The 61,130-nt window shown below is 33.9% G+C and overlaps 5 protein-coding genes and 1 long non-coding RNA gene across 7 annotated transcripts; 4 read left to right on the forward strand and 2 right to left on the reverse strand.

Annotated features, from left to right (window-relative positions):
- Positions 1 to 363: 363 nt before the first annotated feature.
- On the reverse strand, positions 364 to 2,985 carry LOC144545302 (uncharacterized). The gene is made up of 2 exons (XM_078293893.1): positions 2,963 to 2,985; positions 364 to 2,680 (listed from the first exon to the last, which is right to left on the reverse strand). Exon 2 carries the CDS (start codon positions 2,589 to 2,591, stop codon positions 447 to 449), a length of 2,145 nt encoding a protein of 714 aa, XP_078150019.1. The 5' UTR covers positions 2,592 to 2,680; positions 2,963 to 2,985; the 3' UTR covers positions 364 to 446.
- A 12,836-nt stretch (positions 2,986 to 15,821) lies between these two features.
- On the reverse strand, positions 15,822 to 18,962 carry LOC144545185 (calmodulin-binding protein 60 B-like). Its single transcript, XM_078293775.1, has 8 exons — positions 18,787 to 18,962; positions 18,203 to 18,293; positions 17,575 to 18,109; positions 17,106 to 17,260; positions 16,643 to 16,822; positions 16,297 to 16,393; positions 16,134 to 16,190; positions 15,822 to 16,030 (listed from the first exon to the last, which is right to left on the reverse strand). Exons 1-8 carry the CDS (start codon positions 18,873 to 18,875, stop codon positions 15,957 to 15,959), a joined length of 1,278 nt encoding a protein of 425 aa, XP_078149901.1. The 5' UTR covers positions 18,876 to 18,962; the 3' UTR covers positions 15,822 to 15,956.
- A 14,521-nt stretch (positions 18,963 to 33,483) lies between these two features.
- Positions 33,484 to 33,917, forward strand: LOC144544842 (ethylene-responsive transcription factor ERF069-like). The gene is made up of 2 exons (XM_078293382.1): positions 33,484 to 33,768; positions 33,843 to 33,917. Exons 1-2 carry the CDS (start codon positions 33,484 to 33,486, stop codon positions 33,915 to 33,917), a joined length of 360 nt encoding a protein of 119 aa, XP_078149508.1.
- A 5,123-nt stretch (positions 33,918 to 39,040) lies between these two features.
- TOM1 (tobamovirus multiplication 1) lies at positions 39,041 to 42,803 on the forward strand. Of its 2 annotated transcripts, none has more exons than XM_078293488.1 (11): positions 39,041 to 39,357; positions 40,009 to 40,099; positions 40,455 to 40,507; positions 40,582 to 40,683; positions 40,771 to 40,842; positions 40,928 to 41,000; positions 41,530 to 41,575; positions 41,663 to 41,726; positions 41,835 to 41,888; positions 42,230 to 42,307; positions 42,408 to 42,803. In XM_078293488.1, exons 1-11 carry the CDS (start codon positions 39,187 to 39,189, stop codon positions 42,498 to 42,500), a joined length of 897 nt encoding a protein of 298 aa, XP_078149614.1. In that variant the 5' UTR covers positions 39,041 to 39,186; the 3' UTR covers positions 42,501 to 42,803. The 2 variants fall into 2 exon arrangements, with proteins under 2 accessions (XP_078149614.1, XP_078149613.1); XM_078293487.1 differs by having other exon boundaries at positions 39,048 to 39,357; positions 40,768 to 40,842.
- A 2,995-nt stretch (positions 42,804 to 45,798) lies between these two features.
- On the forward strand, positions 45,799 to 50,696 carry LOC144544843 (uncharacterized). Its single transcript, XM_078293383.1, has 3 exons — positions 45,799 to 45,885; positions 46,286 to 48,178; positions 48,232 to 50,696. Exons 2-3 carry the CDS (start codon positions 46,400 to 46,402, stop codon positions 48,547 to 48,549), a joined length of 2,097 nt encoding a protein of 698 aa, XP_078149509.1. The 5' UTR covers positions 45,799 to 45,885; positions 46,286 to 46,399; the 3' UTR covers positions 48,550 to 50,696.
- A 6,268-nt stretch (positions 50,697 to 56,964) lies between these two features.
- On the forward strand, positions 56,965 to 57,887 carry LOC144544749 (uncharacterized). Its single transcript, XR_013508332.1, has 2 exons — positions 56,965 to 57,013; positions 57,691 to 57,887. It is a non-coding gene; the product is annotated as an uncharacterized LOC144544749 (long non-coding RNA).
- Positions 57,888 to 61,130: the final 3,243 nt, after the last annotated feature.

Genomic DNA, 61,130 nt, shown 5'->3' on the forward strand with positions numbered 1-61,130 from the left:
TCTGACGAGGACCTGGATGCAGTTCTGACATTACAAAGAAACACAATTTATTTGACTGCTCCCTGCACTCCCAAGGACAACATGAATTAGTTTTACTTTAAATAAATTTGTTTATACATATTTGCATTTCAACATTGAGCTAAAGTAGACATATAGTTCCATCTTTTTTCGCATGCTAAGTTTTGGAAAAAAATAATCTGAAAAACTGGGCAGAAGAATTATGTAAAACCACAAGACCAAAATAGATCAATAAAAGCAGAAAATAGCACACCAAAATAGACCAAAATAGATCAATAAATACCAAGAAAAAGTAAACTCAAACATAACAACTGAGTACATTACTCTACACAACAATTAAGAAAATAGCACACCATATATGTTCCTATCAAACAAGCAAACTAGCCACCACAAGGAAGTTCCATCACAATACCATTTCACAAGTAGTCTCAATTAATTTCACATTTCTTGCACAGACCACTTATTCTTAAGAGCACATCTGGCTCAAAGAAGGCCTTTAGAATCCTATACGTATTTTCATCTGGCTCAAGCCCTTTAGAAATCATGTCATCTACAAATCTTATTGCCTTCTCCATTTGACCTTTTTTACACAACCCAATTATAAGAGTGTTATAGGTCACCACATTAGGAGCACACCCTTTAGAAATCATGTCACTTAAATAATCCAGAGCCAAATCAATTTCACCGTTCTTGCACAGCCCATCAATAAAAATGGTGTAGGTCACAACATTAGGCTCCTGCCCTTGAGAAATCATGTTGTTTAGAAAATCAAATGCCTTATCAATTTCACCATTCTTGCACATCCCATCAATAAGAGAGCTATAGCTAACCACATCAAGCTCAACCCCTTTAGAAATCATGCCATGTACAAAATCCATTGCCTTCTCAATTTCACCTTTCTTGCACATCCCATCAATAAGAGAGTTATAGGTGACGACATCAGGCTCGTGCCCTTCAGAAATCATGCTGTTTAGAAAATCAAATGCCTTATCAATTTCACCATTCTTGCACATCCCATCAATAAGAGAGTTATAGGTGACAACATCAGGATGAATCCCTTTAGAATTCATATCATGTAAAATATCCATGGCCTTCTCGATTTCACATTGCTTGCATAACCCATTAATAAAAATGGAGTAGGTCACAACATCAGGTTTATGCCCTTTAGAAATCATGTTATTTACAAATTCAAATGCCTTGTCAATTTCACCGTTCTTGCACATCCCATCAATAAGAGAGCTATAGCTGACGGCATTAAGCTCAACCCCTTTAGAAATCATGCCATGTACAAAATCCATTGCCTTCTCAATTTCACCTCTCTTGCACAGCCCATCAATAAGAGTATTATAGGTTCTGACATCAGGCTTAAGGCCTTTAAAAATCATGTCATCTAGAATATCCATTGCCTTCTCAATTTCACCTTTTTTACATAAACCATCCATAAGAGTGCTGTAGGTTATGACATTAGGTTGATACCCTTTAGTAATCATATTACGTAAAATATCCATTGCCTTTTCAATTTCACCTCTTTTACCCAAACCATTAATAAGAGTATTGTAGGTTATGACATTAGGCTGATGCCCTTTAGTAATCATTTCATGTAAAATATCCACCGCCTTCTCAATTTCACGTCTTTTACACAACCCTTCAATAAGAGTGTTGTAGGTCACCACATTAGGACGACACCCTTTAGAAACCATATGGCGTAGTAAATCCATTGCCTTCTCAAATTCACCTTTTTTGTACAACCCATCTATAAGAGTACTGTAGATCACAACATTTGGTACACACCCTTTAGAAATCATATACAGTAGAAAATCCATTGCCTTCTCAATTTCACCTTTCTTGCACATCCCATTGATAACAATGGAGTAGTTCACAACACTAGGTCGGCATCCAAACTTCAGCATTTTGTCGAGCACCACAATCACAGCCTCACCAACCCTATTGTCGTCACAGAGACCTTTCAGTATTGGACAAAAGATATGAGCATTAGTGCTGCGACCATCTTTGAGAAACCGTCCCAGAAAACCAAACATTAGGCTGACCCGATTCGTTTTCACACAACATTCCATCAAGATCTTATAGGTATACTCATCAGGATAGCTTCTTTCAACTTGGGTTAAGCGGGTGAAGAAGGAAAATACAAGGTTGATTAAAGTTTTGGTGCGAACTAAGGCGGAAAAGAAATTATTGAATTCACGGATGTCAGCTAGAGGATCCAACAGCCGATCAAACTTGCGACGCGCACCTTTGGCAGTAATGACATCCTCCTCCTGTTGCTTCCCCTTCTGCTTTTTCCCCGCCTTCCGCTTCTTCACCTTCCTTTGTTGTTGAGGTGGCGTCTCAATCTTTACAAAAAGATCATCCAAATTGATATTAATTGGGGGATAAGTAGTAGTAGGTGGTGAATTTGGTTTATCAATTTTTTTGTGGGGTCGAGATTTAAATTGGGGGAACACACAGCATACAAGGAAGAGACCTCGATGAGAAGCAAATTTGAAGGAGGATTGGGATTTGGATGTGGGCGGTGAAAGCAAAGAGGAGGGGGCAAGTGATAAGGCACACACCATTTCTTCCTTTGGCCTCTTTCAAAAATTCTATCTAACAAGGTTGAGCTTCACTTCCAAATAACAAATTGTGCTTCTATTTTTTACTAATACTGCATTAAAGGAAAATAGCATATAATTAATTGACATATGGCAAGCAATAATGCAATTATGTAGGAATATGAATTTAACCACAGATAAGTAAGAGAATTAGGAGCAGCTTTATACACAGCCACCAATTATATGTACCATAAGATTAATGTAGAATAAGTCAGCATTATATCAATTCTTTGGCAACATAATGTGGTATATATAAAGTCTAAAGCATCCAAATTGAATTAAAACTGAACAATTAAGAAAAAAAACAAAAGGAAAAGAGAAAAGAGGCTCCAAACCAGAATAAGAAGAACGGGGAACGGAGGAGGAATAAAGATGCTTATCCAGATGGGGAGATGTTTGTAGATTGCAAGTGGATGAAAGTAAATTTAGCATTATGGGCTGTCTTTCTTCTGGGCCGAGAAAATTACAATTGGGCCGAGCAACTTGTCCCACCATTCGGCCTTGTTTTGTAAATATCTCCAATAAAATAAAAAAGAGATCCAAACCAGAGTAAGAACTAAGAAGAACGGAGAACGAAGAGAATCCTAATTATTCTCCTGAGGCGATTCTGTGCTGAGTGCTGGAAGAACGGAGAAATCGAGGAACAGATTTGAAGAAATGGAGCTTAGCAAGTAGCAGCAACTGTGAAGACTGAAGAGTAATAGGCTGACGAATTGGGGCCCACGGTTCAGAGAAACAAATTTTGAGAGTAATAGCAGCAACTAGCAGGAATAGTATCCTCTGCGGAGTCGTTCTGTGCGAAGTTTTTAATTTGGTCTGTTCATTTCAGATTGAACAAATCAGATTAAAAACTCGGCAAATTTTGAGAATTTTTGTTTTTCAAAATGAACGGATCAAATTAAAAGCTCCGCACGAAACGACTTCACAGAGGATACTATTCCCCCATTGGCACAGAGAAGCAGAGGTGGGGTTTCGTAAGTCAAATTAAATGAGAAACATAACAATGGATTAGTCTAAATGGACTTGGAGTATGTGAACTGTGACATTTGGAAGTGGGCCTTACTTGTTCAGTTCTTCAAGACCAGGTCCAAACTAACTTTTTTCTTTTTGTATTAGCGCAAACCCGTCCTCGTTTATTTCTTTCACTAATAGTGGGGTCCATTGTCAGGTTGTATTGTTAGAGAGCTCCCTCTACAGCTCTACGTCGTCTCTTTTGCCCACTGAAAACTAGAAACCGTATGACCAGTTATTAGTCGCATCTCCCATTTTGGGAACCCCGTAATATCTTCATCCTCTTTTAATCTTGTTCATTGAGTTTCCTGTTAAATTTTGCTTGTTCTCTTAATCAAAATTCATGATTTGAAATGTACATCTTATTGTGAATTTTATTTCATGAAAACTATAAGCCCTCTTTTTTAGTTTCCAAGGAATTAATTATCTCAGGTGTTTTCTGTTGGAATTTCATATGTATGCCTATGTGGTGAGAATTTAAAATTTTTTCTATCACTACTTAGCTCAATATACAAAGAACGTTATTTATATGACAATAGCAAACAAGAAACTTCTTAATAGTTTTATCAAGCACCTAATGTACACTAAATAGAATAAATATATCTCATCTTTTCTCAGTAATGTAGTAAGTCATAATGCGCATCTTTTTTTCATCCACACAGTGCGGCCCCAACATTTTGAGTGAAGGTTGGTTGATTGATTGAATTTGGATTCTTAAGGTAACTTAAATTTTAAGTTCGGATTCGGACTATTCGATCTGAATTTTTCTCAAATATATATTAAAGAAGTTCCATAAAATTTACCTTGAATTTAAAGATTATTAATTAATGAAGAAACAATTTAGTCTAATTTATGGGCTTTTGGGCCCGGTTTCATATACTAGCTCTTAATTAATTATAATCAGAGACAAATTAGAAAGTAATTGCAAAACCCTCCTGCCATTAAGCCCAGAAATAGTAGAGCTCCATACAAAGCATAGCAAACATACAATGCAAACTACATATACCATGATCAACCTTAATTAAACTGGTACCTGTCATCACCCGGTACCAAACCACCAGATTCAGGATTGGCGCACTTTAAACAAGAAAGATATATATATGGGGCAGTAGCTACGAGGGATATTGTCAGTATACTCTCATGGATACTTCTGTTGCAAATAAAAAAAAAACACCCTTCTATCGGTATACCCTCGTGGATAGTCACTTTTGTCCTCATAGATACTATCCCATTCTTATACTTAAACAAGTAAAACAGAAACATAAAACTATTTAATTAAATCCTACTCTTTTAATACTAAGACATCATATATAGAGTTTTTCTCCAAAGCAAAAAAGCAAAAAATAAATCAAACGTGTCAACAAGATTACAGTGCCTTGATACTGCGTGCGTCATCAACTGTGCCCTTCAAACTGTGCGCATATGTATCATTCTTCACCGAAAACCATGCATAACCAAAACACCCGATCGAGCTAGCTAGCTAGCTAGCTCATGTACATACATACGCACGTATATGTATATATATACATATTACTTTCAAATAGGTAGCTTAGTAGCTACATATATCTCTATATCGGTGTATATGTCTAATTTGTATATGCATATGTATGTATGTATGTATATATGTATGTGTATATATAGCTTAGTTATATGGTGAGGCATATTTATGTATATATGCCTTCTGAATGACTGAATCTCCATCTCTTTTCATCAAAAAAAAAAATTAATCTCCATCTCTTCCTACTCTTCATGCTCATCTTTCTTTTTCTTATTTTTTGGGCTTTTCCTTTCTTTTCTTTATCTTCTCTTGATTTGTATAGAATATATATAGATATGTAAAATGGTCTGTTATGGACCATAAATGGAAAGTACTATACACGTTGGGATCGTTATATAGAGACCAACTAATTAGCCCCGGAAGATGTTATAATTACTCTATCGCCACGCATACATGTTTGAGGCAGAATTTTTATTTTTAGAAATATATATTGTTAGAAAGGGAAAGATATTTTTTTAATGTATTAGAAGAAGAAATTGATTTATTAATTTGGTTTCTTGAGAGTATTTATACGTATTTCAATCCTTAGCCATAAAAAATTATGATATGCATACAAACGCTCTAAAAAACTGAATCAATAATTACTTTGATTTCCTATAAAATGACTAAAGGAATCAAATTAAACTATGGTCTCTTATTGACATTGCCAAAAAAAAATCATCTTTTTCATTCTTTACAAAATGTTAAATACATTTCTAAAAATAAAAAATTCTGTGTTTGAGATAATTGCATTTTTTGGGCAATGACAAATTATAATGAGCTTAGTTTTTCTTTTTTCCAATTAATAAGAAAAGGAAAAAAAATGTTTTACTATATTTTTAGTGAGGTACAAAATGAAAATTTTATAGGTTATTAATAAAAAAATGTTTTTCCAATTTATTTATTTATTTTATAGGTTATTAATAAAATTTTTGACATTTTAACACTACTCTTATTTAAAATATTTGAATAATTATATACATCATCCCCCCATCTCTTAAACCCTCCATATATATTTTTGGAGTTGTGTTTTTTTTTTTTTTCCTTTTTCAATGTCGTCCACATTTCTCACGATATATGAGAAATTTTGCAAATCTAAAACCATGAACGTATTCTACGCAATTGTATCTTTCAAATGAGATACATCATGACATACTTTCAGGCTCATCGTCACACAAGTATTTATACCTTATTGTGCAAGTATTTTTACCTATACTTGTAAATATTTATCTTCCCCAATCGTATTTAACTTCCATAAACTAACTTAACTAACTAGTTTAATTAAATTTATTCAAAACACTGTGGTCTTCCAAATTTAATTAAATTCATAGGTATAAATATTTGGAAAATAATAAATTAATACTTGCAAACTAAGATATTAATAATTGCATGTCTAACTTGATATGACTATATGGGGGTACAACTCAAACTACATGGGGAGAAAAATCATACACATTTTTAGAGGTGTTTTTTTTCTTCTTTTTTCAATGTCGTCCACATTTCTCACGATCTATGAGGAATTTTGTGAATCTAAAACCATAAACGTATTTTACGCAATTTTATCTTTCAAATGAGATTCATGATGACATATTTTTGGGCTCATCGTCACACAATTATTTATACCTCATCGTGCAAGTATTTATACCTATACTTGTAAATATTTATCTTCCCCAATCGTGGACCCCGCATCTCTGCATCAACCTTCTCCAATCGTCCCTGCGTCAACCTTTCTCTAACAAAAATAATTGACCACATAGGTATAAATACTTGTAATACTTGATATTAATACTTTTAAATTTTAACAGTGTCATATGTGTAAAATACTAGGTATAAATACTTAAATGACAAGGTATAAATGCTTGTATGACGACGAGCTCGAAAGTATGTCATCATGGATCTCATTTGAAAGATAAAATTGCGTAGAAGACATTTGTGGTTTTAGATTCGCAAAATTCCTTATAGATCGTGAGAAATGGGGACGAGATTAAATAAATAAAATTGAAGGAATAATAGGGGAATGATAGTGGGAGGACAATTATCAGGCTCAAAATATTTTACTGCTATTTTTTAAATAAGTATAAAATCATTATTAACAAAAAGAATTATAAATCATCAAATTCTATCTAAAATAATATAGTAATTTGTTGAAAATTGGAGCAATACTGCAAGGCCATTTCTGTAAAAATTGAATACTTAGAGCATCTACATCCCTGAAACTATTAGAGTTTCTAATCTGACGTAGCAGTTTCTAATTCAGTTTCAGGGATGTGGGAGAGTTTCTTATTTAGAAACTATGCAGGAAAGTTTCTTATTAAGAAACTGTTTATAAACTCTATGTTGGCCAAATGATTGGCTCAAATTGTTTCTTCTTTTTAATTTGTTGCTGACGTAGCTTAATAGAAATTCTAAAATGAGTTTCATATATGTGAGAGTTAGAAACTTTAAAGATCATAATTTTTTAAAAGTAGTTAACAGTTATTTAGAAATCCTTTTGAGTTTTAGGGATGTAGATGCTCTTAAGTAAAGTGGTAAACGCTAACGTGGCAACAGATTCGCCACGTAAAGACAATCCACGTGATAATCCTAGAAACAGCGTGCGCAGTATCAAACAGAAAACATCCGAAATATCCACCGAGTATTCTGAAACAAAGACATGGGTAAGATGCATCATGCCTGATGGTGTTTCGTGTTCGACCGTTTTTCAGCGGATATATGGAACGGAGAGAAGTAAAAGGTCGGGGCCCCACATTTCATGGGATGGCCACCTGACCATCTAATGTGGCCACGTGGGCCACTTAATCTTGATCGTGGCCATTCAACCAGCTTAATGGAATGGCGGTTTACTTTGCAACGGAAAAAGACAAAAGAGTAGAGAAATAAATAAAAGAGTAAAGATGGTGTGGCATTTTGGTGACTGGTTCGAATGTTGGGGGTTGGGGGATTCGCATCCTTTGAGATATCTCAAACTTTGAGTATTTTTTTTATGGAAAATTTTAACTGTTCAAATATGTTCTGCACGAATCTCAAAGCACAAATAATATTGTCCCGTGCACCATTTTCAAATAGGCACCGTATGTATCGATCACGCAAAAGTTGAGATAAGCTAAGTTCAAATTTCACTATAAAAATATGTCACTATCTGCGAGGATAAAAAATAAATTTTTTATCGAGAAATACACTAACAGAAAATTGTAATTCCAAGCGTATCAGTATTACCGACAAAAAGATCTGTGAAAATAACATCGGTAAAAAATACTTTTACTCTCGCATATTGTGATAGAAATAATAGGAACATATTATTTCAAATCTAACTGTTGATCTTCGTTGAGATTCACGCATGAAGAAAAATCTAAATGTTAGATTTGGAATAATAGAATTCTGTTATCCCATTTGAATAACAGCAGATTCGAATCCCACATACCTCTCCTCAACTAGGATTCTGTTATCCTCAACTAGGAAATTTAAATGGTGCAGCCTCTAAGAAAACTTTGAAGAAGTCCTCATCCAAATTGAGTGTTAAAAGAAAATTTGAAGACATAAATTCTGACGATAAGAACGGTAAAAACTCAACAGACTCAATTCAGGAGGGCTTGAAGAATGTCAATGAATCAATGGCTGAAATTGCACGAGCTCTACATGCGGCAAATACGAGGCTGGACAAATCAGTCATTAGGATTTATTCAGCCACTGAAATTTAGGAGGAACTTGAGAAACATGGGGTTCCTGATAAGAAGTTACTTGCTACTGCAAAATTTCTTAAAGCTAATAACGAAGAGGCTGGCATCTTCTTCGGTTGTCCAGACAGATTGAAGCGGCAGTGGTTAGAGAGTAATGGGTTCTTGGTTTGACAAAGGTTAAGTGATTATTTTGCAGTAGAAGGATAATATTTTTTTGGATAGTAATGTCATCTTTTTGTTAATATATAGATGGCATATACTTAATTAAATAGTAGTGAACTCTTTAATTACTTTTGAATATTGTATTTTGTTAATATAATATGGATGCTAGTTTCTGGTGTTATGTATTGATGCTGGACAATGCATACTCCTTGAGTACTTTTGATGTCTTTATTTTTATTTATTTAAATTTGGCATTGATTTAAGTTAATGGTATACTACTTTTTTAGTATACTGCTACATTCATTTTTATATGCTTGATTAAAGGCTTGAAATCTGAAAAATGCATGCAAGGACTGGTTCCTTTATGGTACTACAAGACAATGTCTGGTACAAAATACCTAACATGACCAAAATGCCCCTCAGCTGATAACAGACTGATGAAGCTTGGGAAGGTTGAAACTATATGTCTCATTTGGAGTCTATAGCGGTTCTTGCTTTTGTTAATTAGAGATATGTAATTTTTGTTTCATATTTAATGAAACAGGTATTGCTTAATGCTTCCTACATTCTTAAAAAAAAAAAAAAAAACATAGTTTGTTCTTTATTTCCAAAAATTTCTATTATAGATTTGTCAGCAGCAAATTATTAGTTAGTAAATTCAGGTCATGATTTCAAGATACATCATGATATTGAAAATGGGACCTTAGGTTGTATGAGTCTCCTTTATTTGTAGATAAATAAGTGGTCATGTCTAATAATTAAATAAGAGAACTATTATGGTAAGTATTGCCTTGTTGAGTTGTTGTCTCCTGTATCCTTCAATGGACTAAGTTAATTATGTCCAGTTAACAACTTTTTTGACCTTTGAATAAAGTAGTTAATTTAGAATCAATTTTGACAAGTACAGGCCACAGGTATAGCTTACTGGTACACGATTCCTGTGGTATTGATATGAAAATACAAGTTCTGGTACAAGTGGTTGATACATGTATTAGAAACTTTGAACTCAAGTAAGGATGATTATTGAAAAGAATTGACGTCATATTTTTTTTATTCATCATTTGTTATGGCATAGGAATTGATGAAAATAAATATTTTTTCCCAACAAACATTTCTGAAGCCATGCAAAGATAAATTTATGAGAGTATCCAAATCATCATAGGTCATATATTGTGAAATAAGTACCGATTGAAGGTCTTGATGTTTGGAAATTTTAGAAACTAAAAAGATTAAAAAAGGACCGATTTTTTTATTTATATCCAAAAAAAATATATAAATTTAAAAAACTAACCAAACTGCCTATTAATTTTCAAATCTACCCAAACCGGAAATTTTTTTCCGGTTTCAATACCAATTTCCGGAAATTGGATCCTAAATCCGGAATAATTTTTTCTGGATTTAGGATTTTTTTTTTTTTTCCTAAATCCGGAATAAATTTTTCCGGAATTAGGATTTTTTTTTTTTTTTCATTTTTCAGTTTTTATTTATAACTTATTTATTTATTGTATTGAAGTATTACAAATATTTAATATATTTTTAAAAAAATAGATGGAATACTATATAATTTGATTTATTCGAACGATTGCTACAAATAATCTGGATCATCATTTTTGCTATTTTAAAATATTTATACTAAAATATGCACATTTTAAAATATACATATAATATAATATATGTATATGTATATATAATATAATATATTTTTTAAGATGGGTAGAAAATCACTGTTTTATGAACGGTTCAAAAACAGTGATTTTGTACCTATCTTAAAAAATAGCAAAAAAAATACAAAAAATATAAAATTTCATCTCCATGCATATTTTAGTATAAATATTTTATTGAACAGTTCGGATCGACAATTTGGACTTCGAAAACGAAAATATAAAATATGAGGTATGATGAGGTATGAAAAAAATGAGGCATTGGAACCCTCCTCTTATATTATATATACATATATATACATATATTATATATACATATACATATACATATATTATATTATATTATTTTTTCTTACGGCCGTAAAATTATAAATCAAATTACGGCATGAAAAATGTTGATCCGGATTATTTGTAGCAGTCGTTCGAATAAATCAAATTATATAGTATTTCATCTATTTTTTAAAAAATATATTAAATATTTGTAATACTTCAATACAATAAATAAATAAATTATAAATAAAAACTGAAAAAATAAAAAAAAATTTCCTAAAAAAAAAAAAAAATCCTAATTCCGGAAAAATTTATTCCGGATTTAGGAAAAAAAATCCTAAATCCGGAAAAAATTATTCCGGATTTAGGATCCAATTTTCGAAAAAAAAATTTCCGGAAATTTTTTTTCCGGTTTGGGTAGATTTGAAAATTAACAGGCAGTTTGGTTAGTTTTTTAAATTTATATATTTTTTTGGATATAAATAAAAAAATCAGAAAAAAGGAGCTATGGATTGACAGTATCTCTCTTCTATGCAGTAAACAATGAGAGAGATGTCAGGTGGACAAAGAAAAATCACAATTAGACCCCTTGTTACGTTACGAAATTTTTACAATTAAATTCAAATGAACTAAAAGCAAGAATCAAGTTAATTGTGTTAACAAAATGGAAGTTAAAACCTTAATTTAGGTTCCTCTAATTAAGTAAGTTAAGTGTGAATCGAAACCGCGTCGAAATTTCGAGAATTTGAGACTTTACAGGCTCACTGCGTCCGCATTGGTAGGTGACTGCGGGTGACTGACCCGCACTGACTTCTGTTTTCCTTAAATTGCCTTTGAAATTTCTGTGAGTGCGGGTGAGGCCACCCGCACTGCAGGTGGGTGCGGCCGCACTCATGATTTTCTGTGTTGAACTGAAATTGGCTAAGTACTGAGTGCGGGTGAGGCCACCCGCACTGCGGGTCAGTGCGTCCGCATTACGCTCGGACTTTTTCTGAAATTCTGTCAAAAATCTACTAAGTTCTGAGTGCGGGTGAAGTGACCCGCACTGCGGGTGAAGTCACCCGCACTGCGGGTGATTTCTGTGTTAAAATCCATTCCAAAAATCTACTAAGTTATGACTGCGGGTGAAGCCACCCGCACTGCGGGTGATTTCTGTGTTAAAATTCATGCTGAAAACTGACTAAGTACTGAGTGCGGGTGAAGTGACCCGCACTGCGGGTGGAGGACCCGCACCGACACCGATTTTTGCACTGGAAAGTGCTGGAAGGACCTACAAACTGCCGAGTGCGTCCGCACTCAGATCCAGTGCGGGTGAGTGATCCGCACTGGGTGATTCCAAGGGCTTATTTGCATAATTCCTGCTCTCTCTCTCTCTCCCACTTCATTCCTTTACCATTTTAAGTGAAATTTCTGCCAAGAGAGAAGAAAAAGAGCGAGAGAGTTTCTCGTTCCTCTCAAACCCCCGATTGTTGCGAGAAATCAAAACCGAAACCGAGTAAACGCCCGTGGATCTCTTCTAACTCTCCTATTCGGTATTCTTTTCTCTTTTTATTTCTCTCTAAAATCTACGATTTCTCGATTTCTCTGGTTTTCGTTTTAAACTCGAGATTTGTGTTCGAATTGCTCGAGGACTAGTTCCTCTACACTCCTTGCTTGTTTATTTGTCAATCTTTTTCCCGATTTCCTCCGATTTGTGAATTCTGATTTCTAGGGTTTCGTGCCAAAACCCAAATTGAGTATAATCGTGAATTGACTAGTTTAATCCAACTGATTAGACTTATAATCGGTAAGGTTACCTTTTGATCTTGAATTTTTAGAACGTTTAACGGTTAATTTGAGGTTTTGACCAAATTAGGGTTTAACCAATCGGTAAATTGAATTGATCCGAGAACCAAAGTACTGAAACGGTGATTGATTGTTACCAAAGTGAAATGGTATATGGCTAGAGGGCCTAGATGCATTTGTGCACCGCTATATGAGATTTTTAATAAGAAAGAAGGAACCGAAAAGAATTGATTTGGGACTGTACAAACCCTAAGTAAACATATAGACCACTGAACCCGAATTAAATCAAGTAAACGTATAATATAGGTGTAGGCTCGGTCGAGCAAGATATCGCGAGACAATTCGAGACGCCCGATCCTTAAATTAAACGGTACGCTCGTCATACTAAGGTGCGGGATTCTTGGACTTGTTTGATACTTTATTTTCAGGAATTAAACTGTGTATTCGTTTGTCATGTTGAATATCATTGATTGCATCACTGAATTGTGTAAAGCATTTGCATAGCCCAATCAAATTAAACTCGAACTGATCTGAATTGAATGATTTGCATGCTGGTATGGTTATAGGTTGTGTCGATCGATTATGATCTGATTTTGATTGAAAGTCACCACGATTTGATTTGATATGTATGTGAATGGATTTACGAAGTTAAGCACTTGGATCCAATAAATTTGCCAAGTCGGGCTGTATGCTGACTTGGATTCCCAGGATCCTAAATGGCCTTAGGTGAACGGCCCTCGATATTCCCAGTACCGGTTGGGACGAGGGAGGGTGATTATGTTATGAGATGTGATTGGAAATCGTGGGTGACATGTGTAACGTCTATGGCTCGGTGGCATTCTCCTACGTGTTAATGCATTTGAAAGGTCAATTGAATATTACGACTATTGGAATGATTCCAAAGAGGATTTTCTTTATGTGATTCGAACCAGACCTTAATAAACGGTTAAGCCAAGTGATTACAGATGGGTGTCAGATAAAGGGTCCAGCGGTTGGCCATCTGTAGGTGTCAGTAACCCTGCAGATGTGGGTTTGATAATGGTTCAGCTCGAAAGAACATCTGTAATTGCTACAAGCCCTAATGAACTGAGTTATCAATCGCGTTAAGCCAAAATATATGTTGTGTTTGAAATTCATCTTGGAAATTCCGTGAACTGTGTTTCAGGTTGATTGACTGTTGTCGAGTATTGACATTCTGTTATTTATGATTTTATATATCTGTTTGAACTGTTATTGTTTGGGTTTCATTTTTTAATATAGAGTTTGATTGCAAGTCCAATAGTCTGAACTGTGGCAAATTCGCACTGAGAATTTATTCTCACCCCCACCCCTCCGGGTTATTTTTACAGGTACGGGTGCGATGGATTCTAGAGAGGCACGCGAGTAGTAGGCCATAGTAGCTTACCATCTCATGACCCTAGATATGTTTTGGAGTATAGTTTTAGGGTAGGCCTCATGGTTGGTATCCGGATGAGATACCTTTGTTGTATTATATTCTGACCAGACTGTGTACTCTGATTTGTGTATCTATAAACTTAGTTTATATTATTATCTGTTGAATTGTTGAGTAAGATTTGAATAGCCTTGTAAGTATACACGGCGTTGTATGCTTACGGCGGGAGACTGTTACGACCCGTGGCCGCGGGGTGTGACACCCCTACTGTCTCAAGATTTGCAAACAAAGGAGCAGGTAGTCAATTGGTTTAGTTTGGTTATTTATCAGGGAAAATTAGATCCATGCCACCTCAAAATTTCAAATTTAGAAAAATGCCACCTCAAAATTTTGATTTTGTTAAATGCCACTCCAAAGCTCACTTATTGAGAAAATTGCCACCATTACCAAATTAATAGACATTTGTAATGAAAAATAAACAGAATATATTGTATTTTGAATAGTATTTTCGTATATTCCCAAAATACCCTTACTCTTTCATTTCTACACCCATTAGAGTCCAATCCAATCCTCCATTTCTTAAACCGTTTTATAATAAAACCCTCGGTGAGCCTCTCTTCTCTTCCGTCGAAATAAAAAAAAAATCTCTTCTCTTCCGTGGAAAAGTGTTGTCGTCCGCCTCTCCTCTCAGTCTCTCGGTTCTGTTAATTAAGGGCCAAATTGAATATGTAATAAAATGGGGCCGTGGCCTTTACTGTTTTCTAAATTCCCTTATTCCTAAGCCATGGCAACACCAATTGAGGGAATTTGTACTTACTAGTTGTAATTGTTGTCTTCAATTGTTAGATTTCTTCAATTGAGGGAATTAATGGTACTAACCATAGGGTCACTGGTACAGTGGCAGTTGCATCAGCAGGTACCAGCGGAGCTGACTCTGGTACAGCGACTGCTGCAGCCAGCGATACCAGTGAGGTGTGTACTGGTACAGAGAGACTGAGAGTTGCATAAAAGGTTTTTCTGAGTATAAATTTTGAGTTTGTGGTATTTATATTTTTGAGTATAAATTTTGAAGAAGAAGCCACGGAGAGGAAGCCGCGCGCGGAGAAGAGAAAGGAATTCCGATAGGTTAGATGGGGCTCTGTCGCGCTAAAAGAGAAAGGAATTTGATAAGGGCTATTTCTGTCACTTTACATATACTGCAAATTATTTATTTAAAATTATACATTAATTTCGTAATGGTGGCAATTTTCTGAATAAGTGAGCTTTGGAGTGGCATTTAACAAAATCAAAATTTTGGAGTGGCATTTTTCTAAATTTGAAGTTTTGGAGTGGCATGGATCTAATTTCCCCTATTTATTAAGTAGCGGTGGGTTTAAAAATTATTGCACTTTTACTTCTGTTTAGTAGGCTTTGTTTTTTATTTTAACGCTTTATCAAATAAGTTGTAAGATGTAGCACTTTCTAAATGCCCCCTTAAAGTAAGAACAAGGATAAAAATGTCATTTCTATTTAAAGTAAAATCATTTCCTTCATCATATAAACTTTTCAATCAATAACTAGAAATGAATTCAATTCTTTTTTATTTTTATTCGGATCAACAAAATTCAATTGGACATCATGTCTCTTGAATACTATTGAATTGAAATCAATTCTTTTCCAACAAGTGTACCCTTCCGATCACACCATAAAACAAGAAAAAGAAGGGAAAAGGAAAACAACTTTTCACACTAAGTATTACATTACCAACAAACAATATATACAAAATTTTAAGTGTTCACAAGGGTTTTGCTGTTGAAAAGGAAAACTAAATAATTATAAAACCACAATCACAAATTACTTAACTAATTGATCATAATTAGAAATGCAATGTACACTATCCAACGCAGACCAATCGATATAATCTTCCCCTATAAACAAAAAGGAAACAACAATATATTAGTTTGTGATGCAAAAACAAAATAAGAACACGTACTTAAAATAAAGCCCACAAAAAGGAAAAAATTGTATTACATTGATCAATTTCTAGTCCAGTTGAAGGTTGTTCGGGCATTTCTTCAAAAGCCCCACCTTAATTCCAAGTGAAATTAATAGACATTACATCATCAGAAAAAAAAAAAAAAAAGTAGACAAACTGATTAAGCAAATAGAATAAGTTTGTTTGGGAAGAAATTACTTGGTGCATTGTTTTGATTGACATCTGAGATTGGGTTGAAGTGCTCCATCTGGTCTGATCCAAAGCGTGCCGGAGGATCTCTTTGTTGCCCCATGCCCTTCAAATGGAAAGATAAAAGAGAATCAAGATTAATACAATTTTCTTTTTTCATTTCCGCCTTCATGTAATGATACTGTGTGTCTGTGTGATTGTTTTTCTTCATTTAATGATATTAATATAGTATGCGAGAGGCTGAAAAACACCAACAAACTATCAATTGCGATTCCTTTTTTTTTATTAATAAACTATCAATTGTCAATTCGGAATTAGTAAAATAACCGTGTTTCAAATGAGATGATATAATTACCATATCGATTAGATTGGTGTCTTCCATATTTCCTTGTTGAACTCCCGTATTAGAAGTTACCGAATCAACTGTTGATCTATTTCCTCCAGAATTGGAGACGTTTACCTCTTCCGAGCTGACTCTACATTGTCTTGCATGGTCTACAGTTGATTCCCATTTCATATTTTGCATGTCTATTGTCTGATTTTGCAACAAAACATTGAATTTAAATATAAGAAAAATAATATTGCTAATTAAATAGGGATCTTATTGAGGCTTGAGTAGCTTTGTACTAAACCACCGTGGTATATATACTAACCTTCTTTGGTTCGTTATTATAAAGAAACAAATGGAGTGATGGGTTATAAAAGTTTTGGAAGACGTTAAGTGAAAAAATAAAAGAAGTTGCAAGTTCTGGTAGCTCCATGATTATTAAACCAACATTTAACAAAAGGAAAAGGTGAATTATCTATATAAAGGTTACCTTCTTTAGTCCCTCGGGGTCGGAGTCTAACTTGTTCAAGAAATCCTGCACAGTGTGGATACCAATATCATGCAGTCTTTTCTCGTATATCTTTCCCACATTAACTAGCCTCCATGTTGGATCGGTAGGGGACGGGACATCAGCCTTCCTACGAGCTATCAAAAGTGCATGAGGAAACAAATTAAAACAAAAGTGATTATTCTATTCTCAAAAAGTCTTAAAATAGTTATGATTTTGGCAAAAAAAAAAAATTGATTGAATAATAAATGAACACGAGGGGGATTTAACTTAGAACACCCAACAAAGTCTAGTTTAACCATCAACTGAGCAATTTTATTCATGAACTTAATTCTTGAAAATATAACTACTACATTAAATTTTAGGTATCATCACAATATTTGTACTCCACATAAATCTTAAAAATTAAAAACTATGATTCATACTAGAACCTATCTATACAAAAGGGTACCTTCTAGTTTAGATTCTTTGACTGGAAAGGATTCTGACACAGCTTCCTTAATTTTCCTCTGTTGGTAACTCCCCTGAACGACACGTGCAACCAACCTAAACATTTTACTCCTGACCCAGCTGGAATTATCCGTTATTTTAACTTTGACAACAACTCTTCCATTGTGCATCTTCACAACCAATTTGCTTTTGAAGCTGAGACATTTCCTTGCAGCTTTTGTACCAGCGGCTTGAACCAAGGATGACATAGTTGCTTTGTTCCTTGGACGCAACGGTTTACACATCCTGAGATTCTGATCATTTGAGGTGAAAGTGCCTGTAGTGACAAATATTTCCACTTTCAAAGGTGAGGCAGGTTCTCCTGTGCATATTGAGCCAGATTCGATGTTTAACAGCTCGATTTGGAGAACAATAGGTCGATTTGTGAATAATTCAGCTGGGATGTTATTAGTGAATCTAAGCATCTGTGCTGGCGGTGGCTCAACGAGTAGTTGTCTTCGCACAACTAATTGCATGTGCGTTGACAAACGTTTGGCCTACAAAAGAAATTGATACATTCAGTACCTGCAGTACCACTTAAGTGGTATCAGTACGGATTTGAATTTATTAACAAAATGAACATATTTTACCAATCTGATAATTGATGTTTCTGCGTTTTCTTCTATGCAGGGAGCGAGTTCTTTCTTTAGTTGATAAAAGACATAAGCATGATTAATCACACTGCAAAAGGATAATAAAAGAATTTGTAGATTAATTTCAATTCAACCATTTAATAAATGTGTTCACTTTCTTAATTATTTCATTACATCTGTTGTAGTCTAGTTGTACAACAAATTAAATAACCAATTGGAGGTGCAAAGCTGGTTAATTTGGGCCTTCATACGAATAATTCACTATAAATTGAGGTCTAATTGTACACAATTGGGTGTTCATTGCAGAATTGATTGTTAAAGTAGGGTTAATTGGGACTAATTTTATCAGACAACCAAAATATCATAAAAGGGTCAGATTAATTAATGAATAGTTAACTGAATTGCAATCCTTAGTAGCAGGATGAATGAATACTTAAATGGGACTAATTAATTTCCTCAGTTGTTTGTGTTACCATTCTAAGTTTAGTGCAACTTAATTTTACAAAAAAAAAATGCACAACAGGTAGGCACTCAATCAATTATGTAGTGTTTGAAAAACTGTTTGTTTGGTAGGAACTTACGCATTGAAAGATCGTTTGGGCACAACCCTCGGCTGGGTCCCGGACTCAATCCCGGCACCATCAGTTGAATTCTCATGAATTTGCACCATCTTTCTAAGCTGATTGCAATTGGAATAACTAATGGAAGAAAGGAGAGAACTAACAACAGCCAGTTAATGGTGTGGAGGACTGCAGGTTGACTTGGTGGGTTTTATTAAAAAGACGCAACACGCGGTTTTGGAAGTGAAGTAAGAAGTACTGGGGAAGTTCCCTGCATCATAAATCAGTGGGCTTGTTATGGGCTTCAGATTTGGATTCTGGCCCAGATGGAATTACCCGGGTCCAAACAGTTCAACCCGACTAAAATTTCTTCCCAATTTAAGTTTTAATTTTGAGCTGCTGAGATAAGAAGAAGGCCCACATGCAGAGAAACAAAGCCTAGCATTTACTGACAACAGAGCAAAAATGAGGCCTTTTTTTTTTTTTATTGAAAGACTCGTAGTAGCTACCAAGTGCGTCTCTTCTTGGATCTTTCCTGCCAACACTATTGATGGCATCTTTTCTCTAAAAATATATGAATTTCTGATCTGGTTCCAAATGCCCCACAAAACCTCCACAAATTAATCTATCTAGTAGACCAAATTGTTTTGCTCTCTTGATTAAGAAACCTGAACCCTTGTCAGGATCGTTACCAAGTCATTATTGCCGACTCAGAGATGGAAAGCAAAAATGAGGCCTTGAGGAGATCGATTGAGATGCAAAGACGAGGCCAGGGTTATCGATTAGAAAGTAGAAACCACTATTTTCAGATAAACAAAGAAATGGGTCCCATTAGCATAGAGAGCCAGAGAGGTGGGGTCCCGTTAGTCAGTTTAAATGAGAAACATATCAATGGCTTACTATAAGACTAAATGGACGTGGAGTATGTGAACTGTGACTTAGAAGTTGGCCTTTCTAGCTGAGTTCTTCAAGACCAGGTCCATTTTAAGATTGAGCTGTTAGGGAGCTCCCTCTACTTCATCTCTTTTACCACTGAAAACTGGGACCCTATGACTAGCTATTACTCGCATCTGCCATTTTGTGAATCCCGTAATATCTCCAGCCTCTTTTAATCTTGTTCATTGAGCTTCCTGTTAAATTTTTGCTTGTTCTTTTAATCAAAATTCATAATTTGAAATGTATCTCTTTATTGTGAATTTTATTTCATGAAAACTATAAGCCCTCTTTTTTATAGTTTCCAATAAATTAATTATCTCAGGTGTCTTTTCTTCGTCAAATTTCAAGGGACCAACAATAATAGAACGTAAACAAACAAAACTAAACATATAAATTGAACAAATATTTGTTAGCATGTCCAAAATTTATTATGTAATTTTTAATCCCGCTTTAAGCTGGCATTTGTGTTGTCATTTAAAATTGTCATGAAGAAACAAGCCTCACATGTTACAAAGAATTAAATATTGTGTGCAATTTTCTTTTTCTTTTTTGAAATATAGCTTTGCTCAGTAATGTAGTAGGTCGTACTGCTCATCTTTTTTTCACCTACACAGTGCGGCCCTAACATTTTGATTTTTGAGTGAAGGTTGGTTTATTGATTGAATTTGGATTCTTAAGGTAACTCAAAATTTAAGTTTGGATTCGGACTATTCGATCTGAATTTTCTTGAATATTAAAGAAGTTCCGTAAATTTTATCTTGAACCAGTTGTATTTATCATCAAACGGTCCGGATCCAAGTCTTGATTTAATTTGTGTTACTGTTGAATTTATGCAATTTCTGAGGAGAGATTATTTTGAGAAAACAATTATTTCATTCAAATCAGTTCTTTACACTGTTTCCATTCCTATATATATTACAAACATCTAAGCTACTGTTTTGTTACCGTTTGTACCTTGTACCTATGTACAGTATACCTATTGTTGAATATATGCAATGAGGCCCCTTTACTTCCTTGATTTAATCCTAGCCTTCTATTTCTAGATCTATGATGATTATTAATCTGAGATCCTAGATCATATTTCTCAACACTCCCCCTCAAGCTTGGAATGTATATATCATACAATCCTAGCTTGCTTGAAATTTTTTCAAATGAACTCGGGTCCAAGCCTTTGGTGAGGATATCCGCTAGTTGATCTTCACTCTTAACGTATGGTGTTTCTATTTCCTTTGCTTGAACTTTTTCTCTAATGAAGTGACAATCCACTTCTATATGTTTGGTTCGCTCGTGGAATACCGGATTCGATGCGATATGTCTTGCGGAGTTATTATCACAATACATCTTCATTGGTTGATCACAAGCAATGCCTATTTCTTTGAGTAGATGTTTTATCCAAGTTAATTCGCATGCGGTTGACGCCATGGCACGATATTCCGCCTCCGTGCTAGATCGTGCCACAACGTTTTGTTTCTTGCTTTTCCATGTGACTAAATTTCCGCCTACAAATGTGCAAAAGCCGGTAGTGGATTTTCTATCAAAACTTCCAGCCCAATCTGCATCGGAATAGCCACATATGATATTAGAATGATTGTTTTTCATCCAAATTCCCTTGCCGGGATTTTTTTTTAAATACCTTAAAATTCTATTTATTGCCTCTAGGTGTGGAGTTCTTGGCGAGTGCATGAATCTACTAATTTGGCTTACGGAAAAAGAAATATCCGGACGGGTGACCGTTAGATAAATTAGCTTTCCAACTAGCCTTTGAAATTGGTTTATGTCTTTAATTGGTTCATCATCCTCATCATTTAATTTATGCCGGTTATCAATTGGGGTAGAGATTGGTTTGCATCCTAATTTACCGGTTTCCTTTAAGAGGTCTAAAGTATACTTTCTTTGGGAGATGAAGAGTCCCAATTTTGAATGTGCTACCTCTATTCCTAGAAAATATTTTAAATATCCAAGGTCTTTGATGTCAAAATTTTCTTTTAATTGGCTTTTAACTCTTTTAATTTCTTCTACGTTATTTCCGGTAACTATAATATCATCTACATATACTAGTACAAGGGTTATATTTTCTCCATCATTTTTAATAAATAATGAATGATCGGCACTACAAATTTTAAACTTGCAAGAAATTAAATAAGAGCTAAGTTTTCCATACCATGCCCGTGGAGATTGCTTCAATCCATAAATCGATTTATTTAACCTACAAACTAAATTAGAATTGTTTTCCAATTTATGGCCGGGTGGTAGGTTCATATATACCTCTTCTTCAAGTGTTCATTGAAGAAAGGCGTTTTTTACATCCATTTGGTACAAATTCCAATTGTTATTCGTCGCAATAGAAAATAAAATTCTAACGGTATTCATTTTAGCTACCGGGGCAAAGGTTTCATTGTAATCTATTCCATATGTTTGAGTATACCCTTTGGCAACTAATCTAGCCTTGTACCGTTCTATGGTACCATCACTATTATATTTGGTTTTGTATACCCATTTGCAACCAACGGGTTTTTTGTTTTTTGGTAATTGTACAATTACCCATGTCCCATTTTTTTCAAGAGCTCTTAGCTCTTCCTTCATGGCACCACACCATACCGGATCAATTATGGCTTCTTGGTAGTTATTTGGTTCTAGTGTTCTCTCAATGGAGGTGAGAAATGCATTATAAGAAGAAGAAATATTTTTATATGATATGAATTCTTGTATAGGGTATTGCACCGTATAGGTCTCATAGTCTCTAAGTCTAGTGGACGGTATTGGTGTTCTTAAGGACCGTCTAACTTCTTGATTTTCTTCTATCTCATTATCATTGGTTTCAATATTTTCTATTGTTTCTTCAACAACACTTGTCTCAATCTCTTGGTTATTATCTTGTGTAACTAATTGGTCATTTACATGAGGTAGTACCGTTGGTTCCAAATTTATTTGGTCACTTGCATGTGGTGTCTCACTCATTTCCATTGTTTTGAAATATGACTTATCTTCACAAAATATAACGTCTCTAGACGTAAATAATTTTTTTGTTATAGGATCATAACACTTATATCCCTTTTTAAATGAGGAATATCCCAAAAAAATAGTTTTGGTTGACATATAGTCAAATTTATCTTTTCTTTTAATTTTTACAAAGCATACGCAACCAAATACTCTTAGATAATCAAAATTAATTTTTCGTTGGTAAAGGATTTCCATTGGACTTTTATTTTGTAAAATAACGCTTGGTAATCTATTTATTAAATGAGTGGCGCAAAGGATGGCATCCGACCAAAATTTTTTTGGAACATTATTTTGAAATAGTAATGCACGTGTCATTTCCAATAGATGTCTATTTTTTCTTTCCGACACTCCATTTTGCTCGGGAGTGTTTATGCAAGTAGTTTGATGTATGATTCCTTTTTCTTTAAAAAAAGTTGTGAAATTTTTGTTTACAAATTCCGTTCCATTATCTGATCTAAAAATTTTAAGTTTTGCATCAAATTGATTTTCTATGAGACATAGAAATTCTTTAAAGCAATTAAAAACCTCATCTTTTGATTTTAATAAATACAACCAAGTAGTTCTAGAAAAATCATCAATAAATATAACAAAATATTTGAATCCATTATAAGAGTTAATTGGGGCCGGACCCCATACATCGGAGTGAACTAAATCAAACAATGCTTCACTTTTGCTATTTGATTGGAAAAAAAGAAGCTTTGTTTGTTTTGCCAACTTGCATATGTCACAATTGATACAATTTGAAAATGAAAAATCTAGTGCACTATTTAAAATCTTGTTGGAAGGATGCCCAAGCCTCTTATGCCAAATGTCTTGGTTAATAGATTTAGCGGAAGCACAAACGTTTAATTCTTGTAAATTCAAGAGATAGTGTCCATTTTCAAGAAAACCTTCCCCAATCTTCCTCCCGGTTTCCCGGTCCTGAAAGATAACATTTTTATATGAGAAAATTACGTCACAATTAAACTCATATGTTAGTTTTTTTACGGAAATTAGATTTATAGGGAATGTATCAAGATATAGAACATTATGAACTTTTTTGTTAAAAATATCAATTTCTCCTACACCATTAATTTGTGCTTTCATACCGTTGGCCACTAATACAAATTGATTATTTTTTGCCATGTCTAAATTTGTAAGAAGGTCTTTATTTCCAAACATATGGTCAGTGGCACCGCTATCTATAATTATTTGATTATACAAATTTAAATAATTTGAGTTAGAGACAATACCACAAGTGTTGTTTGAATTTTTCTTGGAGAACCACACAGAGAACTGCTCAAAAAACTGCTGCATCGGATCTGACCCGCTTGACCCGCCAGCGCCATCTGGGTTAGACCCTGGTTCACTTGAACCAATCATTTTTATTGGCCGGTTGGGTTCAGTTTGAGCAGAATTGCCCCCACGCGACTCAGCCCCTTTCTTTCTCTTCTTCCCTTCATTCCAGTCCGCCATTTTCACGTCTCCCCCTCCCCTCTTTGAATCCCACCACTTCGGCCTGAGATGTGGGTGAAGAAAATAGCATTTTTCGGCTTGGTGACCCTCCTTTTTGCAGTGAGAGCATCTATCTCCCTTGATACTTGACCGGTTTGAGTAATTTGGGAAGTTAGGGTTTTTTCCGAAATTGAGGTTTTTTGTGGCAAAGCTATGAGTCTCGTGTCCCTCGCTGCCACCGACTTGTGGACCACTCATAGCAAGCCGTCGGCTTTCTTCTTGCTCCACCATGGTGGTAATTTGAGCAAAGGAGGGAAGGGAAGTTGTTAAAAGAAGTTGTGATTTCACGGCTTCATAGCTTGGATTGAGACCCGCGAGATATTGGAAGATTTTATCTTCTTCTTCTCTCTGAATGGCTATTGGATCTGGTATGGGTGGCCGATAAACTCGAAGTTCATGCCATTTCTTTTGAAGAGCACCTAGGTACTCTATATTACTCCTTGACCCTTGTTGTTCTTGCTCGATTTCTAGTTTTAATTGATAAATGTGGGAATTGTTGTTTTGTCGGCCATACATCGTTTTTATGCCTTCCCACAGTGAGAAAGCTGTTTCATGGCCAAGGAATATTTCTGAAACACTCGGCTCCATGGATTGCATGATCCATGTCATGACTCTGTCATTCTTAGATTGCCACTGTTTTCTTGCCTTTTTTTCGGCCTCAGTTGCCTCATCTTTCTTTTTTGGAACCGGCTTTTCAGACTCTCCTGTGATGAATTCTAAAACCTCTCTTCCACTGAGAGATAATCTTGCGGCACTTGCCCATGAGAGATAGTTTTGGCCGTTGAGCAATGAGTTTGTGAGTTTTGAGGTATTGGTGGCTTCTTTCGAATGCTGCCCCTCTGAAGCCATCTCTTTAACGTGCTAGACTTCTGTTTATGGGTTTTGATTTTGCTTGTGTATATACCAGTTTTGCTGGTAAGAATTTGGAAGGTATTTTTTCGGTCACAGAGACTGATGCTCTGATACCATGTTGAATTTATGCAATTTCTGAGGAGAGATTATTTTGAGAAAACAATTATTTCATTCAAATCAGTTCTTTACACTGTTTCCATTCCTATATATATTACAAACATCTAAGCTACTGTTTTGTTACCGTTTGTACCTTGTACCTATGTACTGTATACCTATTGTTGAATATATGCAAGGAGGCCCCTTTACTTCCTTGATTTAATCCTAGCCTTCTATTTCTAGATCTATGATGATTATTAATCTGAGATCCTAGATCCTATTTCTCAACAGTTACTTTATGAAATTTGGAGCCATCCCTGAAAAAAATTATAATTAACGGAAGAGTTCGAGAGAGTAAATAATATAATTTCCATTTGTATATGACTGTCCACATGGAATAACCCTCTATTTTCATTTGTATTTAATCACTGTTTTAATCTAATTTATGGGCTTTTGGGTCCGGTTCATATACTATCTATTAATTATAATCAGAGACAATTTAGAAAGTAATTGCAAAACCCTACTGCCATTAAGCCCAGAAATAGTAGAGCTCCATACAAAGCATAGAAAACATACAATGCAAACTACATATATATACCATGATCAACCTTAATTAAACTGGTACCTGTCATCACCCGGTACCAAACCACCAGAGTCAGGATTGGTGCACTTTAAACAAGATACAAGCAAATAACATACTAAAACAAGGAGAAGAGAAACGTAAAACTATTTTATTAAATCCTACTCTTTTAATACTAAGACATCATATATAGAGTTTTTCTCCAAAGCAAAAAAATAATAAAAGAAAAAACATCGATCAAATTACGTTTCAACAAGATTACTGTGCCTCGATGCTGAGCGCGCGCGTCATCAACTGTGCCCTTCAAACTGTGTGCATATATATCATCCTTCATCGAAAACCATGCATATATCAACCAAAACACCCGATCGAGCTAGCTAGCTAGCTCATGTACATACATGTGCACGTATACGTATATATATACATATTACTCTCAAATAGGTAGCTTAGTAGCTACATATATCTCTATATCGGTGTATATGTCTAAGTTGTATATGCATATGTATGTATGCAGTATGTATGTGTTTATATATATGTGTATATATAGCTTAGTTATATGGTGAGGCATATTTATGTATATATGCCTTCTGAGTTCTGAATGACTGAATCTCCATCTCTTTTCATCAAAAAAAAAAAAAATTAATCTCCATATGTCTCTTCCTACTCTTCATGTTCATCTTTCTTTTTCTTACTTTTTGGGCTTTTCCTTTCTTTTCTTTATCTTCTCTTGATTTGTATAGAATATATCTATATATGTGAAATGGTCTGTTATGAACTATAAATGGAAAGTACTATACAGGTTGGGCTCGTTATAATTATATAGAGACCAACTAATTGTTATAAGCCCCGGAAGATGTTATAATTACTCTATCGCCACGCATACATGTTTGAGGCAACAGATCCGCCACGTAAAAACAAGCCACGTGATAATCCTAAAAACAGCGTGCGCAGTATCAAACAGAAAACATCCGAAATATTCACTGAGTATTCTGAAATTAGGACATGGCCACATGGGTATGATGCATCATGCCTGATGGTGTTTCGTGCTCGGCCATTTTTCAGCGGATGGAACGGAGAGAAGTAAAGGTAGGGGCCCCACATTTCATGGGATGGCCACCTGACCATCTAATGTGGCCACGTGGGCAACTTAATCTTGATCGTGGCCATTCAACCTGCTTAATGGAATTAATGGCGGTTTACTTTGCAACGGAAAAAGACAAAAGAGTAAGAAATAAATAAAGGAGTAAAGACGGTGTGGGCGGGCAATGCATAATTCTCATCCGGGTGGAAAAGGATTGGATATTATCCGAAATATATATGGATATATAATAGAGTAAGGCTTGGGTGCTATAGCATAGAGGGCTACGGTACTACGGTTTAATATTCGACTTTTAAAAATTCTAACAATCAATTCGAACCGTTCATTTTGTTCTCCATATTAATATGTGTTTGGAGACCAAATTTTATATTTTTTTGAAAATTTTTTTACTATTTTTTAGCTAAGCAGAAAATCACTTGATCTAAAATATTCTGCACCATTCAGATATTTGATTTTCTACCTAACTAAAAAAATAGTAAAAAATTTCCAAAAAATGTAAAATTTGGTCTCCAAACACATATTAATATGGAGAATAAGATAAACGGTTCGGATCGACCGTTAGAATTTTGAAAACTCAAATATTGAACCGTAGCACCGTAGCCCTCTATGCTATCCATAGCACTCAAGCCTTACTCTATATAATATCTGAATATATATGTGGGAATACGATCTAATTTTAAATTTTAATTATATGTATCTGAATATATAGTAGATATGTATATATATTTAGATATGTATATATATTATATAGTTTAATATATATTATGAAAAAAAAATATTATTTGTTAATATAAAAAAAAGGATATTCATATTCATCTAATTAATATCTTATATGTATTCGAAAAATAAAAGTAGATACAAATATAGTTTTATCACTATCTGATTCGTATCCAATCTGTTTGCACCCCTACTATGAGATATCTCAAACTCATCTGCACGAATTGAAGAACAAATAATATTAGACCTTGTGCTATTTCGGAATAAGTACTTATTTCGTATATCTCAGTTTTGCGTTGAGTGGTGACTATTCTGGTCCTCTTCTTCTTCTTTTTCTTTCTCTAGTTCCTTTCTGAGTGGTGACTGTTCTGGTTTGGTTGATTCAATTTCCGATTCAGTTTGATTCAGTGCATTTTCGGCTGAGTGGTGACTGTCTCGATCCAGTTTGAATCAGTGCCCTTTTCCTCCTCCTCTTTGAATGGTGACTGTCCTAGTTGGTTTGATTCAGTACCTCTCAGCTGTGCATTCCTCTGGGCAGCATTGATTTTGGAAAGAAGAAGACGTTTCATCCTCAATGAAGGATGCGATGTGGCATAGTTCGCCAGTCATGCAGCTCGAAAAAAATTACTGTTATATCTACATTCTTAGAGAATAAAATCGGAAGGCCCACCTACTTGCTACTTGGACGCGAATAGACCAATTCGCATTCACAAATATGTTATTTCAAGACATAGCAAATTAGATGATTTTACAAGTAATTCAATGTATAGATTTTTATATATATATTTTTAATTTAACTAAAAGAAATCTATGTAATAGATACCTTGTAAATCATTGGATAAGTGCAATCGCCTACGAGCTTTCAACAACAAAAAAAAGTATCGCGAAAATATTGTCGATAAAAACACTTTTATCTTTGCTAATTGTGATAGAAATAACGGGAACCTGTTATTTTTCAAATCTAACCGTTGATCTTTGTTAAAATTCACACAAAGAAAAATCTAATTGTTGGATTTGAAATAATAAAATCATGTTATTGCATTTGAATAACAACAGAGATTCCGATCCGTTGTAACGGGTCTAAACCACGCCTTCAACGCACTTGGTATGTAACTAGATTTACATGGGTCGGGCAAAGGACAAGGGACTGCTCCCTTTTCTCAATCCATACAAGATTTGCTTTCCAAGGAGAAAATATTGAGCACGTACACAAGTCACAATCATGGGACCAATTTGGATCTGATAGCTAGGTATTAAACTCAATTTGAGTCTGATGAGTTACATCCATCTGATTCACTTTAAGATCTGTGTGCACTGTTTTAATAAATATATGTGTCAATTAATATTTGTGCTTACATATTTTAAAGCAGATTGAACAGATGTGAAACTCATTGGACTCAATTTTGAGTATGATTCCCATCAAACCCAAATTGATTCCCACAACCATACCTATCTATACGGTTTTGTGATAAAAAAAAAATCAAAACCATACTGCAATGCTACCTTTAGAGATCTAAAAATACCATGCATGACCTATATATGTATATATTGGTTACACATGGTACGAGATATATATTAGTTACGTGACATAATTTACGTGTTGTGATCACCTTTCGAGAAAAATGATACGACACGACACAAAATCAAATATGACTATATATGAGAAAAACAACATAATGTTTCATCATTTTTTTATTTTAAACAACAATTAAAATTGCGAACAATTTATTTTTGTACACAATAATTGTTTACAATATTTTTTTCGTTATTTTAAAATTGTTTATATTTTTTCACATTTTCGACATTTTTTATTTTAAAATTGTTTACAATATTTAATATTTTTTCTTAAAAAAATAGAAAAACGTGACCACACATGACTAAAAATGACTGAATGCAACCAATTACAATGAAACTAATGTGTTCACAACAAGAATGAAACACCTTTCGCGAGGATAAAAAAGTGACTTTTTGCGACGAACTACTCTCATTCTTCAGCTTTTTCTTTTTGCGACGGTACTTTTCGCGAGGGAGTACCGTCATAAATTTGCTTTTTCTCTCGCGAAAAGTATCTACATTGTTGTAGTGGTTGTTATTCCAGAAATTTTAATTACAACACATAAAAATTAGACTTCACCACAGCACGTAATTCAAGTAATAGCGTAACTAATCACTAGTATCGTGTCCGTGCGTTGCAACGGAAACATATTATAATATTGAATAGAATATGAAGAGACTTTTTTATTTGACATTCACACAAAATTAAAAAAAATAAAATAAAAGACAAATTGAAAAAAAACGGAAATCCAAATAATAAATAAAAATAAAAGAAACAACAACAAATGGAAAAAAGATCAAATATAACATGATTTTTTGTTTAAAATATCATTGCGATTCAATGTCTAATTTTCTCTACAAGCGAGACAGGTCATTAAACAATTTAGAGGAGATGATATGTAAAGAAACAAATTTGAAAAATATATAATTAAATGATTCAAATAAGAATTTTCTCTACATATATATTCTTCATGAAAAATATTTTAACAGTAGAAATTTATGTACATATCATTTATGTACACGAAAGTTCTAGATATTATTTATTTTCTCTTCATATCAGAAAGATTTATTGCTTTTGTCAGCATAAAGAATACCTTGTGAATAACTTCACATAAAGAATACCTTATGATATTCTTATTATTATTGTTTTATATTCATTTATATTCATTGTAATGATTATTCTCTAGATAAATTGTGGTATTATTTACTATTTCATAAAAGACATTGGATTGTATTTTTCTATCTTTGTTCATTATGTGAGCAAAACTGAAAGACTTTTTCTGTTAAATTAGTTGGGAGACGTACTCAGATATAATGACTTGGGAGACCAGAACATTTTTCTAAAATTTTATCTCAACTATAGAAACAAAAAAATAAAGAGAGAAGTACAGGATGCATGTGTCATGCACTAATTGATATTAAAATTAGTAGAAAATTTAAATATAGCATGTGATTGGGCAAACACACAACACAAAATTACGTAATTACCCTCTCCTGCCCCTCTATTAGGGGTGCAAACAGATGGGATACGGACCAGATAGTGGTAATAAAACCATATCGGCTTTTTTTCGGATATCCATAGATATTTACATAAATATTTTCATAATATATATTAAACTAGAGGAGGAATTCACTTACAACATTTGAAAGTCTAAACAGTCAATCTTAAAAATTAAAAATGATCTCTACATTAAAATGTGTTTGAAAAATCAAATTTTACATTTTTTTTTACTATTTATTAAGTATTGTACAAACTTTTGTTTTTAGACAATTCTGGACCACTGAAAAACATCAATTTTGTAAAATACTTAATAAATGGTAAAATAATTAAAAAAATGTAAAATTTGATCTCCAAAGACATTTCAATATAGAAATCATATTGAACAATTTGAATCAACTGTTTGAACTTTGAAAATCACAAAATCGAATTTTGTAAGATGTTGTAACTGGCAAATATTGTAAGTGGATCCCTCGATCCTCACTAAACTATATGTATATATCTACTATTCGGATATGAAAAATTAAAATTCACAACCATATCCGTACCTTCTCCGCATAGATATTTAGATATCGGATATCAGTTCAGATCCACATCCGGATACAGACGGATAATTAATATGTGATTGTACCCTCCATGCATTTCCTACAAATAAAGGACCTGCCAAGCCCAGAAGCAAGCTAACAACTTAGTATCTAGATATCTCCACAATATATTTATAAAGATATCACAATGGCAGCTCCGCTCTTTATCACCTTTGTCATCCTTTCAGCCACTTTCTCCCTCATCACTCCTCTTGCTTATGATTATAACATCCTACACTCTGGCAAATATCTCGCTGAAGATGACTCGCTCAACGAAAAGACTTTCAGTTTTGTTATGAGCAAAAACTGTGACCTGGCCTTACTCAATGATGGCATCCGGATTTGGTCGTCCGGGACCTACATACCAGGGGAAGAATGCTTCGTTGCATGCAGAGAGATGGCAACCTAGTCATGTACAGTGGCGACAGCCCTGATCTGTGGTCTAGTGCGACCAATCAGGAGAAAAAATTAAGGCGACTACGCTCTGGTTCTGACAGCAAATGGCAATCTTGTTATCTATAGCCTTGCACTCTGGAGCACTGATTTACACCCTGAGGTCACAGCCAATGTCACGATCTCTAGCAACTCAACTAAGCCGGTTGTGAATTTGTGATCGCTGGTCCTAATAAGATTTCTATGGTTACTGATACTGAGAAGTAATGTTGGTGACCATTTGACCATGTGACTCTCTAGCAAGCGATCGAGACAAATAAGAAATTGACCTTCATATTTAGTATTGATAGGTTAATCTGTGTGTCACCTTCATATTTTGAAAGAAATGAACAAGTACTTTGCATATACCAATATACGGTGATCAGTGTATTAATTGAAATTCATGATTTCTGTTAGCCAATTATCAGGGAATAATTTCATTATATTAAGAAACGTTTATTGATTTATTCATAATTGTAATCATGAATTTTTAGTCAGGATTCAATGCCCATATATGTCATAGATTATTTGAAAAAATTCCTTTTACCAGCCCTGTGTTATTATTTTGGGGAACAAATCTGGGTACAATTCACAAATTGATTACCACTGAAATACTCATAACAATTCATAGACCACCATTTTTTTAATCAAAGTTATCTTGTAAATTAAATTTATTTATTTATGAGTATATCATTGGCATTTATTACATACGTTGTTTCATACATCCGAGAAATAATGGCTCAAAGGAATAATGAGAAACTCATTCATATTGCCAGTGAAAAGATTCATTAAACAAGACAAGACAATTCAAATTAACAACATACAGAGGTGGTTAATGCATGTATTTAACAATTTAATTTTTCAAAAGATACTGCCATATCCCAAATTACATTTTCCTGATTTGTGCAATGTTCATAGCACAGTAATAAATTTGTTATTCTTTATACATTCTTACAAATTGAAATGGTTGAATGACAAATATTTCTTATTTACCAAATTGCTTTTGTGAATAAAGGTTAAGATTGAGGATGTAAACTTCCAATGATAATTTCTACCAATGAACTTATCAAATAGAAAACAAATTGATAAGATGAGAATAACTCAAATCTACACAAATGGATCCTATGATTATTGTTTATTTCACAAATTAAGGTAAATCTTTTAGTAATCAGATAACTTCTTACATTAAAAGAAATGGTCCCCAAGTTCTTTTAGAAAGAATGTCTAATCAAATGCAATACATATTGTTTTGGCTGTTACCTGAAGGTGATGCATTAGTACTGTTGCTGTTCACGTTCGTCTCAACCATGAGCTGTATACATGAAGCCCACGGGATCCCAAAACCGATAGTGACCATGACTGCTCCGCACCTGCATCAACACTTCAGTTAGCAGCATTATACTGTTTCTGGTACTGTTTGGTACAATATTGAAAAGTCTAGTTTAGAGCATTAACAGGATAGTACAAGACTTCAGAAATAACTGAAATCAAAAAGCTCAATTCAAAATGGTGCTGACAGAGAGTAAGTTACCTAGATAGCTCCGCTTGTCTTAAAATGTTTCGTTATAATCCTTGATTATAACTTATAAGCCACCTGACAAGTGTCACAAGTGAAGAAAAATAGGGTCCGGGCCCAGCTGCAGTCACAATTTGATTTTCATGAACAAGGCTCAGGATGCAGTGACACGGCCTACCGAACCATGTCCGTGCACACAAAATACATGCTAAAATCTTCCCTTGAAGCCCTAAATATTTCTTTGATTTGCTATAAGTATATGCTCCCTCTATCTGCCGCCGCACCAAGTCCCCTTCCTGCCTCCCTCTCTTTCTACACCTACTTATCTCTCCTCATCAATCCTCTTCAAGGACTCAATTAATGGCTTCAATGAACACTTACCCAAGCCCTAACCATGGAACAAAAGTAGAGGCGGCAACCTCTCGACATTTCCAAAGATTTTGGGGCATAAGGCCTAGACCGTCGGGCAGATATGCTGCAGTGATTCGTCATGGAAACAAAAGGATCTATCTAGGATTCTTTGATACCGACTACGAAGCCGGTATTGCATTCGACATGGCAGCTTTGCGACTGAGGCATAAAGCCTACAATTTTCGTGTTGATGCCAATGGTCGGATCATCACTGAAATGGATTCAGCAAAACAGGTATGTGAAATTTAATACAGGAAAAGAGTGTTGCCTGAATTTATCCTTAATACATAAACTTTATTAACCTGCAGGACTCTATTGAGGAGGAGGTCGTTAAACAACTCGAGCGCAAAGCCAATTTTGGGGCTGGAGATGCAGGCCCCTAAATCAGGTAATGGGAGTTGCAGTAGGAATGTAAGGCAAGGAAAGAGAGGTTAAGAAGAATGATCAGGAGATGGTGGAGTTTCTGTAGGAGTTTCTGTAAGGCTTTTTATTTTTTTTTTGTTGTCTTAAATTATGACATTTTAGGATTCAATTGCGATTGTATGTTTGTTCTTGATGTGTGTTTTTTGGTACTTTACTGCATGGTCAAATTTAAAACTAGTGGATCTAACTTTCAAATATTGCACCATTACTAGAAATGAACTTTAATTTATTAAGAACTCTTTAATTGGTTTAAACTCACATTCCTTTTTCTTTTTCCAATAATTCTTTGATGTTGAGTGCTCAGTTCTATTTACAAATTACAACCTTGTATTTGTTGTAAGTATTTTATTGGGCATTTTAAATTTGTTGAAGTTTTTTTTTTATATTGACACCCTAACTTTACTGTAAATTATAACTCACTATTTCATGGCTATTTATTTGCTACTTGATGCTTGTGCAATTCTATTCCTGGTAAGTTACCTTAGATATATTCACTTGCAATGGCAATGCAGATAACCTAATTGCAGTAGTGATTTCAGTTTAACTAAAAAACTGAAGTTAGGTTGCATAATTTCAAAAATTATTGTGTAATATATATTTTGACAGGATTGCAAAGTTTATACTGTTTAATTCATCACATGCTAACAATACTGAAACATGAAGAATAAAAGGGATAAACGACCCTTTTAGTATGCATGTAAAATATTATGATTGATAGGTTGAAGACAAAAAATGATAAAAATAAAAATTCAAAACGGAAATGATATACTATCTCAAATTTCTTTATTTCTAAATAAAACATACAATTGACATTCAAATAATAAATTAGTGAGATAAAATATATATTCGTTAATTTTTTTATTCTAGTTTCACAAAAGGCAACAGTGTATGAGAAAATATCAACTTTGTAAAAATAACAGGCCTGACACAAAGAAACAAATTTAAGTTTCAGGGAACAGTTATTTCAAAAGTAACTGATCAAATTTTACCAGACAGATCAGAAGCTTCAAAGGAGATGTCTCTTCTCTCAAGGAATCTGAAGAATTTGCCGATAGGAATGTGATCCAATTGTGCTCTCTATTTTCTCCTCTTATAACTATATACCTCTTTGATCAAACCCAAATTATATATCCCCAATTACCCAAAAGGAATACTATCACAACCGAAGGAAGGAACAATCTCCTCACATAACAAAACTTTCTCTAATGCAAAATGATTTAAAATGAGGCGGATTTGAATATTCTTTGCTTTCAATTTTGATTTTCAAACTTGAGAAAACGAGAACACACTATCAGATCCAAAGAATGAAAGAGAGGTGAAACAGAAAACTTACAGATAGAAATGGAGGGAATCTAAATGCAAGGAGAATGATTAAATTTCATCTACCAGTTTCACTGGATTGATTATGGTGATATTTTCTATGGTCAATAGTATCAACTATCGAGATTGTAGGCTCTCTTTACTAGTCTTAAGACTACCAAGTCGTATGCAAATGCGGCTTCATTGACAGTAGGAAAGGTTCTAACCAGATCATTTTGTTTCCATGGCAGATCTCTGCGCCATATTTGACTAACTTTTTTTGCCTAGACCTTGCACACTGCAATGTTTTTGGTTTTGCAGAGGTTGCTACTTGCTACCTCTTCACTTTTGTCTTGGGGTTGGAATTTGGATGAGCAAAGTAATCAGATCGGAGCTAGAATTTTAAGATTGGGTGCTAAATAGATAAGTGTTTTATAATTTTGTTTTATGTGTGGGTACAAATGATAAAAATCTTTGCAAAAATTAAAAATTTAGAGGACAAAATGTAATATTGCAATTTATAGAGGGGCTTAGCCTTCCTTTTTCCCTACTTCCATCAGCCTTGGAAAGTAATAGAAGTAGCACAGATAAATAGATTAATACCTGATAGCCGTAGGCAGATGTAGATTTCATCTATAGAGATTGAGTAGATGCAATTTTAACAACCAAATTAGCCATGATCATTGTTTCTAGTTGAGGTAATTAGTAGTTAATATTTGTTGGGTAGAGATTGTGAAGCAGAGCGCACACATAAAGATATAGAGAAGGGGATCCAAACCTGCTCTTTTCTCAAAAGAAAATGAGCATCCTCCTCTTCTCGTTTTCTCTCTATCTCTCTTATTCTTTCTTTCTATATCTTCTTCTATGTCTTCTCACATTCTCTCTCTTGAATGAGAGAGAGAGAGAAAAAAAGAAGAGGAGGGTGCTCCTTTTCTTTGAGAAAATGAGCGAATTTGGATCTAAAGAAATAGAAGAAGATTGGTTAAAGGAAATAAAGAAAGGGAAAAAACGATGAGAGTGTGTGGCGGCGAGACGAGTCGAAAGAATAAATTTATAGGTAATAGATGGAACATGTTAGGGTTAGAATTGATGCCCCGATCTATAGCTAGTAGATGGAAATATTAGGGTTAGGATCGATGCCCTAATCTAGGCAATAATTTTGATGATGCAATACTTAATATTAGATCTATAGCCAATAGATAGAAATATTAGGGTTAGGATCGATGCCCTAGCCTAGCTAATAATTTTTACGGCGTAGTACTTAATATTTGATCTTAGCCAATAGATGGAAATATTAGGATTAGGCTTGATGCTCTAATCTAGCCAATAATATTGACAGCACAATACTTAACATTTGATCTATAGCCAATAGATGAAAGAGGGTTAGGATCGATGCCCTAATCTTGCTAATAATTTTGACAACACAATTCTTAATATTTGATCTATAGCCCATAGATGAATGTATAATGGTTATGACCGATGCCCTAGTGTAGCCAATATTTTTTACGGCGAAATCTTAATATCCAATCCATAGTCTATAGATGGAAAATGTTAGAGTTAGGATCGATGCCCTAATTTTGCCAATAATTTTGACGGCGCAATACTTAATATTCGTTCTATAGCCAATAGATGAACATATTAGGGTTATGATTGATGCTCTTGCCGAACCAATAATTTTTATGGTGAAATACTTAATATTAGGTTGATAGCCAACAAATGAAAATTATTAGGTTAGAATCGATGCCCTAGCCTAAATTTTTTTTTTAGGGTTAGCAGTCAAATTACTAACAAATGTATTGATAAAAATAATATTTACAATGTCTTATTTAGTTAAGATCTCATCCCTAACAGTTAGAGTGCTCTTAAATTACGAAAAGCACGGCTAACAATGTGAGAAACACATAGCCTAGCCAATTTCTTCTGATATAACAAGTTGTAACTTCCTAGTGACAAAAACATGTGGTCTCTATGTAAAAGATTATGGCTTCAAAATTTAGACGGAAAAAAATCTTTATTGTAATAGTAAAGATATTAAATAGTTGGATGGTTTGACCTCCAATCTTTACTCAAAAAAATAACTTTAAAATCTAGCATACTAGTTGAACATCATGTGTTATTGGTAGTTGATGGTAAGATGCATGCTACTATAAATGTCATGGTAAGATGCTACCTCCAACACTACTAGTATATCAAATAAACAAAAAAAAATCATTTACTGTTTTGATAATTTTGTCCTAGTCATACAGAGGAGGGTTCAAATGTCACATGATACCCTATATTATTTATCTTAATTTCAAGTTCTAAATAATCGATCCAAATCAACGTGATTTCCACATTAAGATATACTTATAAAGCGAATTATATATATATATATTTTTTAATTATTTACTATATTTTTTTAATTATTTACTATATTTCTTTTTGATAGGTACAAAATTATTATTATTCAACCATCCAAAAACAATAATTTTGTTATCTATCTAAAAAGAAAGTAAATAATTTTTGAAAGATCATGTTGAGCAATTCGGATAGACTGTTGAAACTTTAAAAGTGAAGATAAAGAATGTGAGCTATATCATAAGACTTGAAAAACATTGAGATAATTTCTTTCGGCAAGGTAAAAAAATGGCTTCACGAGGTTGAGCTAGGGGTGAAAAATGAGCGGATATATGGAGCGAATAGTGGTAAAATCATATCTGTATTATTTTTTTATTTTTCGGATACTGATATAGATCATATATCAGACATATACGTATGCTAATACGAATCAGATCGGATATTATTACTGAAGTTCATAATATTTATTGAATTATAATAGTGAATAACATACTTTATTCCTAATATATATTAAAATATATGGTACATATATCTATTATTTGAATACGGATAATTGAAATGTAAAACTATATCAATATTTATATTCACACGGATATTTGAATATCAACATTTAATTTTTCAAATACAAATCAAATACGAATCGGATATTATCCATACCGTTTCCCCCTAGGTTGAGCGTCTCTGGGTTTCAATATAACAAATTTTAGATGTCTCAATTTATCATAACTTTTATGTGTACTTTATTTTTAAGGAAATTGATACAAGACTTGGTCTGATCCGTTGCTTGTTGGGTCGGATCAGGCCGGGCAAAATTTACATTCCATGATACAATATGGGCCTTTTAGTGTTCGATTCGGTTCACTGATTAATTGATGATACATCCGAAACCCGAATGACACCCAATAAATCACTAAAGTGATCCTCCGCGCGTGGGGCCCGCTATTCGGTGTAAGAATTCAATGCGTTTATCGTTTACAAAATAATGACGTCTGAAGTCGGCACCTTAAACTGTTTTCAATTATTGGTTAATGATTTTAACAGAGTTGTTTCGTCTTCATGCAGCGCAAAATGCTTATGGAATGCTGTTTTAATTCTATAGTATGTGCACTGTATAAAGCCAAAACTACTCTGTTAAAATCTTTACCCATTTATTTTTAGAAGGTTTTTCTAGTTAGAAACGAGACCATAAATTAGTATCCTCTGCATTAACTCTGATTTTGAGTTAAGAAAGAATGAATACCAACCGTTCAATATCATCAAGATTGAACGGATCTATATTGGACGGTCCAGATGCTACATTAAAATTCTGTGTTAATGCAGAGAATTGGAATCGGGAATACATGGTCAAATCAGGATGAGATACGTTAGCCTCTTTCCTTTGGGTCCCACCCCGGTCCCACAAATCAGTGAGCAAAACTTGTGGTCCGGATTTACCCATCAGATTCTTCTCTAGAACAGTCTGCTCCCAAATCGCAAATTTATTTTTTCTTTCTTTCCTTTTCCATTTTTTCTCAGCTGTGAACTCTCCTTGTGGAGAGAGGAGAGAAAGAGAGAAAGAGGGACGAGGGACGAGGAGGTGGTATTGAATCAGCGATGGACGAGGGAAGCTCAGCGGAGGTATTGGTTCTGACGCGGCGAGCTAGTGTGGTCTTTGGTGAGGCGATTTCTGATTGGTGGAAAGAGATAAACGAGTCGCCGCAGTGGCAGGACACAGTCTTCTATTTGCTCTCTGCCTCCTATGCTCTCGTCTCTGCCATAGCTTTGGTTTGTTGGATCCAACCCTCAATTTTCTTTCCTTCTTACATTTTAGTCCCTGAGATTTGGATATTTCACTTGTCAGCCTTCCAGTACAGTTTACCAGTTCATTAATTTTGTATTGTGAAAGCTAGAACTACTAATTTGTTCACTATTTATGGTACGTTTGGATTGAGAGTGTGGTTAGTAGGAATAGCGGAATAGTGGCTAACCTAAGCGAACTCAAGTGTTGAGAATAGCTATGTTTTCTTCCAAATGTGGAATAGTTGCTCACCCAACTAACCCTGCTATTCCTTGGCACCCAACTAACCCTGCTATTCCTTGGCACCCAAACACACCCACGAAAGTGGAAACTTAGGGTTTAAAAATTACAACTAGAGCAATTGCGTGTGAGGTACCTTAGTGGAGGTTTGGGCTTTTGCAAATACACCTCATATCTTTTGATATGTAGAATTAGCACTTTTTGAATTGATTCTGTTAACAACCTATTTTTTTGGAAATATTTATTATATAGCTGTTGATTTCTAAAATGGTTATTTTCTTTGTTATTTAACCTTTTTTTCTTATGGGTGATATTTGCAAATGTGAAATATGTTGGGTCTATTTTGCAAATTGGAATTTGGCATATAACTGAAGGTACTTTGGCTATTTGATGTGCAGATTCAATTGATCAGAATTCAAAGGAGAGTGCCAGAATTTGGTTGGACTACACAGAAAGTGTTTCATCTCATGAACTTTATTGTAAATGCCGGTAAAAAAAAAAAAAAACTTTAAAGTTCCTACTTTATATTTCAATTTGATGTTTTGAGCTTTATTATAAATTTAATGCGGAGATCATGTCTAAACATTTATGGTTTGCAAATAGTTTCCAGTTTTATTTTGATTTCCGAATATTTCTCAATTGTCTATCTAGAACCTTGAACATAATTTCAATAGCAACCAATAAAATGTGATTTTACAAATAGAGAATACAGTCTATGTTGTGTCAGTTGAGTAAATTAAATCAGAAATGTTTCAGATACATGCATAGCTTCATAGACCTGTATGGAATATTCTAGAAGCTTTACTAATGAATACTAGTTTTGCTATGGAAATTTTTGTTGTAGTCCGTGCCATCATATTTGGATTTCATGCTGAAGTGTTTTCTTTCAAGACAAAGGTAACCATCTCTCTGTCTCTCATCCATAGTTGATAAGTTTATGTGAAATACTAATCTATATATTGTTGTACCAGGTGTTCACTTTAATCCTTCTAGACCTTCCGGGGCTCCTGTTTTTCTCAACATATACACTCCTTGTTCTATTCTGGGCTGAGATTTATTATCAGGCTAATGCAGTAAGTCTCAACTAACCTTTTGTTATTGAGAAATTACTTAGATTTATGTACTGAGAAATAACTAATTATGGATTTGTTTCTTAGCAGTTGGCTAGTGTTCACACTGACAAGCTAAGGACAGCATATCTATCTGTCAATGCTGTCATATATGCTATTCAGGTTTGTTTTCTTCTATTTAACTTTACTGATTGGCTGTTTATTATTGTTTTTTTTAAGGTTCAGATGGTATTTGTATTTTATTCAGGTTGGTATTTGGATGTACCTCTGGATAGATGACAGTTATATAATTGAGCTTGTTGGGAAAATCTTCATTGCAGGTAATTTTGTATATCACATATTTGGTATACTATAAGGCACAATTGTATATCCATAGTTTGGGACTAAAGGCTTGGTTGTTGTTGTTGTTATAATTTATATCTCAGCTACTTCTATAGTTGGAAAGAGATTTACAATACATTTATAGTTTTCTAACAATGGAAATATTTACATAATTCAAATAGCAAAGTCCAAACAGTCAATCTGAACCGTTCAACATGATTACCATATGAAATTATACTTGGAGACTAAATTTTTTACTATTTTTTTATAGAGGTAGAAAAGCACTACTTTTGAATGGTCTAGAATCTTTAGATCAAGTAATTTTCTGCCTATCTAAAAAAATAGCAATAGAATTAAAAAAAATGTAAAATGATTTGGACCTTGAAAAGGGAGATATTGATCCATAGTACAGACCATTACACGCTATGCATAGTACTATAGCCTCACACTAGCTTATATGTCTTTATGCAACTAAAGAAGTATTTTGCCAATTATATTCCTCTGATCTGAATGGCTTTTCTCGTGCAGCGGTTTCTTTATTGGCTGTTCTTGGCTTTGTCTTCTATGGAGGAAGGTAATATGAGTTTTTAATATTATTTTTTCTTTGTATCTCAGAAAATATTTGTGTAGTTTCATGACACATGAAATTTTTTTGTGATAGGTTGTTCAATTTGCTTAAACGGTTCCCAATTGAATCAAAAGGCCGTCGCAAGAAACTTCATGAGGTTGGTTCACATTTTTTTACATCATTTAATAAATTATTTAACCAAAATAAGCTTACATGAAAATTGAATCAAATAATAAGCTATGCACTGTCTTTTAATTGGATTCAGGTTGGATGGGTAACCGGGATATGCTTTACTTGCTTCTCGGTTAGATGCATTATGGTAAGTTTATTTTTTTCACTTTTAATTATAATAAATAATTTTGGGGTCAATCACATAAAACTTCTGCTCGGGAGGTATATGGGGTGTCAAGCATGGAAAACACATTTTTTTTTTCTTGGCGTGTGTGTGTGTGTGTTTGGGGGGGGAAGGGGGTGTTAATTTTAGAATATTTTAAAATATCTGGATATATGATATAAAAGTTCAACATTTTTGACCAAAAATGGGGGTCAATTTACCCCAATTCAATAAAAAAATAGGCAACGACAAAAAAAAAACATAGATTAGGAAATTCTTTTATTTAATTTTAATCATTTCGTGGACATATTCATTTTTTTGTGCAGAGGTTATTTTCTGCATTTGATCCAGATTTAACTTTGGAGGTTCTGGATCACCCCATTCTCGACCTCTTCTACTATATGGTATATTCCAATTCCATATTTTTCATCTAAAAGTTAAAAAGAAACATGTTTCTAAACCAGGTATTCTAATATTTTCTCTTCCTTTTTTCTTTTACTACAGTTTACTGAAGTGGTACCAATGGCACTTGTGCTTTTCATTCTCAGAAAGCTTCCACCAAAGCGTGTATCGGCACAATACCACCCCATTCGGTGATCCGATCATTATATTATATTTCCAATGGGACACATGGGCTGTTTTATTTTGTTCATGCTAATTTTGTTCCTTCCTTTTTCTGGCATCTTAGGATAGTTTTTTGTTTAGGATACCGTAGTGTTCGATTGGTTTGTATTTGCCAGAATAAGCTTTTGGAATTGATTTATGGCTGGTAATTTAGTGATCAGTAAGTCACTTCTCTTGATGGCTGTATGTTTGCAACACTTTTTGTACTTTGTAATGAAATGTAAATCTGAGAAATATTGAGGTCAAGATTTGTATTTATTCAAAAATTAAATTTAAGTAGTTGAATTATGACACAAAAACATGGAATAAGGACTTCATCACAAAATAATTGTAACAGTGATTTTGGAACCTTTTACAAAGTTGTCTGAACTTTGAATTCTTATGCTTACTATACTTTGTTAGTTGTTACATTCTTTTTATTAGAAATATTTTGTTATCAATGTTTCCAAGAAAATCTCTTTTTCAATTTATTAATTTTTTTACTTTTCTTCTAGTGGGACCCACTAACCCCTTAGGAAGTAACCAATAACATAGGAGCCCACGTTGCTCTTTCCTTTAATATCTCCAGCCCAATTTACATTTTCTCGGCCCAGAAAAAAGTAAATCACAGCCCTCAATTCCAAATTATTTCACTTCCTTCTAGATCCTGTTGCTAGAGGTGCTACTTTTACCCGATTACCTGGATCCCATCCAGAACCGAACCGGATCCGACCCGGAACCGACTCGGATCCGATTAATTTGGATAGGGTATGGTTTAAAAAATATAACTGATTAAATTATGGGTATGGGTACAAAATTAATAATTTAATATCCGACCCGGATCTGAACCGGAACCGATCCCGTAATGGGTAGAATATGGGTATCATTTAATTATCCGACCCATAACCGGACCCGACCCAATACCCGTATAAATACTCGATAAAATATATAATAATAACTCTGCATCAAGTTTTTGTGTTAGATAATATATTTCAGCTGAGCTATAATTTGATAAAACTTAACCAAATTTATGCTACTGTTTTACACTACTCTTTAATTACATCCTTAACTAGCCATTTAATTATGCCCTTTAATTTTTGTTCTATATTATACACATGTGACACATGACACATGATTGTCAAATTTATTCTTCCATAACTAGCTTATTTTATACCTTTTTTCTTCTATTACATTCAATTCATAGATTTTTTTTGAATTATAGAAAAGGAAATCATCATCTCTAATATTTTACTTTCTAAAAATTATATCTCCTCCATCCTCCTGAATTCAAAAGCTATTAACAAAAAACTGAATTCAATATTTTTTGTTACACCATGAGTACTCCAAACAACCAACAACCAACTAATAATTTAGAGTTATTATTTTTATTTTGCTATGTAGCATGATATATTGTATTATTTATAAACATGATTAATAGTATAATTTTTATTTTGCAGTAGTTTTTAATTTATATTGTAATGATTTATTATATGAGATGTTTAAGAAATTATAATTATATTTAAATGTAAATAATTTCTCGAATACTTTGGAGTTGTGACCTATACCCGCTCTGGATCCAGAACCGCCGTATCCGAACCGGACCCGATAATCCACAAACAAGTTACGGGTATCTATTTACCCGGAACCGAAAGACTGGACCCGAAATATCTACGGGTAGATAGGTATCCGGATCCGGACCCGACCCGATTTGAAACAAATAAGTATATGGATCGAAATTTGGACCCGAACACTTTTAGGGTCCGGGTCCAAATATAATAGTACCTGGACCCGACCGAACCCGATAGCACCTCTACCTGTTGCTATCCCAATTTTTGCTTCTCTGGAGAAGCATCCAATACACCTAGCACCGAGATTTTTATTTTTACTCAAAAAATAAATAATTTTATTATAAATAACCACGTTTTTCGAAAAAAATTATTTCTACCCAAACCACATATATTCTGTGCGGCCCGAATTAAAAATTCGGACCGTAGAGAATATATGCGGTCCGAAATTTTTTTTTTTTGTTTGGATTTAAAAATTCGGACCGCCTAGAATATTTGCGGTCCGAAAATTTAATTTTTTTTTTTTTTTTGCTTTTTTCAAATGGCCTAGGCAATTTTTGAGTGATGATATCTCACGATCTGTTCAGAGATTTTAAATAAAACTTCACAGACTTGTTCTACGATGTCAAGACTACATGTCGGTCAATTTTCATGAATTTTGAAGATGGTTTCCTATGTTAACCAGAGATGCAAAGTTGGACTCAGAAGCACTCCTTTAGCAGTTCGGGCAATTTTTGAGTGATGATATCTCACGATCTGTTCAGAGATTTTAAATAAAATTTCACAGATTTGTTCTACGATCTCAAGAATACATGTCGGTCAATTTTCATGAATTTTGAAAATGGTTTCCTGTGTTAACCAGAGATGCAAAGTTGGACTCAGAAGCGCTCCTTTAGCAGTTCGGGCAATTTTTGAGTGATGATATCTCACGATCTGTTCAGAGATCAAATATATTAAGATATACTTGGAGACCAAATTTTACATTTTTTGGAAATTTTTTACTATTTATTAAGCCACTTTGAAAATCGCTGATTTTACATTTTCTGGATCATTGAATCAGCGATTATCAAAGTGGCTTAATAAATAGTAAAAAAATTCCAAAAAATGTAAAATTTGGTCCCCAAGCACATCTTAATATGTAGATCGCATCTAACGGTTCAAATTGACTATTCAAACTTTGAAAACGGAGAAAAAGAATAGGATGCATTTGGGTGCATTTGAACCCTCCTGTTTTAAAAAATAGTAAATTTTTTTTTAAAAATGATAAAATTTTATCCCTAATTATATTTTAGTATAGATATCATGTTGAACGGTTCGGATTGACAATTTAGATTTTGAAAAAAAAGATATAAAATATGAGGTATGACGAGATATGAAAGACATGAGGCTCTTTGAATTTATATTCAAAAATTTAATACAGATATTTAATATTTAAATATCCGTATAAATACGGATACATATATGATTTTAAATTTTAATTATTCTTATTTAAATAATAAATATATATTATGAAAAAAATTATGTTATTCGCTATTATATAAAACAAATATATGAATCTGTATTAAGTTAATATTCAATCCATATCCATATCCGTCTAATGTCCGATTCATATTGAAAATAAAAAACAGTTACGGATATGGTTTAGCCACTATCCGATCCGGATCCGATCCGTTTACACCCCTACCTCAGAATCGCCGCAGTAGCCTTTTACCACTCGGAGAATCAATCTTCCCCATCTAAATCGCATCCTCTCCTCAACTTTCAGTGTTCCTTCAGCACCGAGCACCTACATTCCCTCCTCCTCTCCATTTTTGGTAAGCGCCCCCCTTCCTCCCTCTCCCTCTCCCTCTTTCTCTCCGATTTAGCAATTTTGCATTTTTTCAGGAAATTTGTGTTTTTCTTTTAAAAAGATTCGAAATTTGTGGGAGATGGAAATGAGGGTTTGAATCAGAGTAAATCTGTAAAATCGAGCACAACTATGTCAAATTGAGCTTAACAGTACCTTTACTTGTATGTGGTTAACTTAGTTGTTCAGTTTTAATTCAATTTGGTACGCTGTTGTGTGAACAGCTATAGAAAGCTGCTCCTTCTAATTGCTTGTTAAATTCATATTCCTTCAGTATATTGTAATTAAGGCCGGACAATTTTGATAACCGAATTGCATTATTGCTTGCCATATGTCAATTAATTATATGCTATTTTCTTTTAATGCAGTATTAGTAAAAAATAGAAGCACAATTTGTTATTTGGAAGTGAAGCTCAACCTTGTTAGATAGAATTTTTGAAAAAAAACTAGAACCGAACCACACAGGAATAAATAAGAATCAAATGGTGTGTGCCTTATCACTTCCCCCCTCCTCTTCGCTTTCACCATCGGCCTCCAAATCCCAATCCTCACTCAAATTTGCTTCTCATCGAGGCCTCTTCCTTGTCTGCTATGCGTTCCCCCAATCCAATTCTGAATGCCACATAATAACCAACAAACCAAAACCACCACCTGCTACTACTAATTCCCCCATTAACATCAATTTTGACTATCTTTTTGGAAAGATTGAGATGCCACCTCAGCAGCAAAGGAAGGAGAAGAAGCAGAAGGCGGGGAAAAGTAAGAAAGGGAAGCAACAGAAGGCGGATGTCACTACTGTCAAAGGGGCTCATCGCCAGTTCAATCGGCTATTGGATACTCGAGCTGATATCCGTGAATTCAATAAGTTGTTTTCCGCCTTGGTTCGCACCAAAACTTTAATCAACCTTGTTTTTTCCTTCTTCACCTGCTTAACCCAAGATGAAGGAATCTATCCTAATAATTACACCTATCGGATCATGATGGAATGTTGTGCGCAAACGAATCGGGTCAGCCTAATGTTTGGTCTCCTCGGACGGTTGCTCAAAGAGGGTTACAAAACTAATGTTTATATCTTTTTTCCAATACTCAAAGCCCTCTGTCGCATGAATAGGATAGGTGAGGCTGTAATTATGGTGCTCGACAAAATGCCGAAGCTTGGATGCCGACCCAATGTTGTGACCTACTCGATTGTTATCAATGGGATGTGCAAGAAAGGTGAGATTGAGAAGGCAATGGATTTTCTACAGTATATGATTTCTAAAGATTGTGCTCCTAATGCGGTGACCTACAACACTCTTATAGATTTGTTGTGTAAAAAAGGTGATTTTGAGAAGGCAATGGATTTCCTACGCGAGATGATTTCTGAAGGGATTCGTCCTGATGTGGTGACCTATAACACTTTTATTAATGTGCTGTGTAAAAAAGGTGAAATTGAGAAGGCGATAGATTTTTTAGGTGATATGATTTCTAAAGGGTGTGCTCCTAGTGTTGTGACCTACAGTACTCTTATTGATGGGTTGTGTAGAAAAGGTGAACTTGAGAAGGCGATGGATTTCCTACATGATATGATTTCTGAAGGGTGTCGTCCTAATGTGGTGACCTACAGCACTCTTATTGATGGGTTGTGTAAAAAAGGTGAAATTGAGAAGGCGATAGATTTCCTACGCGATATGATTTCTAAAGGGCGTCGTCCTAATGTGGTGACCTACAGCACTCTTATTGATGGGTTGTGTAAAAAAGGTCAAATTGAGAAGGCGATGGATTTCCTACATGATATGATTTCTAAAGGCTGTCGTCCTAATGTGGTGACCTACAGCACTCTTATTGATGGGTTTTGTAAAAAAGGTGAAATTAAGAAAGCGATGGATATATTTCGTGATATGATTACTAAAGGGCATCAGCCTAATGTCATAACCTACAACACTCTTATTGATGGCTTGGGTAAAAAAGGTGAAATTGAGAAGGCAATGGATTTTGTAGATGACATGATTTCTAAAGGGCATCATCCTGATGTCGTGACCTATAACACTCTTATTGATGGGCTGTGCAAGAGAGGTGAAATTGAGAAAGCAATGGATTTTGTACATGACATGATTTCCAAAGGGCATGATCCTGATGCCGTGACCTATAACACTCTTTTTGATTGGCTGTGCAAGAGAGGTGAAATTGAGAAGGCAATGGATTTTGTACAGTATATGATTTCTAAAGGGCATGAGCCTGATTTCCAAAGAGCATCATCCTTATTGATGAGATGTGTAAGATAGGTGAAATCATGTCATGTACAAAATCCATTGCCGCCTCAATTTCACCCTAAATGCTAAACCCTATACACAGGCATGAGCCTAATGTCGTGACCTATAACACTCTTATTGATGGGCTGTACAAGAAAGGTGAAATTGAGAAGGCAATGGATATTCTAAATGATATGATTTCTAAAGGGCATGAGCCTGATGTCGTGACCGATAACACTCTTATTGATGGGCTGTGCAAGAAAAGTGAAATTGAAAAGGCAGTGGATATTCTAAATGACATTATTTCTAAAGGGCATCAGCCTGATGTCGTGACCTATAGTATTCTAAAGTCCTTCCTTGAGCCTGATGTGCTGTTAAGAATAGGTGGAATATGCAAGTAAAATGAAATTAATTGAGAACACTTTTGGAATGGTATAAGCTGGTTTGCTTATTTTAATAGAAACAGATATAATGTGCTATTTTGATTCATTATTTTCTTAATTGTTGTGTAGATTAATGTACTCATTAGTTATTATGGTTGAGTTTCTTTTTTCTTGCTACTTTAAAGATTTTAAGCATCATTTTAAAGCTTCTATTGATTTATTTTGGTCTTGTGGTTTTACATAATTCTTCTACTCGGTATTTCAGAATTTTCTTTTAATTTTTTTTAATTTGATACTAGTTTTGGTCTTCTGGTTATACCTGTTCATTTATTAATTAAACAGATAAAGTAAGATGTTAACTAGTATAAGGTGCATGTAAACAAGATGTGTATGGAAAGTAATAGTAATTTGACCGAGCCTGGACAATTGTAAACTGGAATTTGATTACCTTTTGCTACTTTGAGATACCAGAAGGGTATTTCACAACTTGATCAAAATGGTCCTTGTCAGAAGGTATTTCACAACTTAATCTTGTCAGTACTTTTTGCTGCAATGTCATTTTGATTTATTTTTCCTTTCCATGAAGATAATTACAATCTCCCAAAAGCATTTCCATGGAATTTTATGTACTACTGTTATCTTGACCAGTCTGTTACTCTTTAGTACAGTCCCCTTTAATTAGTGGGAACAAATCTACTATAAATCATGGAATAGATGACTCTTTGCTACAGTTTTCTAATCCTCATTGTGTTAAATGAAGAAAATAGAACGATTTCACTAATTATTATTTCTAATTTTTTCGAAGGGGGGTGGCTCAAAGAAAAAGCAATGAAGTGAATCGGGAAATAAAAGGCTACAATGCATAGAAGGTGTTTGAGAAAATGTCACTGTGAAGTCTGAAAGATTGTGAGCACAGTTCGTCCTTTTGTGATTAGTCCAACTCGTTTCTTTTATTGCTGGTAATTTTTCTTACTTCTTTCTTATACTTTGACCCCGAGCCTGAGGGATTTTTGGTGAAAGTCGAGACAGGTTTCGGATGCAGTTAAGACACCGCCTGAAAGGCATAAATTACTGTACCTACCAGGTACTGTTATTGTTCCAGGTTCGCGGTTTCAAGAGGTTTATTACTGGGATTCCTATTAGTTTGTCAGGTGAATTTTGTTAAAGATATATGTAGAAAGAAGGAAATTCTTACACACTGAATGCAAAATGGAGGAAATTTTTAGTAGCCTCAAACCAAGCCTGGATATCAAGTCAGGATGCCCCGACTCCAAAAGAAGCATGGAAACATGAGAAGGTAAGAAAGAGAGAACAAATGGGCGTTAAGCATTGGGGAGAGTTTATTGTTTCACTAATTATTATTTCTGTATTTCCAAAGGGGGATGGCTCGAAGAAAAAGCCTACAATTGGGAAATAAAATACTACAGTGCATAGAAGGTGTTTGAGAAAATGCCTCTGTGAAGGCTGAAAGGTTGTAAGCGTAGTTTGTCCCATTACGATTTACCCAAGTCGCTTCTTTTATTATAGGTAATTTTTTCTTACTTTTTTCTTGTCATATTGGGTTCTGGTCGGAAATCGATAAGGTTGCATCAGCTCCTAGAGTTGCAGAAAATGTTGGAAAATCGCGGGTTGGGGTTTCAGATATTTGGAATATGGTCCCAGGGAAATTGTTGCAGTTCAACATTAAGTGGGTAGAAATGGTATATACATGTGCAACAGGTTCAGTTTGTGTTTATGGTATATATCTTGTAGTTTTCCGATTCGGATTCCAGTTTACAGAACATTAGCGGGTTCAGTTTGTGGCAGTAGAGGAATACTCTTCTCTCCAAATAATGGAGAAAACCAAAGTGTCTGTCACTTCTATTGAATATTTGTATTGTGAAGTAATGGCAACTCTTCTGTTGCCCTGTACCACCGGTACCGTTCGGCAGGGGCAGAATTTTAAATTTTGGGGGTCAATCACGTAAAACTTCTGCTTGGAAAGTATATGGGGGCATGTATAGAAAACATTTTAGAATGTTTGGGGCTCAATTTCAGAGTATTTACAATATTTTTACTTGAAATACCAAGAGTAATATTTTTGAATTGATCTATGGTTTTGTACTTGATGAACAAGTAATGGTCTCTTTGTAATGAAATGTAAATATGAGAAATATTGAGGACAATATTTGTATTTATTCTTAGTTTGAAAAATCAAATTAATCTGATGGGAGCAAAAAAATAGCTATAAGAAGTTGATCGCAAGATTAACCATAACAGTCATTATGAAACCTTTTACAAAGCTGTTATGAACTTTGATCTCGTGTGGTCATAACTGTGTGTCAATATGTAGTTTGTCTTTGATTCTTCTGTACATCATTTGACTATTAATTCTTAGGAAGAATTTCATGTGTACTCCTCAAATACTTAGATGTATTTGCACCTCTAAAGTTCATAATATTATATTTATTCTTTTAAATTTCAAAAACTCACAAATTTTTACCCATTTTATTGTTTTTTCTATTAAAATTCATTTTAAATTCATAAAATGTCCATTTTATCCTTTATTAAAAAAAATATGGAGCATTTTTAAAAAAGAAAATGTCGATATCCTAATTGGTTGGTTTTTGAGAACAAATGAGTATTTTATGTGATTCTGATGCTTACACAAGCATAATTTCAGAAAAATATCCATTTTCTAAGATCACTGTTTCAATATGGTTAAAACAATAAAAATTCTGAATTTTCTATATACTCGAAAATTTTGAAATTACACGTCCCCTTAAAAGTTCATAAAATCATAGTTAATTGAGGAGGGTTGAAATGCACCCAAATTTTTGTGCACCCAAATGCACCCTATCCTTTTTCTCCGTTTTCAAAGTCCGAATAGTCAATCCGAACCGTTAGATGCGATCTACATATTAAGATTTGCTTGGAGACCAAATTTTACATTTTTTGGAATTTTTTTACTATTTATTAAGTCACTTTGAAAATCGCTGATCCAATGGTCCAGAAAATGTAAAATCAGTGATTTTCAAAGTGGATTAATAAATATTAAAAAAATTCCAAAAAATGTAAAATTTGGTCTCCAAGCACATCTTAATATATAGATTGCATCTAACGGTTTGGATTGACTATTTGGACTTTGAAAACGGAGAAAAAGAATTTGAAAGATATGGTGCATTTGAACCCTCCTCTAGTTAATTGCCCTTCTAAATTTCAAAAATGATAAATTTACTCATTTTATTGTCTTTTTTTATTAAAACTCATTTTAAATTAAAAAAATATCCATTTTACCTTTTATTGAAATAAAATATGTAGCATCATTTAGAAAAATGCGAATCTTCTAATTAGACAGTTTGTGAGGATAAATGGGTAATTTTTGTACTTCTCATGCTTACACTGTAACATTTAGGTATGTGCTTGTGTAAGTGTTAGAATCAGAGAAATTACTCATTTGTCATCTGAAATGACCAATTAAAAGACTGATATTTTTCTAAAACATTCTACATATTTGTTTTTTTTTTTTTTCTAATAAAAGTTAAAATAGATATTTTATAAATTTGAAATGATCTTATAGCCTTTACAGAGTGAGGTAAAAATGGATTAAGATCCGTAGAGAAAATAACCACAAACAAAATGTACCATTAAGCTAGAGGGAAAAGGAAAAAATGAGAAAGAGTAAAATTGCCAAAACTTTATCTTGGTGTACGAAAAATAAAAACATTAATTTGTGTATTTGAATATAAACTCATACAATAGGTGGCGATTCTTCAAAGGTGTATGTCTGCCACTAGAACCAACAAGCAACCGATAACGATCAGGAATATACAAGTAGAAATTGTCTCCCTTGAACTCTGGCCTACAAAAAATTCAAAATTAGTAGAGCTCACAATGACAGTAAAATTGGGCAAAACAAACATACAAATCCCCAAAAAATGTTGACAGATAGAGAGAGAAATCCTTGGCAGCCCCTGCCAAAACTTTCAAAATAGAGTGAGGGAGGAGAGAGAGAGAGAGAGAGAGATCCACTTGGCAACCACTGTCAAGATTTCAAAGAGAAAGAGAGAGAAGAGAGAGAGAGAGAGAGAGAGAGAGAGAGAGAAATACTGGAGTTTGACCATGGTGGATGTACTTCTGGAATCACGTAGAAAGGTTTCAGTGCAAACCTCATATAGCAACTCACTGTCTGAAAAACCAGATCAGTTCGAATAGAAGTGTCGCCTAGACATGTTTCGAGTCCAAACTTAGTCAGATTACCAACACACATTTGACATTCATCGGATGGAAGTTGCCTCGTGCATTGAACAAGCACATACATATTTGCACTCAACGTGTACTTCGCTTTTCCTGTTGCCAATCTCAGAGGTGATCTAGATGCATTGTTGGCTAAACCATCAGTGAGTTGCCGAAAAATATCTTTGAATATTTCTGGTTCGGCCAATTTCTTCGGTTTACTGGAAGGCACTTTCGGTCCACAAAGTGACATCACATTGTTGTTGCTGGCATTAGAAAGAGCATATGAATATCGAATAGTGCATCCATCAACCAAAACAATTCCCAATTTCTTGTAGCGGCACGCATCAGTTATGATGTCCAGTGCTTCAGACAGGCAAATGTTGCATGCTTCGAAGCTGACATCAGCATAGCACATTGTGTGGCCGTAGACTTGATCAGGGGCCTTGCCATATGTCGCATTGTAGAAGTAATCGTTTAGAGGGAGACCTTTAAGAAGGTGTCGCAGATTGGACTCATAAGTGCTTCCAATGGTATAGTCAGGTTCATCCGCTACAAGGCAGTAAACAAAAGGAGTGTATGTGCCAAGAGAACCAGGGCAATAGCAAAGGAGAATAATTGAAATTAAGAGAGGAAGCATGGAATGGATCTCCATGACTTTCTTTACTCTTTGCTGTGAAGAGCTGTAAATGGTTAAATGGATGAAATCATCAAATACAGCTCCTACTATATGTAATAAGATATTCCATTATATTTTTGCGAAATTTTTTAGAGAATGCACAATTAGGCAATTTTTTTTTTAATTATAGGGTTCTGACAAGTAAAATGATTTGAAATTAATTTGGAAGTATGACTTTTACTCAACTTGTATTGCATGTCAACTGTGTGTTACAGACAGCATGTTACCTATTAATGATCCAAGCCGAGGGTCAAAGTTCTCATGCATATGGATCTTTTCAGGGTGGGGTTTCCGTTAAAAAAAATATTAGGCGAGGTGTTATTGAGAACCGGATCTAAACCGTTCGTTCGGTGACAAAACTTGTACGGACGGTTTAGATTAACAGGACCTTTTAATTTTATTAAGTTTTCAGTTGTATACAACAATCTCGAAGTAGATCGGATGGTTTGGATCTAGCATAAGATAAAATTTATACAAAGTCTTTTGGACATAACTAGGGGTGTCACTCTTTTATCCGTTTACCCGATCCGTATCATATCTAAAAACACAAGTAAGGGTAAGATTTTTTTTTCCGAGGGTCAAAGACTCAAAGTTCTCATATGGATCTTTTCAGGGTGGGGTTTCCGTTAAAAAAATATTAGGCGAGGTGTTATTGAGAACCGGATCTAAACCGTTCCTTCGGTGACAAAACTTGTACGGACGGTTTAGATTAATAAACAGGACCTTTTAATTTAATTAAATTTTCAGTTGTATACAACAATCTTGAAGTAGATCGGATGGTTTGGATCTAGCATTAGATAAAATTTATACAAAGTCTTTTGAACATAATCCAATTCTATTTTTTAAGAATTTTTTATTAAAAATTAGGGGAAATTAGATCCATGCCATCCCAAAACTTCAAATTTAGAAATATGCTACTCCAAAGTTTTAATTTTGTTAAATGCCACTTCAAATCTCACTTATTAAGATTCATGCCACCATTACCAAATTATTATACATTTCTAATTAAAAATAAATAAAATTTGTTATATTTTGAGTGGTATTTTCGTATATTCCACAAATACCCTCACTCTTTCATTTCTACACCCTTAATGGGATCGGATCCGAACAAAAGAAATGGTTAAAGATTACCCTCACCCGTCGTTCTTTTCATTTGTGCATCATTTCTTCGTCTGCCTCCTTGCCGAGTACTTGCTGGTTTCTTACACTTCGCATGAAAACTTTTTTGAAGGAAAAATTGGGACAAATTGAAACTCAAGTACTTAATTAGAAGCATAAAACTCCTGAAAGAAATATAACGAATAAAAATCACTTTATGGACCTCTGAGCAAGCAAAGAAGATCTGGGCTGCAGTCATTAACCTATTTATTAGAATATGGGCAAGATCAAACAACGAAGTTGGTCACGTCTCACTTCTCTAGTTAGATCGCTTGCTTGGCGTAGGTTGCAGGACTCTGTTCATTAGCTTATTTGGTGTGTCCGCTCTGGCTGGGAAAGGAAATGGCCCTCTTCTGGGTAGGCGTAGGATCGTATCCAATGTTTCAGGATGTCTCTGCTTGAGTGCTTTAGCAGAATGGACTACTTTGACCGAGCGAAGAATATGCTTGATTCTGTCGAGATGGAACAGTCTAGTTCTTTATTACAGAACCTTAGAGGCGTCATTTTGTGAACGTCGGGTGTTTCTGTCGTCGTTGGTGGCTCTGGCGGAGAGGAGGGTTTTGGATCAAGGTTATTTTGGTAACTTCAATTATTATGTAATTTGTTAAATTAAAATTATACATTCATATTGTATTGGTGGCATGGATCTTAATAAGTGAGGTTTGGAGTGGCATTTAACAAAATCAAAACTTTGGAGTGACATATTTCTAAATTTGAAGTTTTGGGATGGCATGAATCTAATTTCCCCTAAAAATTACTCTCTCGGTTTCGGGTAAATGAAAGATTATTAGGTATATGAACTTCTTAGATGGATAAATATGAGAACTTCATATTTAAGATTGATACATATAATATTTGTAATATTAAAAGAAGATATACGTTATATTTAAGGAATACACATGAAATGAAATACTGCTGTAGTAAATACACAATTCAATTTGTAAATTATGTGCTAATTGGAATGATTTATAATGAAATGTAAATTGTTATCTATCTGTGCTAGCAAACATGAGATTATGAAATATATATATATATATATAGAGAGAGATGGGCTATGGTGCATTGTAATGCATGGAGGGGTTTGTGCATTGGACTATAAATCTAAAATTTAAAATCCAAATGGCCGATCCAAACCGTTCATCTTGTTCTCCATATTAATATGTGCTTGGAGACCAAATTTTATATTTTTCTGAATTTTTTTACTATTTATTAAGTATTTTACTAAATTGTTAATCCAACGGTGGCTTAACAAAACAGTAAAATCAGCGGCCACCGTTGGATCAACAATTTTGTAAAATACTTAATAAATAGTAAAACAATTCAGAAAAATGTAAAATTTGGTCTCCAAGCACATATTAATATGGAGAACAAGATGAACGGTTTGGATCGGCCATTTGGACTATAAATTTTAGATTTATAGTCCAATGCACAAACCCCTCCATGCATTACAATGCACCATAGCCCATCTCTCTCTATATATATCTATATACACAAACTCTATACCTACAAAACCTGCACAAGTGGGACACATGGGCTTTCCTTAATTTTATACCAAACCCACTACTACAAAAATGGTCATTGTACACTGCACATTGTACACGGATTTGATAATTTTACCTAAAAACCGTGGAGAAATTGTAATTTTTTGGAAGCCCGAAATATCTGTAGGATCTCTACACGGATGTTTATTAAAGAATCAGTGTAGAAAGCCTTGAGAGAGCTACACGGACATTTATTAGGAACTGTACACGGATTATTATCTAAATAACAGTGTAGAAAGCTTTAAGAGAGCTACACGGATATTTATTAAAGAACCGTGTAGAAAGGTAAGAATTGTACACGGATGTTTGTTTAAATAGCAGTGTAGAAAACTTGAGAGAGCAACACGGACGTTTAATAAAGAGCCGTGTAGAAAGGTGAAAATTGTACACGGTTTTTTGTTTAAATAACAGTATAGAAAGCCTTGAGAGAGCTACACGGATTTTTAAGTAAAAAAATCCGTGTAGAAAGGTTATTCTAGGGTTTTGGTTATATAAAAGACCTCCTTCTAGCAGCGCCGTTTTGATCAATTAATACTCTCTCTCTCTCTCCTTCCTGAAGTTTCATTCTGATTTCTGTGAACAAAGAGCTAGGATCTGAGATCTTTGAAGTTAATTTGTATTTCTCCTCTCTATCTTGCTAAGCTTAGTCATGTATATATATATATTTCTCTTTTCTGTTACTAGCTTATTATTGCTTATTTAGGTCAATTATTAATTAATGCATGCATGCTTGATTTATTAAGATAATGTAAATAATTAGTGTAATGTGGACCATTTTTTGAAAGTGAGAAGTAAAGAAAACGTCTAACGTCTCCATCATCAGATCTGAGAAAAATCGTTGAAGATCAGTACTAACGCTTCCGCCTAAAGATGTCTGCACTTCAGAACTGTAAGATTTAAATTACTTTGCTATTTTATTTTGAATTTACAGATTATGGATTGCTTGTGTTTTTTTAATTGCAAAACACGTCATGAATTATTAAGACTATCATTTGGTATCAGAGCCATCGTAAATTCATATAAGATGCAATAAATTTTTTTTACGAAATTGATTTTCAATGGTTCGTATAAAAGCTAGACAGATTCAACTAATTTTATATACAAATATTTTCTTATAATTTTGGATGAAAATTTTAAAGGAGAATTTTTATTCCCTATTATGTATGCACATATATGTTGATCAATGGATTCTTATTGGAGATGCAATATGTTGGAGACCTTTAACCAAGAGGCATCATGTCATGGATCACATGGGAGCTCCTTTTTTGATATGTTGGATCTAATACGCCTTAGTTTGTATGAAATTTCGGTCCAAACTAGATCATAACCAAGAGTTTTGGCAATTTGAGCCCAACTTACTGAATTTTGGGCCAAAGCTTGATCATGTGGTTACTAAGTGGTAAGGATATAACTTTTATACAAACATTGTATTGGATCCTAAGGAGTATATGTTATGTTTTATCACATGAGATTGCATGTACAAAAGGCTTTGTATATATATATGTTGCATGAATTGTAATCTTCTACCTTTTCTTGTTACTAACTAATACCAAATTATAATTGTAGTATGGACCAAAGCAAAAGTGTTACACCAAGGAGCAAATTGACGATGTCAGATGTATGTGGACAAGGCAGTTTCAATTTAAATTTTGTAATGCTCAATATGGATTTGTATAATTTTGTATAATTTAGTGTACATAAATTATTTATACTGTTGTATAGTTTTGGAATTATGAGTTTAAAAGACCTCTGTTTAATGTTTCTCTGTTTTGGAATTCTAATTTTAAATGGCTAACAAAATTAGAAGCTAGCCACAAAAAAAAAATGGGAAAAAAAGAACAATTCTACATGGACATTTAACTAAAGTCCATGTAGAAAGGTATTTAAACATTAAAAAAAATTGAAAAAAAAAATAATTCTACACGGACATTTAACTAAAGTCCGTGTAGAAAGGTATTTAAACATATAAAAAAAAAATAAGAGAGCTACACGGACATTTAGCTAAATATCCGTGTAGAAAGAGTAATTGTACATGGACATTTAGCTAAATGTCCGTGTAGAAAGGTATTTAAACATATAAAAAAAAATAAGAGAGCTACACGGACATTTAGCTAAATATCCGTGTAGAAAGAGTAATTGTACACGGACATTTAGCTAAATGTCCGTGTAGAAAGGTATTTAAACATATAAAAAAAATAAGAGAGCTACACGGACATTTAGCTAAATATCCGTGTAGAAAGAGTAATTGTACATGGACATTTAGCTAAATGTCCGCGTAGAAAGAGTAATCATACACGGCTGTTTATGTAAATATCCGTGTAGCTCGGTTATTTTGAGAGCGACGCTGGCAAGCGTTTGTACACGGTTGTTTATGTAATAATCCGTGTAGCTCTCGATAATCGCACACGGGTAAATATCCGTGTGTAAATATTCAGGGATTTCTAAACCCTCACATTCCACACGGTAAGAAATCCGTGTAGCTCTCCTATTTATGTCCGTGTACAATCACTTATTCTGTAGTAGTGACCTGTTGTCAATGACTTGTTCTATTGTTTATTCTAAATTGGAAATTGTACTAGGGAATAGTTATTATTTTGTTTCAAGTGGACACATGGGTTGTATTGACTAAAAAATAATTATAATAAAAAGAATCCTCTTGCTTGTATTGATTTGTTGAGTTAATTTCAGAATTAACAATTAATTAATCAAGACCACTTTTAAATTTGTAAACTGTTCATTATAAGTTTGGGAACCATAACTCTGTAAAGCGTTTCTTTGAAGTATGTAAGCACGTAAATTAATTTCAAAATGTTCTTTTTTATGATCTGGAGCTAATGGCTACATTCAATTGTTTTGAAGACTATAAACCTTACGAAATAACTTTGTAAAATGTTGTTTTGAAGTATGTTAACGTCAGCATAACTAGTAATTATTAAAGTATGAATTTTATCTTTAATTATTTTCTGCATCTAAAAACTACAATTTTATGTTTTAAAGTTTGTAAAACTTGATATAGAATTTTGTAAAGTGATACTCTTAAATTATGTAAAACTAACAACTAGCCTCAAAACACTCCTACTATTATAAGGATGCCTCTAATATATAGTCCGACGATGAGACACTCCTACTATTAATTTAAAACTAACAACTAATTAACCTCAAAACACTCCTATTAATTAAATAGTATTGTTTATTAAGTAATTTTCTTACTTAGTAACTATTTTTTTTTAATGAATATCTTTCTCACAATTACTCTGAACGATACAACTAAACATTCATTTTAAAAGTATTCCTATACATACCTATGAATATGAAAAATAGTGGTATAACCACCGATTTCATAGAAATCAAGCATACTTGATTTGGTATCAAAAATAGCTACCAATATCAAATATGAAAAGTCATACAGCAAGTCAACATCCACAGACATACAAGTATACAAGTAGCAATAGTATCACATCAAAAGCTAATGTGCAAACAAAATGAAATACTAAGCAAATGAAAATCTCAAAAATCAATCACATTCTAGGAGACTAGTAATCCAATAAATCCTTATCCGATGGGTCGTCTCCAGACATATGACCTGGGGGGTTGCCAGCTCCAAGAGCTTGGATTGACTTCTCCTCTTCCTCCAGTATCTGATCTGGAAGATCCTTAACATCACATGGAAGCATTAGACTTAATTTTAAGTAAGAATTGTCAGAGCTAGACTTACACCAAAAAGTAGCTAAAGAGATTATCTTAAATCCTAATGATTTAGCAGAAATGGGAGTAATATTATCATTAAAAATAACTCTATTTCTTTCTAACCATACATTCTATGAGATAACTCCCCTTAACAATTCTACAAGGAATCTATCATTTAAGGGGATAGAAGCATCAAGTAACCATAAATCATCTAAAGAATTACACATAAAGTTAAATGAATTGTGTGTGGCAATCCAATTCCAAATCAAGCGAACATACGAACAGTGTATAAATAAATGGTCAGCGCTCTCATGTTGGTCACAAAATGCACAAGTAAGATCTCATAGCCAACCTTTTTTGCTAAGTTAACCTTAGTGAGAATTTTATCTCGTCGGACGAGCCAAAGAAAAATTTTGACTTTTAAAGGGATGTGAGATTTTCAAATAGTATCATATTCAGAATTTGGGATACCACCATATTCTAACCATTTATAAAAAGAATGAACAGTGAAATGATCATCTTGTGACCACCTCCATACCAATCTATCATCCAAATGAGAAGATAAAGTAAAATGTTGAAATTTGTGATGCAAGGCAAGCAATTCAGTCCTATAAATATCAGTTATTTGCCTTTGAAAAGACAAACTTAAATGAGAAGTAGAAAATGCCCGGCCACAGAAATAAATATATCAGTAACAATAGAATAAAGATTTGGAAATTGATCTTTTAAGGTATGTTCACTACACTATCTATCTAACAAAAAGGAAGTTGTTTTTCCATTATCTATCTCTTTATTTAAGTCTAAATTGATAACCACATGATCTTTTAGGATTGATCGTCAAAATGGTGAACAAAGGGAAGGAGAAGTTCTAGTGCCATATTTACTTAGTAAAATATTTTTCCATTTACCAGAAACAGAATTATCTAGAAACCGATACCACCATTTAGCCAGAAGGGCTTTATTCATAAGCTTAAGATCTAAAACTCTCAATCCTTCCTGATCTTTACTTTTGCACACAATTCTCCAAGAGACTAAAGAGTATTTTCTTCTAGTAGAGTTACCCCAATCCAATCTCGCAAAATCTCGTAACAACCGAGAAAGCTCTAAATGTAAAATTCAAATATTGTTGTTGTCTTTTTCATTAGGAACGTGTCACAATAAAAACTAAAGCTTTGTAAATTCATTTTTATCTTAATCAATCTTATATTAGATGAAGCAGGTCAAATCAATCCTAAGATGAATTTATTATTACTAACTAGATTAATTCACTTTATGATAATAATTTGATTCATGACAAATATGAAATTATAAAATTTTAG

This window comes from Carex rostrata, chromosome 27 (genome assembly GCF_964058835.1).
Source record: "Carex rostrata chromosome 27, lpCarRost1.2, whole genome shotgun sequence".
In the NCBI taxonomy this organism is placed as follows: domain Eukaryota; kingdom Viridiplantae; phylum Streptophyta; class Magnoliopsida; order Poales; family Cyperaceae; genus Carex; species Carex rostrata.

Excerpts from the sequence above, each read along its gene's own strand:
- LOC144544843 (XM_078293383.1), top strand. The coding sequence starts at position 46,400 with ATGGTGTGTGCCTTATCACTTCCCCCCTCCTCTTCGCTTTCACCATCG. Across the intron at positions 48,179-48,231 it reads TATTGATGAGATGTGTAAGA|ATGCTAAACCCTATACACAG; the intron begins TAGGTGAAATCA and ends ATTTCACCCTAA.
- LOC144544842 (XM_078293382.1), top strand. The coding sequence starts at position 33,484 with ATGGCTTCAATGAACACTTACCCAAGCCCTAACCATGGAACAAAAGTA. Across the intron at positions 33,769-33,842 it reads AAATGGATTCAGCAAAACAG|GACTCTATTGAGGAGGAGGT; the intron begins GTATGTGAAATT and ends ATTAACCTGCAG.
- LOC144545302 (XM_078293893.1), bottom strand. The coding sequence starts at position 2,591 with ATGGTGTGTGCCTTATCACTTGCCCCCTCCTCTTTGCTTTCACCGCCC.
- TOM1 (XM_078293487.1), top strand. The coding sequence starts at position 39,187 with ATGGACGAGGGAAGCTCAGCGGAGGTATTGGTTCTGACGCGGCGAGCT. Across the intron at positions 40,843-40,927 it reads CTGTCATATATGCTATTCAG|GTTGGTATTTGGATGTACCT; the intron begins GTTTGTTTTCTT and ends TATTTTATTCAG. Across the intron at positions 41,889-42,229 it reads TCTCGGTTAGATGCATTATG|AGGTTATTTTCTGCATTTGA; the intron begins GTAAGTTTATTT and ends TTTTTTGTGCAG.
- LOC144545185 (XM_078293775.1), bottom strand. The coding sequence starts at position 18,875 with ATGGTGCAAATTCATGAGAATTCAACTGATGGTGCCGGGATTGAGTCC. Across the intron at positions 18,294-18,786 it reads CCCAAACGATCTTTCAATGC|TGTGATTAATCATGCTTATG; the intron begins GTAAGTTCCTAC and ends ATCCTTTTGCAG. Across the intron at positions 18,110-18,202 it reads AAACATCAATTATCAGATTG|GCCAAACGTTTGTCAACGCA; the intron begins GTAAAATATGTT and ends TTTCTTTTGTAG.